Source organism: Gavia stellata, chromosome 3, assembly GCF_030936135.1.
Source record: "Gavia stellata isolate bGavSte3 chromosome 3, bGavSte3.hap2, whole genome shotgun sequence".
In the NCBI taxonomy this organism is placed as follows: domain Eukaryota; kingdom Metazoa; phylum Chordata; class Aves; order Gaviiformes; family Gaviidae; genus Gavia; species Gavia stellata.
The window spans coordinates 41,226,024-41,298,112 of record NC_082596.1 but is presented as its reverse complement, the minus strand read 5'-3'; the positions used below and the strand labels follow the sequence as shown (position 1 = coordinate 41,298,112).

General features: G+C 38.9%; 1 protein-coding gene across 1 annotated transcript; it reads left to right on the top strand.

The window, feature by feature from the left end:
* Nucleotides 1-25,878: 25,878 nt before the first annotated feature.
* On the top strand, nt 25,879-68,982 carry RAB2A (RAB2A, member RAS oncogene family). The gene is made up of 8 exons (XM_059836299.1): nt 25,879-26,022; nt 36,377-36,448; nt 41,927-41,994; nt 51,886-51,968; nt 53,357-53,449; nt 57,101-57,212; nt 66,210-66,278; nt 68,560-68,982. The coding sequence occupies exons 1-8, from the start codon at nt 25,977-25,979 to the stop codon at nt 68,653-68,655; spliced, it is 639 nt and encodes a 212-aa protein (XP_059692282.1). The 5' UTR covers nt 25,879-25,976; the 3' UTR covers nt 68,656-68,982.
* Nucleotides 68,983-72,089: the final 3,107 nt, after the last annotated feature.

Below are 72,089 nucleotides of genomic sequence, written 5' to 3'. Positions count from 1 at the left end.
AATCTAGCTTCTACAAGACAACCTAGAGCACTGACCTTTTCCAAAACCTGCCCGCTTCCAACACTTCAGTAATAAGATGCAGCAATCATCTGGGCCCTTAGGAAGGAATGTGTCAACAGGAGAGAATGCCTCTTAGCCTGAAACCTAACCTCAGTCCTAAATTTAAAGCAAGTTAGACCTGTAACCTCACACATAGCCCATCACTGGCCCTAATCTTAGTTATAACCTGGTATGCATCCAAATAACAAAATACACAGCATTTTCCTTTACCAGCACCTATTATCTTGTCTTCTGAACTCTGCAAGCCACAGAGAATAGATTATAAACTGGAGTCTTAAAAATCCAGTTCCAAACCCTGTGTCTGACCTTAATTATTTGCAGGGTTAAGAGCATAATAAGAGTACATCCAGCCTTCTACCCTGTCATCACCTGCCCTCTTCCTAACTTTGTCAGACCACCAGAATAAAGACATGAACAAATAATCTTGAAGACTTGAATTCCCAAACCCCAGCTCTAACACTTGCATTAATTAAACACATGTAAATAGTAAAGAAGGACACAGAGCATTTACCCCTTTCTTCCATCTTCCTGATTCTTCACTTCCATGAGAAAACCAAAAAACTCCAATTCTCTCTTACACTCCCAAACCCCAACTCAAAATGTACCTTGAAGCTTCATGTTAGCTAGCACATCCAAACAAGCAATGGCCTTTCCTGAAATGTCTCCTTCTGGACATGTGGGTCCTAGAAGCTTTACACTCTGACTCTTACACAAACCATATACCACTGTCTAATTATTTCCAGCTGACAAATGTGCAGACTGCAAATTCCCAAGAGATTTGTCCCAGCAGATTAAGAAAAACTGGCCCCATTAGTCTTTTTTCTCCTCCCACCTATATGGGACTTACAGAATACTGCAATGCACGTGGCTCCTGAATCTGCAGAAATGTGTCTTTTTGTGTTGGATATTTTGTCAGCATTTGCCCTCTTCCTAGTTCTGAGGAACTTGATAACTTAATATTGGCCATGTTGACAGAACCAGGGAAAATAATAAAATATGATATTTCCTTAGTTTATGATTAACTGGGATCCAATTAAATAGGATTTTTTTTAAATAAATCTCTCTTCAGCAAAGATTTTTCACTGTTTCTTTCCCTAGACAGTCTGCATTGTCAGCACCTCATTAGAATGAGCTGGATTGTAAAGAAAAATGTTTTAAATGAATACATTTCACAGAAAAGTTGATAACTACTGAAATCAACTTCTTCAGCTAATAGATCAAGAAATATATGTTAATCCTTTTATTAAATTTTAAACATAAATTAATATAGCTCTCTACAACCTCACAGAATTTCTATGCTACAAATTTAAAAGTGCTCTTCACCAGAAATGATAAAAGGAAAGTATGCTAAAAAAACTATTCAGTTATTAGGAGTTTAGTTTTTGTAGCAGCAGCTATGATTTCAATTAGTGCTAACATTTTTAGTTGCATACTTGATGCAAGTTCTCCACCTAGTGGAGTAATTTTTAATACTCCAAAGGATCACAATTCCTTGCATGTCATCATTTTTATTTCTGATTCATTTAAGGAGTAATAAAAAGTTTCCTTACATAACATTTTATAAATATTTAAGCTGTACAATAAGTTTTTCCAAAATTAAACTTCGTTTCACACAGTGACTGAAATATTTATAATAGCTTTGGAAAACCTAAAGGCCAAGAGAATGATGAAAGAAAACCCAGTCACAACAATCAAACTGTATCCACAAAACTGTTTGAACAAAACCACCTCAGATATTTTGTTCATCAAGGTTTTGGTAGTTGAGCAAAGTTCTATTTTTAGAAAACCCTATACTCTTCACAAACATTAACAACAATCATATTTAAAAGAAAATTCTACAGCAGGCAACATACCTGCTCATACACTATCGACAAAACAAACCCATCCAGGTGCCAGAGTAGAAAGTAGCAATTTGAACAGCTTATCACGGGACACAGTAAATTCCAAATCACTTGAAGTTCTTACTCTGAGGCTGGGTGGGACTGTGAAATACGTATTCTGGTCTGACCACATACATGCATATGTACGTACATCATTCAGGAATTCCAGGGGAAAGTAGGAGGAGTATTGCCATGCAGAAAGTCAAACCAGATTAACATAATCATCCACCCTGCCTAGACATATGAATCATGATAATACTCCTCACAGTGTTTATGAAGGACAGCCTCTTGGAAAAAAAATAAAAAACTAAGAAGTGCTCATACAAAATACACAGTTCACATCTCAGACCTATTAAAGCTTAAGCTGGTCCTCAGCTCCAGTACCTGTAATCACAACCGTAGCACACCGCACAGAGAAATAAATGTCCCAGGTTGCTCCTGAGCCACTTCGTGAGACAAAGGTCAAAACAGAGGATATGAATTTCACCTCCGTTCTTGCTGGCAATGAGTGCAGTCCCAAAGCAATTGGTGTAATGCACTGTGCTCCCTGCGTGACACATTACTTAATAATTGCATGGCTGCATTTGAAGTCACCTTCAGTTCACAGTAGTTTTTAGTTGTGACGTGACCGCAAGCGTGGGTTACAGTTATCCTGCACTTGAGATAATGAAGGTATATAGTAGAGAGCCCACATCAGACAAAAGAGGTCACACGTCCTGACTTGAGACAGATCAACATTATAAACTTGATCTCATATAACATGAGAATCAGAAAGGTGCCTTGACTCGTTCAGTGCACTTCCCAGAACTCAATTTGCCAGTATTGGAGATCATGTTCCCTTGAGCTGGTGAAGTTCCAGTTTAATCTTTCTTACTGTACCCACTGACTCCACCACAGCACCAAGTCTTGCAGATGCAGGTAGACTTAACTTGGGTGACCTAGGTCTCAGCCAGTGCACCATCTCATGTGCATGGTACGCTGCTTGCACAGCAGCAGCAGGCAGATGGCCCTGCTGCACAGAAGGGGAAACTGAGACAGCAGGAGGCTAAGACTTATCTGAACAGATCGCAAACAAGCTGCAGTGGAGGAAAGAGACTTAACTGAAATCCTTTCCTGTATGCTAATAATACATAGCCTTCAAAAACAGTGCCTTATCCTTCCAAGCAGGAAGATAGTACTTAATCCAGTACAAAAGATTCCTTAATGCTAGATTGGGCAACATAAACACAGTATCTTGCAGGGTATAACATGAGGCAAGAAAAGACAGGAGAGCTTCCTTGTGATCACAGAATCACTAAGGTTGGAAAAGACCTGTAAGATCATCCAGTCCAACCATCAGCTAACACCACCATGCCCATTAAACCATGTCCCACAATGCCATGTCCACACGTTCCTTGAACACCTCCAGTGAGGGTGAGGGTGACTCCACCACTTCCCTGGGCAGCCTGTTCCAGTACTTCACCACTCTCTCAGTAAAGAAGTTTTTCCTAATATCCAGCCTGAACCTCCCCTGGCACAACTTGAGGCCATTTCCTCTTGTCCTGTCACTCATCACTTGGGAGAAGAGACCAACACCCACCTCTCTGCAACCTCCTTTCAGGTAGTTGTAGAGAGCGATAAGGTCTCCCCTCAGCCTCCTCTTCTCCAGACTGAACAACCCCAGTTCCCTCGGCCGCTCCTCATAAGACTTGTGCTCCAGACCCCTCACCAGCTTTGTTGCCCTTCTCTGGACACGCTCCAGCACCTCAATGTCCTTCTTGTAGTGAGACATACACATGTAATACTGTCTTTTACAGTCTGTGAGTTTCAACTCTGGCACAAACCACCTTAGCACGTGAATTTTGTTGTATTTACTCTTTCTTAGAGAAAAACTAAAATATGGAGCTGTGCAGCTTGTGGAGTTGTGCAGCTTTTTTTTTTTTTAAGTTACTGATATCCCTGAGCTCCCACCAAAGTTTAGCCACCCAGAAGCAACTTCAGTACACTTTTTACTGTGATTCTAGTTCATGATCCATCACCAAGAGCAAATCCCTCTTTCTCATTTCTGGAGATCAGAGTGAAGGCTTTAAAAGCGCAGCAGCTCTAAAGTGGAAACAAAAGGGCTGAATTGCAGAACCCACCACCACGACCTCCCCAGCTGGAGCCTGTAAGGAATACAAGTGTATAGCAAAGGTTAGGGGTGGAGCTAACAGGCCCCAAATGACTGTGCTAAGAAAGGTCCTCACCTCCTCAGCAACCTCCCCTGTAAACATTTCACTTTGTTTTCAGTGCACATGGGGTAAATTTTGTGACCCCTCTTATTGCTGAGGGCTGGTCAGGGAGCTGGGGCTGCTGGTTTGCGTGCTGAGTCAGACAGCATGTGTGCCCTAAGCCTACCTTCTGGCCCTTGGCGTGTTCCAGTAGTCATCTGCATGGCTGAAATCAAAAAATATTGTTTAACAAGGGCTGCCAAATACTTGGTTGCAAATACCCAGGTACAATGACAAGGAAAGTTCAGACTTAGTAACTAAGTCAGACATATGAGCAATCTCATTGAAGCAGGAGGGCAAAATTCATAACCCCTCTTCACTCTTCTCCTGCCTGGGAACATGTCATCTGCTCTTCAGTTGTAGCCACGTTGGCCTTTTGCCAACATACTGCTTTTCAGTTTTTCTTCTTCAGTGTCAGTAGTCTCCTGATTTCATCTGCTACTCCTGCTTATAAGTTCCCTTTATTTCTTCCTGAGAATCAATAAATATTACTGTCCTTCAGAGGCAGGAAGCTAGACTGGGTAATGACGTTCCCTGTTTGCCAGGTTCCTTCCACTGAGATTGCTACAACAAGGTTTCTGGTAATGAGCTAGAATACCTCTGAAATACTCTTCCATCCTGCTCTCCACAAAGGAGGGAGTTCACGTGCTGTACGTATATATTCAATTAAGTCCTAAATTTTTGTAGCCTGACTGAAATTAGTTTGTTATCTGAATGAAAACTGACGTTATGTTCCTTGCTAAAACACAAATAACCAGAAGGAGAAAAAGATATGCTCAGACATTTGAAAAAATACCCTTTAATCGAGGCGTATGCCTTGATTTTTATACGAGTTCACGCATGGGTTGCGAGAAATCTCTTGATACAGAGAAGCTAGTAATTTATAAGGATGTAGCTACAAGGCACTGCTTCAAGAGTAAGAACTAATGCAAGTGCATAGCTCTGAGGTTTTTTTTAATTCCCTCATGGAATTGGATGACGTTTTCAGTATGCCAGCAATGCAAACTGAAGGAATCAAAATGAAGTTTGGGAGCACAATTCAGAGCTCCTACCCTGCCAAATTTAATCTTGCTTATCACCTACTGCTTTGGTGCTAGGAATATAACAAATTTTAAAATAATTATTATGGGAATAAATACTTTTTTACTTGTCATGATCCAAAAAAAAGGCTGAATTCTTCTGTGAAATTTGTGAAAAAAACCCCTATGAACCAGAAAACGTAACTGAGGCAAATGGAAGTTTCTAGAAGTGATGAACACATGGAAATATTGACTAACATTGTTAGTCAGACTTGCAACTAATGCACTTGAGTATGCAAGCTTGCTATGTGCTTTACTTTGGAGTAAGGTCACAACTATCTGTAATTCACACTGTTATCAATGCTGGTGCCCTTTTGGGCTTGGCTTTTTTTTTTCAGTTACATTAAATTAAGCTGGCATCTGATTTTGACTTTGGGCTACTTGGTACTTTCTTAATCGCATGGCAGATTCTCCTTTCTTAATCGCAGTTCATGAAAGGATCCCTTAAAAAAACATGTGCTATTACAAGAACACAGCTCACTGTTAGAAAACATATATTCATGTATCTACAGCTGAAGGCAATTTTCTGCAGAGTGCCACTGTGCAGCTACAGAAAGAGAGGGAGCATTTCTTCATTATATTATCATTATAATTAGGGTCATACTGGACACAGAATAAGTATCCCTTGGGATAGGACAGTGATTCCAAATTCTTTTTTTTTTCCTAAAGATGATAAATGCAAAACATTTTAAGTAGCTGTTGTTCCTTTTTTATCTAGGGTACATGGACAAAATCTGTCACATTATTCTTTTATGAATTGACCATTTACTGAGTACTTCAGAAATTCTAAAATGCCTTTCACAGACAGACGTTGTTTGTTGGCAAGGATTATATTCAGAGCTATGATTGTGGATATTGTGGAAGACATGTAGACTATTTATGTCTATATGACTTGAGTTTTTCCTCTCACCTGTACCACAATCCCTAACTGAAGATTTACAAGAGAAATTTTAGAAAATTGAAAGTTTCACCTTTTATTTGATAGTACCACAGATTCATCATTTGCTTGTTACCTGCTAAAATAAAGCCCAGAACACAAAGAGGTTGATTTCAGACTGCCCAAAGTAAAATTCGTGGCTCTGTATATAGTTCACGGAGTAAGACAGGTCAAACTGGAGCTCTCTGAATTGCTTTCTGAAGATGTCTGTCTTTCTCCATTGACTAGAGAGGGAACTTGGAAGGGTGGATGGCTAAATCTAGACAGGAAAAAAAGTTAGATGTTTTGGGGAAGATTTTGATGTAAATTAGGATAGCCTCAAGGAAGTAACTATGTTAAGCTCTGAGTTTGTTATTGGGGCAACAACAGCTAAACATTTCTATTTGCAAGGCTGAGATCATCTTCCTTACGAAAACAGCAATGGAAGACTTAGTTAGGAGTGGTTGCTATTGTCATGACATTAAGATTGTGATACGCAGATTTTTGAATGTTCTTTCCATTCACAGTTGCAGTCTTAGAGTTAAGCAAAATGGATTGCCATCCTGCCCTTTGAATTGGCCCTTCAAATCCTTGCGTTTTCCTGCCTCCCTAAGATAGGAAGAGATTAAGGGTGACTGACAGCAGTAAAAAATTATGCAGCCACATATATGTTAATCTTGCCATCTTTTCTGCAGGATTTGGAAGGAAAGGGATATTTATAACTGTTCCTTTGTCTTGCTTTTGGACTAGCCACTGATTTCCCAGCACCCTAGAAAACATTTCTAAAGGTCTGGGACAGAAAAATAATTCTTTCAAGACAACTAATCTCTCCATTCATGTCATTCATAAGAAAGTAATTCTACACCCATAATATTGGCCAGAATATTTGGTCTTGAGTCTCAGGCCAGGAAAAGACTGGGAGACTCTGATAAACATTTCCTTTATCACAGTCTTAGCGAACCCTATTTAATGTAACATTTGAAATTAAATCAGTATATTTTTGCATGTTGGCAAACGGGAGAGCAGCCTATTTCTGGTCACAGGCTGCAAAGGGGTTTTTTGACCTCAAACACAAGCAAGGTCTTAACTGAAGGCCTTCTTAATTGAGAAGGGCTCAAAATCTTGACTTGCATAATCTGGCTACATAACTGTTATTAATTCGAAGGTGTTAACCTGGTTTATAGGAGCTGAAATCCAAGCTTTTTTTAATAATAGGTTAAGAGCTATTCATTTCTCAAAAAAACATACTCCAAATCCCCTCTAACATTTGTTCTACTTCATGTATTTTCAGCATTGCTAGGTCCCACTTTTCCAGAGTTTAGCCTCAGAACATTGTTACGTCTGCATCTGAAACAAACTTGTCTTCGCCTGTTCAACCCGGCTTTAAGTACCAAACTGGAAATTACTATCTGCTACGTATCCCTAACCACCATCATTTGTTATTAGTACTTTTTTGAGATGGCCATATTGGAAACCATGACCACATATTGTGGACAAGAATGACAGGATTTACAGGGAACATAAATGAATGCACTTTGTTCACTTACAACTAAGTATGATCACTTCAATTTTTCACTTTATTAATATTTTACATACATAAAGATCCTTTTGTCCTAATGGATACCAAAGCAAACCATTAAAAAAGGAATAGGAGTGATTTAGATATTACTCCCCATAATTGGATTACATGTTCCTTGCTTCCGTGTTAAATTACTGTAGCAGTTCGGCCTACAGATGACTGAAGTCTCTGATTTCTCAGTTGAGAAACAGTCTTTTCTTTGAGCAACAGACTTGTAATTGTAGCACAGAATTTGTCAAAAGATCCATTCTATCCTCTGCTGAATTAAACTCATAAAAGATGCAAGAACACATTTGTGCTGCCGATAGTGACAGTACTAGCTCTGCAGATGTCACTGTTGCTGTCTCTTCGCCCCACATAACTCAGGCAATCTTGGGTGTCTTTCCAGAAACCAGCACAAAGCCTGATTCAGTCCTTCCCTTTTAAACGTGGCCTTTATAGTACATGGAATTATAGCAAGCAGGAAACGGAGGATGCCATTCGGAGAGCAATTTCTAATTAATTTATATTTTCAACATCCGAACTACAGTTTCAGCAAGCTATTGGTGCTTAATTTGGCCCTTTGGGGTTAAGTCCCTCTAGATCTCTGGCTTTGGAACATGTTTCTAAGCCAGTGGGCTCAGTGTGAAGTGCTGACTGGTGCAGAACAAGGTTTTTTGAAAGACCAACATTTGATTATATTTTAGAAGTTCTGCGTTGTAAGTGGTTAGTGGGACAGCCACAGGACTTCCAAGGGGAAGCCAAATCATTCTTATAAACATTCTACTTCTTTCAGGATTGGAACTCAAAGAAGGAGGTAAAAGGGAGTAATCACAGGACTGTAGCAGTCATGTTTTGTTTGTTTTTCAGAAAATCGACAGGCAAGACAGGTACCATGCAAGCTATGGTATAAGGGGTTCTACATGCCTCAAGTTAATAGATGTCTAGTTTTAAAATTGCTTCTTGTAACATTTAACTGGCCTGGCAGGAGAAGCTGAACTGTTAAGAGTCTCATTTACCTGATGCAGATTGATCTAGGAGAAGTTACTGTGGAAGATTCAGTAACTCACAAGTATAATCTAATGAATAGTTGAAAGATTTGTACATTGGGATAAGAGGACTCTTACATCAGCTAAAGAAAGACTATTTCAGAGAAGTCTTTGAGCATTATTTGGGGGGAAATGGCATAGAATTACAGCAAACATCCATTCTCACAGAATCAAATATTAAATTACTTACAGAGGGAGGGCTAGAAAAATGGAAATTAACTTCAACAAGGGAAAAAAAGTAAGAAGGGAGAACTCAGAAACATTATAATGAAAAACTAAAATTGACATACTGTTCCAAGAAAGCATAAAGGAAACTATGTGCCAGTGGAAAATCTGTTAACCATCAGTAACCAAAACCAGAACAATTAAAATAAAACACTTTAAAATCATAGCTCCCTGTAAACAGACAGTTAAGTCAGCTTTAACCAGTTTGGTTTATCATAATGGAAGTGGGATTTGACCACGGTATCCTGGATAATTGAAAAAAGGGAGTTTTAATTCTGTGGAAAATAGTATTTGGAACCAGTGGCTGAGATACAGGATTATAGAGCAGTATCATCCAAAATGCCATGCAGAAGAGTAACAAGTGAACAGAGACAAAGCAGAAAACACTGGCACCTAAAATACTGTGAATAAATTAGAATTACTAATTAATTAATTACTATTAATTTTAGTTGGAAAGAGAAGAGTAAAAGATGAGGGTTTGTAGGACATTGGAGCCCATGGGCAGATGATTTTCTATGGATATGCCCTAGAAAGTTTGGAGAGTAAGGAAACAGTGTGCCTTACTATCAGTGGACACAAATATATTAGAAAGTACAGAGGGAAATCTTCTTTTAATTGAGCACAAAGGCTACTGAGTGAGTCATTAATTGTCCCCAACTGGACTGGGCACTTGATCAATAGCTACAATATTCCTGAAATTACAAACATAGTGCAGTATAGTATAGTAAGTAATACGTCTGCAGTTCACTAGTGTGGTATCAAAATTGACCTCGCTAAAAGTGTGGAATATGTTCTTCATCAGGTTGGCACTTATGGACATCATTACATTCCTATAATTTAGGCAGACCAAAAAGGAAAGAGAATTAATTGTCTCCCCAGAGAAAGTCCCTAATGTGGCATGCTGGACTCGTGGACCTGGTTACTGAAAATTTAGCAGCAGTATTTTGGAGGAATTGTACTGCTCAGTGTCTCAAGAAGTGAAAATAAAATATATTAACCTAAGTATTTTAAAGAATTATATTGGTGTTATTTTAAAAAGACAAGACTGTTGGTAAGTTTACAGCTATGAAATTGCAGTGGACACTTAGAATGCATAGGCGGAATCTATCTGGAAAAAGAAAGAATTTGTGTCTTGGATTAGCCAACACAGAGAATAGCTGCTTTGAATCAGCAGCAAGCCACTCTTTGGAGTTGTACAGGAAAATAGCTTACAAAATACTCGAAGAAGAGTATTCAAACATCTTTGAAGGTTTAGACTGGATCCCTAGTCTGCATGTATATATTAAGAACTATGACCAGCAACCTGTAGAGAAGACATACTAATGTCTTACCTAATATACCAAATGATCAAGGAAAAAAAAAAAAAATTATAAAAGAATACCAAAGTCAGGCTGAGAAACTGGAGAAAAACATACTGGTATACAACAGATCCCTCAATTCCAGGCTTTGCAGCAGGTACATCTTGCGACTCACTCTTAGAGCAAGAAAAAGCCTACCATTACGGGTTAACAGTTGAACAAAGTATAGTCTTCTGTAGGCACAAAAATCCTATTTTGTTGAGCAAATATAGATGAAGCTTGTGACAGTGGATAAAAATATCATGTATAACTTCAAGGTGAGATATGTATTCCCAATGTGGAATAGCTTTATTGTTGTCGTATCACCACTGAAGATTATGTGGTGAGTGTAAGAAAAATGTTGCAGCTATGATAAGAACATTGAATACATCTGCAAGTTGGTGAGCCTTCAAAGAAACCTCTTTGCTTGATTAAAATGGGCTGAAATTCATCCTCCTGTAAGGGATTTAAGGTTCATTGGCATAGTGTTGATGCAAGTTGTTAAACTTCCTCATCTGCTTTCGGAAGTATATTTGAATTTTTTTCAAGTACCAGTGCATACAAAAACACTAAAGGAAGGACGTGAGGGAAAGAATATATACTATCAAGATTGCTTTTAAAATTACCCTCTGCAATTGGTAAAGGCTGGCAAAGTGCACTAAATTTCTTGGTGAAAATACTTTTAATAACTTAAAATAGTTAGTAATTACTTCTAAGTTGTTAGGAGTTCATTACTTATTACAAAAGTAATAAAACATTAGAGAGGATAAGCTTAATCACTGTTTTAAGTGAAAGGGTGAATTCAGTTCTGTTACAAAATTTCTGGTTACATTTCATACTAAATTCAGAAAAGAGTTGCTAATATAGCTGTATCCCATATATAGAGAATATTTATATAGACAATATAAACAACGTAAGCAACATAACATCCATCTATCTCTGGGATAGCATTCTACAACAGTGCAGGAAGATGACTTACTGAAGATCTAAATGATCTTGGGTAACCTAACCACGGTCAAAACATCATCGCAAATCTGGCCCAAATATAAACAGAGGCTTTGTCATTCCAGCTAGGGAATCACAGTAGATGATGGTGGCTTTATCCTTATGCACACACAATTGGTTATGGAAGTACACACTTTCTACTGTGTTACCTAATTTCAGTTGACTACGTATCTAATATGCTTGCATTGCCCCCACTACTGTGATATCTGAGCTCTTCAGTCTTTCTTGATCCTGGTAATACTTGTGTAATGCAAGAAAGTGCTAACCAGAATTTTTGCCAAGACAACAGCACATCTATGGTAGAGCAATAAATTCAAGTCACTGGCTGATGTCCCAGTTTTTAAGCCAACTTTCCATGATATGGTCTAAGTAAATTTAAACTCTACATCCTAAAAATACCCTACTTCCACTTTTAAGTGAAGTTTTGCAGTGAGAGAAGCTGGCAGTAATAAGCTTCTTTGCTGTTTCTACATTATTTAACCAGAAAGATATGACTGGGGGGATGGTAAAAGTGACCTTGAAACTTCTTTGTGTATAATAAAAGTAAATTTTGTAACGTAGGCCTCTCAATTAACATAGAATATTGCAAAAGAAACACTGACTTCAATAACCTATGCTAGCCTAAATTGTTTATTTTGACAGTCACTCAAGAAAGTGATGTTTCAGCCATGACTGCTGACCTTCCTCAAGGTTTCTTCCAAATGAGTCAAAGCAAACTCTTCAAATACCTAGAAGAAACACAATGTCAAAACAGTGTACTTCAGAATAACTGTCAACATGTATGACTAAATTAAATTAACCTGAACTGAAGATTAAACGTTGTTGTTCTGAAATGCATATCAATCTTTGTATTTATTGAGGGAACTGCACCAAGATAACCTTGATAATTTCTGTGGATTTGGGAAGGAGGACACAAACATACAGCTCCTCAAAATCAGTAGTCAGCAGTAAGTGTTGGACCATGGAAACAATGAAAAGCCAATATTGTGTTAAATGAAACATCAGTAGTTTGTTTTAAGATTTAATAATTGAGGTATTGACAATGTTATCACCATAGTTATTTAACTGTAGTAGTGTTGTGAAGGTTTTTAATGGTTATCTCAGAATTTCTTTCTGCAGTTAGTAAGAGTATCCAAGGACTGAAATGGTAGCCTGTAAGAAAAAAATGCAGTGCATTTAGATTTTAAAAGCCAGTCATGTTATTCAGATCACTTTCATTGGTAATAAAATAATTACAGTAAAGCAGGAATAAGCTCCACTGAAGACTAAAGTACAGGGGTTACTATAACTGCTATTTACAGAAGCAAAGCCTGGAAAGATTTTATGTAGCTATTATTCATACATATGATCATCTCAAACATTTAGGCTTCCTCAAGGGAGTTGGAGTTGCACTGCTTAGCCCTGAGTTAGTTATATCAATCCAAACTATTTCTCATCTCGTTGAATCAAAATTCCCGGCAGTGTAACTGTGAGAGTGTATGTGTGCTTCTATACACACAATTTTTTAAATTATTTAACTGAAAATAGAAGACATTGCAAATTGAAAAAACAATACCTAGAACAGGCTGTTAGCTGTGAGACAGACATCACTCTTTAGTATATGCAAAGCCAAGGCTGGCTTTTTTTCCCCTTGATAGGTTTCTTGCTATTTAAACTCTCAATAATTCCTCTTTTAAAGATTCAGTATCACTTAACATGCCAAGTACATGAGCCAAAATGCATCTTTGGGGAGGTGTTACACTGCTCTGAACAGTTGACTGTTCCAACATTTAGAATCTATGGTTCTGTCATTAAATTACAGACAATGCTTAAAACTTTGGGATCTGTGAGGTTTTGAGGGTAAATTCAGTCCAGTTAAAAAAGAAGCTATTAGTAAATTTTAAGTGGTTTCTTTCCTCTGTTTCTCAATGGAGGCTGCTATCATGTAAACTACTCCACAGTCTATTCTTAACCTTCCTGGAATAACTGCAGCTCTAGGAAATGTTTGCATGCCACCACAATCCATGCAGTTAAACGAGCTAAATTATTCAGTGAAGCATCTTTTCCATACTTCAAAATCTGGCAAAGCCTGCTATTTAGAGGAAGACTCTACTAGAACGGACCATCACACTCTAATTCCAGTAGCTCCTCTTGCCTGTGGTTACGAGCAACTCTCTAGAAAAAGGCTTCTTCTTAGGCTTCCAATTTTTTATGAACTTAAATGATTCTTAAGGTCTCCTTCCTTTCTTATTCTACGCTTTTCAACCATAACAAAGATACTGTATGAAACTTCCATTGCCCTTCCACAACTCTGTCTTGAGGAGAAATGACTGAGAAGCTCTCGCTGACCTTGTTCCACCATTGGAAGAGGGCTCTGGAGGGCTCATTTCCCAATCCCTCCAATGATTCCAGAAGGTAGCCTTCTCTGATGAGGGATTATGTTCGCCCTTGTACTGCCTTCCTTTCAGCAATGGTTCCCTAGTCACTGTCACATGCAAAGACCATTATTGTTTGACAAAGAATTTAAACTGTTCAACTCAAGTCTAAAATCTGGTCTTGTTTCAGTATCTGGGGAAATTTCCCAGGGGCTTACCTGATTTACTTTAATACATTCAGATTCTTAGCCAGTAGACTAAATTCAAGATATGCCAAAACCACTCTGAGCCAAGTTCATCAGATGTAAGTGAAATCTGAAGTCCTGGGGCTGATGCTCCTTGGTTACTTTTTAAGGCTTTTCATTCACAATGTGCTTCTTGTTTTCTGCAATGTATTCTCCATGGTGTTATCTTTATTGCATCACCTACATGAAGAGGCAATAGTTTGTAGGAAGTATGCTTGTTCTTAGACAGTAATGCAAAAATGCTTGTTCTTAGACAGTATTGAAAATTGGAGACAGGACACAAAGAAGTATCAGATGCAGTTAACTGGGTATTTTCAAAAGAGCAGGATAAGGAATTTATACTCTTTCTGATAGAAGAAAAGATTTCTCATAAAAAAAGAAGATAATACACATGACAAAATTATGTCAGGGATCCTTTATCGCAGACAGCTGTATTTATTTCCTTGAAAGCATGGTTGCTGTTTTAACAATAATATCTAGAGCTTCATGCATAAAATTTGAAGTAGGTTTGGGGAACTGTGAGTATATCTCTCTTTGTGTCAATTTTAAAGATACTAAACTTCTACAATAATGTTGTTATTCCCATGTGTTGCCAATACACAATGTGTACATTTCCGAAGTATTGTAGAGACATATCTTCTATGTCTTCCAGTCTGTGGCAGTACTTGAGTCAAAAGTGCTTTGAATCCTCTCTAGTACATCATTTTGTTTCACATTTACCCTAAATACAAACCAGCATACACACTGTATCACAGTGTTCTTTGGACTTATATAATTTCTGTTTATCAAATATGATACTAATCATATTAATTTGCTATAAATAAACATATAATAAGTAATGGATTTTTCCCCTCACAGAACTGTACTGATGAGAGTTAAACTTGTAATTTCATTTTTTCCCATTCAATAGACAGGATTAACAGAATTTCAATTCTGTTCAGAGTAATTACTTTAAAATAACGCTCAGCGAAGTACTATTTCTTACTGGTTGGTCTCTCAGTTCCAGTCTACTTTTCTCTAAAACTCAGCCAGATCACACGCATTACGAAGCATCATTTAGACCTCTGTAATTCTTTTTGGTGGAAAAGACAGAGCCCAACCTATATATACAAAAATGCATGGAATTTATTCACCTCAGAACATATGGTCAAACATCTGCTTACTGCAACTATGGTATTTAAACCTATTTGATCTTTATCTAAGGTGTAGGATAAAATGTTTGCATGTTTTAAGACACTCGTAAACTTAGCGCTTGTAAAGCTGAACTACCGAACTATTCCAAACAATGGAACAATTCCATGTTCCAAATTGACTTATGTAAAACAAAATAAATATGCCTGTTGTCACTACAGCAAAATTTTCATGTAAGAAAGTACAATGAACTCTTCAGTATTTTTTTCATAATTTAAGTGCAAATTACTGGCAGAAAATTCAACTTATTAAGATGAAACCTGAAAGAATGAGCCACAGGGTGGATAGAATGTTCAGCAAACCCATCCAGTTCGTGCCCCAAAAAGTCCCAATTACAATTTTTTTCCTGTAAAAGTGGAAAGAGAAGCAGGCTTAATTCAGACAAATTAGGGATGAATTTACTGGGAAATGTTAACAAGCCTATGAATCTCTGTACGGCCCCTTTGTTTTGGAAACCAGTTCACTAGGCCGCACCTCGAATACTGTCTTCAGTTTTGGGCCCCTCACTACAAGAAGGACATTGAGGTGCTGGAGCGTGTCCAGAGAAGGGCAACAAAGCTGGTGAGGGGTCTGGAGCACAAGTCTTATGAGGAGTGGCTGAGGGAACTGGGGCTGTTCAGTCTGGAGAAGAGGAGGCTGAGGGGAGACCTCATCGCTCTCTGCAATTACCTGAAAGGAGGTTGCAGAGAGGTGGGTGTTGGTCTCTTCTCCCAAGGGACTAGTGATAGGACTAGAGGAAATGGCCTCAAGTTGTGCCAGGGGAGGTTCAGGCTGGATATTAGGAAAAATTTCTTTACTGAGAGAGTGGTGAAACACTGGAATAAGCTGCCCAGGGAAGTGGTGGAGTCACCATCACTGGAGGTATTCAAGGAACGTGTGGACGAGGCATTGTGGGACATGGTTTAATGGGCATGGTGGTGTTGGTTGATGGTTGGACTTGATGATCTTACAGGTCTTTTCCAACCTTAGTGATTCTGTGATTTGTATAATTGATCTGTACTTATCTTTTCTTTCTCTTCTCTTCTTCCTTTCAATGTCTACTGTAATCAACATACTTTTTCCAAAATAGTTGTTTTTATTTAATGCATGACATTGTACTACTTAAACTGGATATTGAACTATTTCCTCCATTTTTCTTGGATATAAATATTATAATTGTCATAAGCTTTTCTCTGTGTTTTCTCTTTGCTTCAGTTGACATTATACTAGAGGAACTATACCTTTTCATTGCTTTCATTTGAGGGAACTGTTTTAATACCTTGCTTTGGGTCATCAGGATACAAATATTTTGATCTCTACTTAGTCTAACTCATGTGAATTAGCTTAGTGCTGCCATACTCTTCTGGGAAGGTTGGCTGTTTTGTTTCTTTCCGTGCCAAGACAAGTTGCATTCTCAATACATGACAGAATTTTATTGCATACCTTCAGCATAGTAAGTCTGACGCACCATGGGAGTGCCCTATTTAGTAAGTAGGTAAAGACTGATTGTGTATGTTACACAGAGTATACACAACGGAGAGGATGAGAGGAAGAGGATGGCTATGGCCTGACTGGTAATGCAAAAAGAATTTATCATCTGCTATGCTCCTGGTCACTCTTTTTGTCAGGGACAGCTCTGCTTTTCCCCATCATGCAGCTGGTTCATGTGCATGGCAAGAATAATTATGGAAAATTTCCGCCTTACTGGTTGCTCATGGAAAAATTCATTCAGACTCTTCCCTGTATGCTCCTCCATTGCCTCTGTCAACGGAAACTACTAGAAGTAATACTAGGAATAGGCTTACAGTCCCTACAGGGCTAAGTTAGCATGTTACCTCTGTTGTTATATGGCTTTGGCCAGTTGTTATATGGCTGATGATTTCCTAAAAGGGGCAAGTTTGTTTTTTATTTCTGAAACACTAAATTACTTTTCATAGTTTGTGGACCACTCTGTGCTCATACTAGGGAGTACTATATACTGTGTATTTTTTCCAACAGGACCAAGGAGTTCTGCAAAGATACTGGTCATCTTACCTTTTAAAGACATGGGAAGAAAATACCATGACTGAATTGTTACCTAGAAGGCCATTTTGTCAATTTTCATTTATTTTTTGACCACGTAAAATAAATGAAGGTCATTCTGAAGAAAATACAAATAGGATTGAGAAACATCGCAGGAAAAACAATACTGAATAGGAACAGGCCTTGGAGAAGAGGACTGCCAACATACCACAGGGCAAGTCTTATGGTGATGAGGGCTTGGCACTGCCATAAACTGCAAGCATTTTCTATGCTAAGCAATTATGATGACATAAAGGTTGTGACAACTAAACAAACTTCACTGTTAAAGAGGATGGGATTACAGTGGCTACTGATACCATCTGAATGTAAGTCTTAGCAGACAAGAGCTTCCTTAAGTCAAGATGCGATACAACCTTTCTTTCTATTTGTCGACTAGAAATAAAGAAATGAAAAATCCCTTTTTTAAGTGGTATAGAAGTAAACTATAGAACTATAAAAGAAGAGACCCTCTGCCGAAGAGTAAACTGATGAAAAATAAACTGGACCTTGAAGCGAGGAGAATTACTTTCCTCCTACAGTTATTGCCATGAAACATAAGACAGAACCCTTAACATCCAAAATTTTGTACTACTTGACATCTCATGATCAGAGCAACAAGATATTCTCAATAAACATGTAGAAATCTGAAATGAATGCAAGCTGATGGGGCAGGGGGGTATTGCCCTATTACAATTCATTCTCTTGGGTTTTTTGCCTTTCTAGGATGTACTGTTTACCTTTCTCAGCCAGCGTATGAATGGCCAACAGATAATGATATAAGAACATTAATGAAGAGAAAAAAATTAACACTTGCCCACCTTCTGATCTGTGGAATTAAAGACTGCCCAACTTATGATGTAAGGCTACGATAGCACAGCTCACGTGGGCAATGACAGCTTTGATGTGACCTTCACAGCCTGAAGACAAGTGAGGGGAAACTGTGCTGAAATAACCTTAAAAAGGCTGGAGTTCTGAAAATGACTCAATCCAATGAAGGAAAATACATGCAGAAGCATGTGCTGCCCTCTGCATCAACAATGGCTGAATATGAAAGGAGCCTACATACGTATTTGTTAAAGTAAGACATCTTCTAATTTAAAATACTTAAGATGAAGCTTATTCAGTGGAATGCACAATGAAGAAGTACCGAAAAGAGAAATAAACCTCTAGTTTCATGCTACTTTTGGTTTGTTAAATTTTAAGTAATTTCAATAGGAACTTAAAGCTTTTTAATATCATTTTAGCTATGGTTTAGCTACAAGCATTTTTTTGTTAAAATTACCAGATGTTGCTATTATACCTTTTAGACAAAAATGTAGGGTAGGTTATCTGCTAATATCTTGGTAGAAAAAGATCGTTTCTGCAATGCTGACCCTAAGATTTCCTCAACTCAAATCCTTTAGCAACTCTGCTGACTTCCAGAGTCTTAGACAGTTCCTTTCTTTCTACAGCCACAAAAAGACATCAATGGAGGTGTCTGAAAAAGAAAAAAACATTACTATTGAATAAGAAAAAAAAAATTGAAAAAGGTGGTTTGTTTTTAAAAAGGCTTCTTTATAACCCTTTCAGACCAAAATATTTTCAAATTGAAAAAAATGTGACCAAGCTTGCCTACTCCTATTGCTTTTTAAGCAAACCAGTTTCTTTAAAGTTGTCTCACTTGTTGCTATGAGTAAACAGGAAGTTTTCATGATTTTAACTTCCTGTGAGCCTGTGCAGTAACTTTATTTACCTTCCACTTTCTCTTTATCAAACCATTGCCAAAATAATTTTTAAAATAGATCTAAAGAAAATTAAGAAAAATTCTGCCTCTAAAGTAAAAAAATCTTGAAAATTTGCCTTGATGCCAGTTTACTCCATGCTTTTGTGATTCTTGTTACACAAACACACATTTTCTAATCCTCCTGAAAATAAAAAAAACCATAAACATATCTTTTCAGTTGGTTAGCCATTTCAAGATTATTTCAAGGATCCTTTTGTTTTCCCAGTTTTTATAGGAAAAGTGTATTAAAATTTATCATGTGCTGTTTTATCAATCTGTTTATTTTTATGTCAAGGCAGTGAAAAACAAGGTTATTTGCAAGGAAAAACAGGGTGCAATTATAACAGTGGCAAAAGCCATTGGTAAGTAAACAGGGATAAAGCAGAGGTCACATAAATATTTCCATGCGTGCAAAAACCTAAAATATTAATACAGCTGGGAAACTGAAGAACTATACTTTTACTTTTTGGTGCACTGGCTTGAAAATGTAATCTCAAGATTATATTTTGAAAACAAAAAATGCTATTAAAACTGAACTTTCATTCCCAAAGATTATTTATCAATGTAGTTGATCTGGAATAAAACATTCAATAACTATAGTGATTGGAGAAATATGGTGTCTTTCAGAAAGCATTACTTTTTTATTTTTAGCATTTAGCTAATAGCATTTAACTAAGGCTGTTAGTTAAATACTATACTATTCTAAATAAAGGTTTTAAAAAAGAAACTCATTTCCAAACTTTTTTCACCAGACCAAAAGCAACAATGTAACTTAGCTTGGGTCTTTTAAAAGTATACAAATTGGTGTTAGCAAAATTGCTCTATTTTTGAAAGCAAAACAGAGGCTACGGAAGGGGGTGGGGAAACAGCATCTGTGCATATGTTCCAGCTGTTAGCTGAAATCCTAGTCAAAACTGCCTGGACTAGGGCTCTCAGAGCCCAAGTCGTACATCCCTCATAGGCACATTTTTCTAGGTACTCTACTCAGAAGCCCAGTCTCCAGTTTCTCATTTCTCCACTCCAAAATTCTAATTTCTCAACTCTTTGGCCCGAAATCCCTGGTTTCCAGTCCTCTTATTCAACTTTTCACTGCAGGTATTTCTTCTCATATTGGCCCAAATCCTCTCTCATTCCAATCCCCAACTTCTCCCAGCCCAGAGACCACTATTCTTTCTATTCCCCGCACTCACCCTCCTCATACGTGGCATTTTCATTTCTTTGCTCCAGACCACCTGTCTCACAGTCCAGCAGATATCTGCTGCTCTGCCACTCCTCTTCCCGTTGTTCTCTGCGTATACAGCCTCTGCTGCTTCCCACACTCTCGGTCTAAATGGCATAAAAAATAATAGAGGTTCTAATGTGTTTGCTATGTCATGAATTACATACCTAGCGAACCAGTCAGACTGTAAAAGTTTGCATCATTCAAATGTTAAGCCACGCTCACTTTCTTGAAGGCAAAGATTAAAGAAGCAGTGGAAGACAAGCCTATATTCCAGCTCCACAAGTGAGAATACTATTATGAAGTCCAATGGATGAAGGACTGGGAATTAAAAGAATAATTTGCTTCATTCTTTCTGTGAAACAAGAAGTATGCATGAAATCACCCAGTCAAGACAGACAACAATCTGTCAGATTGACCTGAAGATGGGAACATAGATTTCTATCTGCAGGAGGTAAAGAGATCAAACGCATCTGAGCCCTTGCTGATGCTTCCAAATGTCCCTGTAAAAAAATGAAACCAAACACAAACAACAAATGAGAACATCACACTGCCAAAATCAAGCATCTCAAACCCTGCAACTAGAGGGGAAAATGGAATTTCATCACTGAACTGGGCTATAAAGTCCAGGGTGTGGTTTGGAGCACTTCATAGAAGACCCAACTCACAATGAGTGGATCAGAACCAAAAGGGAATTTCATAATTTCTTTCAGAAAGATTACACCAGAAAATTTCAATGTTAAGGAGAAAAAAAGACAACAAGCAACTTCAGCAGCTCTCTGGTTGCAAGTGAGAACTGTTCCTACATCTCAAGAACATACCTGGGTGTACAAGATGCTTACATTAACAGACTTAACAGACTTAACAAATGATGTGCAAATTTTGCAAGAGAACGCTAAAAAAAAATAAATAGTGTGCCATCTAACTCACATTGCAGACAAATTAAAAAAAATATTAAAAATTCCAGCGTGGGTGGTGGTTCTGATATTCTGCTATGAAAGTAAAATATCCATAATTTTACCACAGACAACATAAAAAGTCAGTAAATACCACTGCTTGATGCTGCACATCAAAGACATTACATGGGCTTCCACCATTACTTCAGTTTACAAGTTTGGGACAAGTAAAAGTATTATGAACCTAAAAGCAAAGTACTAGACTCTTAAAATCCTAAACTAGAAGGAGGAGGAAGAAGGAGCTCTGGATGCCTCCATGGCTCTTTCCTAAATAATACTATTAGTGATAAGGATCCTGCAAACCCTAAGGCTTTGCTATAAACCCCAAGTGAGTGTGCACAGTGCTAAATGATGGAAATTTAGTGAAAAACTGAATGACACAGGAAAAAAGAGCAAGCTCTAGTTTTCTCAAGTGTATCAAATTTGTGAGTATATAATTCTGATACTGTCATTTTAGTGAAATATTTCATCATATTTCTAAAGAGCAAAGTACATAAAATCACTAACAGATAACATATTATTCAAGATAACATTAACAAAAAGACAAAAGCAAAGCAACCCTCTGAAAGCATTATGTTTCAATATTGAGTAACTACTGCTTCCTTTGTATCTCCTGGCTAATAATTTTTTTTAATAAGTGAGACTGAGTCCATGGTAGCCTTCTATTAAAGTATTAATGCTTAACAAAAGAAGATATTCATTTGTCTGGAAAACAGAAATTTAGACAGGTGAGAGGTAAAAATTAAAAAAAATACAATACCTATTTACTTACATGCCTCTTAATAGTATTTAAACAAATGTATGTTAAACATAACTTGGAGGAAAATCAATTTTGCATTAATCTCTAGTTGGAGGCACCTGAGATTTGCAGAAGGGCTGATAGCACTCAATAACTCAGGCATACGATCTCTTATACAGTGGCAAATTAGCTTGTATTTACCATGGGACAGCATAAGCAACAAATTCTTGCACGTTATCCTTGCAAGCGCCTCTACCAAACACTGATTCTATAAATATCCCAACAGCAGCATCACTGATATACTCTACAGTCATGCACATGTAAAACTTCTCCAGCACTGCCGGCTGCCTAACTTCTGGCTAACCAGAAGAGGCCTGGCTATCTGCTCACTGTGCAGTGAACCCAACCGAGCAGCCACCGAGCCACTCGGTGGGGCATAGCCCTGCCATGTGGGTCACCTGCAAGTTGGTTACCTCTCTGACTTATCACGCTGCCAGAGCAGAAACAGGTGGGGCTGCCTTCTCTCTGAACTGTCAGTCATAGCAGCAGGCTGTTAGATGGCTAAGCAGTTGTGTTAAAGATACCTTCCATTTCGCTGGGAATTCTGCAGTGTCTGTATTTTCTCCACATCAGCAATCACTTTTACAAAATGGAAATTCCCTTTTCTGATCAGATTTAATTCAATCACGTCAGGCCAATTTTGCTTGTGTCAAACCTGCAATCTAGAAGATCAGATAATTTGGAAACTGAGAGACCAAATCCCATCAGTGAGGTAAATACACTTGACATTTTTTACCCTGAGATTGTCAAGGGTTGACCAGCCCTCAGAGTAATACCCTTTGTGGCTCAACCATGTAGGAATCCCTGATATTACGAATGGAGACATGTAGCACGTCATGAGTGACTGACTGCAGGCCAGAAAAATGAAACCAAACCAAATGAAACCAGGAGAAGGTGAAGGACACAGAAACCCACACAGTTCTCCTTGGTATTCCCCAATACAGTCAAGGGAGAGGCTCCTGCAGGAGAGGAGACAGTGTCAATACCTGTCTGCGTGACTGGCGTTAACACAATGGGCTTTAGCCTTCACAACCACGGGACCCTCTTTGAGGAGTGGAGACTGCTGGGCAGAGGTGGGATCCATCTGGAAAAACTGTCAAAAGCATACAAAAGTATGTCAAAGCACACAAAAGCATAGTTTGTGTGGCTGTGGGACAAGAATGGATTTGCCCGAAAACTAAAATGCAAAAATTAAAACTTAGCGACTCCTGTTCCCCGATTCAGCAGATGACTTGGATAGTGCCAGAACAAGGGAGGGTCCAAGAGCGGGTTAGTGGGACAGAGCTGCCCCACCTCTATTAGCAGCAACCTTCATTTACAATGGATGAAATCTTACCTGCTTACAACCTGGTTTCCTGCAGCTTTGTTTCCTGTGGTTGAGGTCACAGAAACCCATGTGAACAGCGTGAACACCAGCTGAAGTTCCTGCCGGTAGAAGGAGCACAAATGAAGACTTGTTTTAGTGTGAATTCTTGGTTGGGTTTAAGAGCTGACTCCAGCTGCAGCTTTTCCTTCACCCAAGGTACCCTACTCCATCCAGATGCCAGTTTTCATGATCACTATTACGACAAGGAACATAGAGGCAGATCCCTACACACACAGATATGTGAAAACAGAAGCCTGACTTTCGTAGGAAACAAGGCAAAAACTTGTTTTTCTGAGAAACCTCACTCTGGATAGGAATTGTTAATTAATAAAAAATTAATTAAAAAAAAAATTAACAAAACTTCACTTCTCGTATATAAAATAATGGGGAAGTGGCTTTCTCCCATGTGTAAAGGGTTTTTAAACTAGGAGAAAATTTCATGCCACTTTCCAATGCTCTGTCCTGTCCAGGCAAGACCTATTCAATATTTTCATGAACAACCTGGGTAACAAAATGGCTGAGATGGAATAAAAGGAAAAAAATCAAATACCTTTAACAAAGTGAGTGGCCCTGATCAAAATTACTGAAATTTAGCAAAAACAGTGTTTAATAAGGAGATACCAAATGTATGAATACATTTGGGCAGTAACCATCTAAAATAGGGATCTAGGATGAAAAATAAAATTCAGATGCTGTTGAGAAAAAAAAAAGAAAAAAACCCCACATTCAGAGAGGAGCAGGACTAGAGTTACTCATATGACTTTGTTTTGAGGTGATGAGGCTGGTGTTACAGGCACACGAGAACTGCTATTTTGGACTCCACACTTTACAAATAACGTTAAGAAACGGGGAGAAGTATGGAGGAGAAAAAAAAAAAAGAGGAGAAAAATGGCTGACAAGGGAACATGGAAAACATTAATTTTTCACGTGGAAAAGGTAGATATCATGTTTATAATATATAAAAGGCTCCTTTCTCTTTATAGCAGTAAGGTTTTTTGCATGTCCACAGGGAAGGGAACAATTAAGAAAAAAAGCCTAATTTTGGGTTTCAGGTCATGAAATAAGGAAACAGGATTTGGCACAATCAGCTTTATTGAAGGTTTTTATGAGTACGTTAGATGCACACCTGTTAGAAGTGGTGTATGTAAGTCAATGTTATCCAAGTTGTTGACCTGATGCACCACAAGTAAAAATCTTTATGAAGTTAAAAGCTACCAGACTGGTACAGCCAGAAAGGTAGACCTGTGAGTTCATATGAAGAAAATGCCAGTGGTTCTTCAACAGTTCCACCAACTGAGTCAACAAACAGCTGAGCTGAAGGGCACCCCAAAGCATCATCAGCCTTCGCACCTGACTGGAGAGCCCTACCACGCTGCCATTAGCAGGGATCTGACGTAGCCTCACTATGGAACCAACCTGTGAGCCAAGCTACCTTTGACTGCTCCAGGGCCAAAGGTCTGGGTACACGGGACACTTCGTAAAGCAGCTTAGGCTAAGGAAGACCTTGAAGTTTCTTCCAACACACCAGTCCCGTGTGAACTCTAAAGTCCTAAATGCCAGCTGTGAACTTAGGCTGCCCTCCTGGCTCATTGCTTCCTCTTTGATGAGGAAAGACAGAAACAGAAAGGAAAAAAAAACCCTTTCCAGGCCAGAACTCAAGTTTGATAAATGATGGAAACAAACTTGTACAGAATGGCTCCCTAATGTTTAGGCTTAAAGGCTTCTCTAGTTCAGAGCTGGCTTCGCAGCCTCAGACCAAGCTTTTTTTGCCTGGATCCTCTCAGCCAGAGCCACCACAAAAACCTCAAACAGCAGCGTTGGGTTTTTGCCGCATCCTCGTACTTCAGCACTCCCGACCCCGGTGCAAACCAGGAGCTCGGCAGCGCCTAACAAAGGCCCGGCTGCCGCCATCTCCTTTTCCCAGCCTCTCCCCCCAGGGCAACTTTCTCGCCCCCCACGCCCGCGGAGCCGCTCGGGGGTCACCGCGGGGGAGACCCACCGCGCCGGAGACCCACCGCGCCCGCCGCCACGACACCCCTCTGACGAGACCCCGGCCTCCCGGCTCGGAGCACCCTGCCACTTATTCCTCCCACCAAGGCGAAGGAAAAGAGCGGCCCCAAGCCCCAGCACGCGTTAGAACGGGACAGAGGGGTGGATCAAGCCGCGCAGCTCCCTAAGTAAACCCCCAGCGGCTCCGCGCCGCAGCCTCCCTTCGGCCCCACGGGGCGGCGGGGCGGGGCGGGGCGGGCGGCGGGGCCACGCCCCCACGCCGGCGGAAGGCGGAAGGCGGCCGCGCGCCCCCGGCCAGCGGCTACCTCAGCACTTCCGGGTCGGGGGCGGGGCGGAGCGAGGAGGTGGGTGCGTGACGTTGCCGGAGGGGTCCGGGGCCGCTCGGCGCCTGTTATTGTTCTCGCCGCCCGCTCTTCCCGCCGCCGCGTCTGCCTTCCCCGGCGCCTCGGAGAGCGGCGGGAGGGCAACAGCGACCGAGCGAGCCCGCCGGCGCAGGGGCGGAGGTAGGAGGGAGCGAGCGAGAGAGCGGTGCCCGTGGAGGCGCCCGGCGGGAGCGGGCCGCCGCCCGGTGGCCGTTAACCGTTTCCACCTCTCCGCAGCGCGAGCCCTGACAGCGGGGGCGGGGAAGAGCGCGCGCGTCACGAAGGAGTGAGCGAGAGCCGGGGACCGGGCGGCCATGGCCTACGCGTATCTCTTCAAGTATATCATCATCGGGGACACAGGTAAGCGGCGGGGGCGGGGAGGCGAGGCCGCCCCGGGAGCGGGGGGCGGGCGGAGCGGAGCGCAGGGCCCGGCTCCCCGCTCCCATTTCCGCAGTGCTGGCGTCGTCGACGTGGTGGCTCTGCGCGAAGAGGCGGCTCCCCCCGCCTCTGCGCTGGGCCCCGCCCGGGGCCTCGGACTGCCTCTCGGCAGCTCCGCGCCCGCAGGCTTTCGGCCCTGCACCAGGCCTAGAAGCCTGACAGCCGCCGCTGGGCCTGGCTGTCAGGCCGCGGGGCAGGTCGGGCTGTGTCACGCCCCTGGCTGCGGTATCTGAGCGGGGGAGGGGGGAGGAAGAAGGCGCTGTCACTGCGAAACTTGTACCTGGGTAGTGCCCCTTATTTGTAACCCCACAGCAATGAGACCTGAGAGGGGCCACATGCCATCCCGCAGTTTTGTGGTGAGGCCAAGACTGCTGCTGTGAGGTACCTTCAGCTCAGGCCACAGGGATGCCCGTTCCAGCCCTGGCTGGAGGTGCTGTAGCAAGCTGTTAAAGTGTTGAGACATGCTGTCAAAGGAAAATTAAAAGCCCTGGCTCTTTCCTTCTAATTTATAGGGACTATATTTTTTTTTTTTGACTACTGCTTTCCCAGATACTTCAGGTTGCTTCTGTGGTCTCTTCCCTTCCTCAACCATTTGCTTGCCACTTTTTAAAAACTTGCTCCATTCTATTTGTCATTGGCTCCTCTGTAACAAATAGTAATGCTTACGAATGCTGCAGGCATAACCATAAGCTGGTAACAATTGCCGTTTGAAGCCCCTTTGCCAATATATTCTATGCTTCCTCAGCATAGTGTGGATATAAGTAGCATCAAACTGTTGTCAGGACAAGGTAACTAACAAAGTTAACTATTGTGCCGGTGTATTGTGCATCTTGTTGTTTTCCTCATACCTGAACAAATGCCTTCTTTAATAAGTTTGATGACACAGCTGTCATTTTACATGCTATTCTAAGGATACCTGCGTAATTGTACTTCATACTTGTGAGCCAAATTATCAGTTGCTAGAGTATAATTATATGCTACAGTTGCATTACATGTGAAGTTGTTAAATACACTAGATGCAACTACTATGTGATTTTATCTTTTTTTAAACTTACATTTAAACTCTGGAAGCTTTTTTAGACTACTGCAGTAGCAGCTGTAATACAAACGAATCTTAAGAAATATATTACCGCTATAATGACCATGTTGGAAACGTTAGGCTGTACATGATAAGCAAAAATTCTCATTTTTCTTGAGTATTCAGGTGAGTGACATTTCATTAAACCAGAGGACAGGACATTACCTGAGCAAATTCAGGGGAAGTAAGAAGAGGTTTGTCTGCCCAGGGTGGTGCAAAATGGTAGTGCAGAATTCAGAATGATAGTGCTTCAGAACAGGTGGCCAATTCTGGTGCATCTCTAAAAACTGTAATTGTTACAGTGCTAGAGATGGCGGCAAACAATTGGTTTGGTACATTGATTGTATACTGATTACATTTTTACAATGAAATATCCTCAGTGTAATGGTCTGTGCTGCGCTTTTGCATTTCAGTTGCTTAAAATGTGAAATACAGAATGGATGTGTGTCACTTCTGAAGTTGTTTCAGCTGCTTAAGAGCCAAATACGGGAGGAGTGAGATGGAGAAGGGAAACACAGAGAGCAAAACAGCTCACAAGTTTGGGTTTGGTTTTTTTTATTTCCTGTGGCTTTTATTCAGAGTTGCTACAGGAAGCTAATTAAAACTACTGCAATGATAATTCTTTACATGAATTAAATATGCCAATAGTGGTAAGTTGGTTTTGCTTTTATTTAGATCTCCTATGAGCTTCTTAAGTATTCTAATATAGCTAGTACTGAAGAGCCAATTTATGTTATGCACAGTTGTTTGCTGCCAAAATGACTGTGATGGTTTAGGTGTTACTACTGTTCCTCAGACAAAGGCAGTTGAGCTTGCTGCTCTGCAGATGGAAATTAAGAGTGGATCAGGACTGTCCTGTTCAGTTCCAGTGGTGGTCTGTCACAGCATTCCAACCAGTGAAGATATGCCAGTGGCCTTGCAGGCCATCTCATTTTCATAGTGATCAAGAAATTTATCACTGGGACTTGATTTAGAGTCTTTGGAAATGGATCAGCTGCCTGGTGACTCAGCAATTAGTTGTAAACAAACTGTAGGAGAAAAGTAAGACAGCATCAGCTGAAGACAGATGTTAACATTTAGCTTGTCTTCCTTTACAGCACTACAAAACAGTGGGTTATGTGAGCCATAAACAAACCAACGAAAAACCCCTGCAGTTATACAAGACACCTGCATGTGTCTTCTCTGAATTGTGATTCCACATACTTTCATCTGCTTAAACACAGGAATTCAGCATGATCTCAGTCTCTTAAAATGACAGCCACAGAAACTGACTGTGCAAGACTGCTTTTTGCTCAGCAGCTGTTGTCCCTTGCATTGCTTGCTTCATTGGTCATTGGCTTACTCTTTTGCTGGTACTTCAGGCATGGTAGCTTTATGAGCATGGGATTAATTCTATTACGGTTGTTACATTTTATATATATATATATTAAAAAGATTACATTTTTCTATGTAGTCAAAACTGTTTTAAGATCTAGTTAGTTTTCTGTTGTGGGAGAGACCTGAAATGGCATAGCTGTCTTTCACATACTCAACATTGTCATAGATCTGCATGGTTTTTACATTGTATCAGTGGGACAGTAGCTGTGGAATTTCATGGAGTTGGTACCTTTAAGAGGAAAACCAGCAGTCAGTATTCCATAATACTTGTATGAGAGTTAACCAGGAAAAATCTTTTGATCTGGATATTTCAAAAACATTATAGGAGTTTGCAAACGCATTTAGAAGTGTACGCGGTGCATTCTGCTTAGGGCTCTGAAACCTTTGCCTTGGTGGTTGATGGTGTCTGTTTCATTGTGATTGCCAGTAGGGCTCAGTTTTGGGGCCGGTCTTGTTTAATATTTTTATCGATGATCTGGATGAGGGGATTGAGTGATCACCTCGGTAAGTTTGCAGATGACACCAAGTTGGGCGGGAGTGTTGATCTGCTTGAGGGTAGGAAGGCTCTGCAGAGTGATCTGGACAGGCTGGATCGATGGGCCGAGGCCAATTGTATGAGGTTTTAATAAGGCTGCCAGGTCCTTCACTTTGGTCATTACAACTCCATGCAACGCTACAGGCTTGGGGATGAGTGGCTGGAAAGCTGTCCCACAGAAAAGGACCTGAGGGTGTTGTTCGACAGATGGCTTAATACGATCCAGCAGTATGCCCAGGTGGCCAAGAAGGCCAACAGCATCCTGGCCTGTATCAGAAATAGTGTGGCCAGCAGGAATAGGGAAGTGATCGTGCCCCTGTACTTGGCACTGGTGAGGCCACACCTCGAATACTGTGTTCAGTTTTGGGCCCCTCACTACAAGGAGGACATTGAGGTGCTGGAGCGTGTCCAGAGAAGGGCGACGAAGCTGGTGAGGGGTCTGGAGCACAAGTCTTATGAGGAGCGGCTGAGGGAACTGGGGTTGTTCAGTCTGGAGAAGAGGAGGTTGAGGGGGAAGAGCTTATTGCTCTCTACAGTTACCTGAAAGGGGGTTGCAGAGAGGTAGGTGTTGGCCTCTTCTCCCAAGTGACTAGTGACAGGACAAGAGAAAATGGCTTCAAGTTGCACCAGGGGGGGTTTAGATTGGATATTAGGAAAAATTTCTTTACTGAGAGAGTGGTGAAGCATTAGAAGAGGCTGCCCCGGGGAGGTGGTGGAGTCACCCTCACTGGAGGTGTTCAAAAAACATGTAGACGTGGCATTGCGGGACATGGCTTAGTGGGCATGGTGGTGCTGGGTTGGTGGTTGGACTTGATGACCTTACAGATCTTTTCCAACCTTAATGTTTCTGTGAGTTGTTGTGTTCATCCACTCTTCCCTACACATCTGCTTTTGGCCACCAGTTGAGATGGACTTTGATCTGAGCCAGGACGAACACTCTTAGCACACAAGTATTGCCTGTTTTTTGTAGTGGGTGACTGAAAGTCTGTCATTTTTTTACTTAGAAGTTTTTCTGTATGATGATGAAATCTTCTTTTCTGCTTAAACGTTTTCATTACCAACAGCGTACGACATGGGAATAAATGGGGAATGATACATGAGATTTCTGTGAAGACTAGAGCTGGATTTTTTTCCAGAATATTTAATATGCATTAAACAGGATTTTCTTATTAGAGTATGTTTACTAGATTCCACCAGAGAATGCTACTGAACTTTAGTATGCCTGAAATACCTGTTTTGCAATGGTCAGATTTCATGCCACCAACATAACTTGTCAGTTGTATCCTGTCTAAATGTCTCTTAATGATCAGAGTTGCTGCATCTTCCATGAGCAGGTTTGTCTTCCGCTTTTCTTGAATGTCTTAGTTCAGCAACCCTCAGAGCCTCTTGCGTAATGAACTTTCACTTGCCTTTCAATTTCTGCAACAATATCTTGAAGTTATTCTTATTAGGGGAAGATGATGAAAGAAAATACAATTGCTTGGTGATCTAATTCTCCTTACTCTCTAGAGTAAAGCAAGCTGTCTAGTCAACCATTTCACTTGTCTAGGAGATTCTCAAATGTTGAAATTAAGCAACTGAATTGGCTTTATTTTTCAGGCTTCCTTGTGAAATGTTTCTAGTGTCAGTGCACCACAAAGAGGCTTTCTCCAGACTCATGTAGTTTAATTTTGTTTGGAAATAATTTTTATTTATTTATTTTTAAAACCTGCAGAGTTAGCAGTTGGGCAGTGCCATACTAAACGAGATGTGATAAAGCTGACAAGCTCCTTTCAGTCCGTAGGTCTGCACTAATTTTTTTGTAGAAAGGGAAACTTACATCATTGGCTTCAGATGTGCTGTTGTAAATTTACAGCAATATTTATTTATTCAAGTATTGAAGCTGAATCATCTTTGAAAGAGTTAAAAAGCCCATTTTTATGACATTACTTTCCCCAAACTTATGTAGCCATCGTGAAGGATTTTGGAGGTTATTTTTCTTCCCTTCTTGTCCATGCTATGATTGCTATGTGAAGTCCCTTTGCTCTATAACAGGCACTTTGGAATTTTGTAGTTTATCCTTTCTATTAATTTAAATAAAATTTTCCTATTTGATGACAGAGTTGTGACGAGCAGATAACTGGCCGAAAAGAGGTTAGGAAAAATCTTTGCTTTAGGTTAGTGTCTCATTATGCCTGTGAAAGGGTAATATTGCACTTTGCTGAGTTGCATAAAGATGCTGTAGTTGGAAAGGAAGGAGAGAGGGAATGAGCTGCGGCCTGTGATAAGAAAAGGGCTTATGAAACATCTGGAAGCTGTGCAGGCTACTAGAAAGAACTAGAAGTAGCTCATAAGCCAGGATAGAGGTATGTATCTTGTGACATTTGTACTATTTAATTACCTGTTTCAAATCTGAGTTGGGTTTAAAATCTGTGTTATTTAAGACTTGTCCATTGTTTGAGACTGTCCTTAGCCTATTTAAAGATTTATTTTTGTTTGTTTTCTAAAGGGAGATAAGCAGGAAGCTTGTTTCAGCTCAGTTGGTATTGGGGCTTCCAGGCTGACTCAGTTGGTTACATGTGGAAGGAGGAGGTGTTCCTTTCCTTACCTTGTGGTGACTTCGATAGTCTACCATGAGCTGAATCAACTTGCTAACACAGTAGAAAACTACCTACTTTTTGGGTTAACTTTTTGCTTGGCTGAATCAGCTGAGTTGGCCTGGGGAAGTGCTTACCAAGGTCTGAAGTACTTTCAAGGGAGGAAACTGGACCTAGGAAGATCGGTGAGAACAAGATATCAAAGGGGGAGTAGGTCTTCATCTCTGTGAGTGGGGAGCTTATTGATCACCCTGTCCTGTGAAGCAACAACAAGAAAAATATAGTCCTGTGAGATGGCTGAGTTAAGCCAATGTTTATCTGCTGCCAGAATGGGTGGACCTGGTTACCACTCCTTGTCTCAGCTATGAACTTCTGCTTCTTAGCTGTCAGCATTAGTGCTTGTCTGATCCTTCAGAGAGCCAGTTCAGCTCACAAAGACAATTTAAAAAAAACCAAAAGCAAACAAATAGCAGGTACAGTCAGAAAAGTGTAAGAGCCATTTTAGATAAGGAGATGGAACTGTGTGGGAAGGAGTGAGTCTACCCATCAGAGGCAGGTAGCAGATTAACTGTAGGGATTTGTCTTCAGGATTCAGTTTTGATACCCTGGTTGGGATGACTACTACTGCAGTTCTTTTCCTCTATCACCTTTCTTGGCCTATAGTGGTGCTTATCTGAACAAATAAGGAGTGATCTTAGCCTGTCCCCCTGTCTTTTCTGAGGCATTTTTAGTTTGGGGCCAGATCAGCTTTCTAAGACACTCAGACATCACCGGAAGGAATGCTGATGAGTTTTGACTAGTGGTAAGAAAAGCCTGGAAGTTTTCCTCATGTTGACAGTAGCGCACCTCTGATTTTGCAGCTGACAACTGAACTTTCCTTGCCCTATTCATAGGGAGTCACAGGAGCTGAAAGGTAAGAAGGATGCAAGCCAGCTTTCTTAGCAAAAGCCATTTAACTGGCTCAGCTGTATCATCACCTGTATTATGGTTCCAGAGCAGCTTTTTTAATTGCCATGAGTGCAGCCTGCTACTGAAAAGAACAACTCTTCCCTTTGCTATATATTTTGTAACCCTAATCTCGTGCACATACTAGTGTTTCGGGTGACTGTAGTTTTATGCTGGATCCATTTCTTGGTTTAGCTCATTGCATAACCTTATGAGTGAGAAGGGAGAGGTTAGCTTTACAACTTAGCTGTTCTGGCTTGCCAAACAGTGAAAAGAACACTAGTGTTGATATAAGGAAGGGAGGTGTTGTCCACCTTGGCCCAGCCACGCTCCAATAGCAATGCTATGCCCAGAGAAACTGACTGCAGAGCGGCACCCAGATAAAGAGGAAACTGTTAAGGGAGGCAGAGGAATTTGGAGAACCAACTCGGGCTGATAGTTCGGAATTCAGAGCCGGAGGGTAAAACTACTGCAGCATGAGTTCCACTTCCTATCACTGTTTGGGTATGAAGGGATCCTAGAACAGGCACATGCAAAGAAGCATGCTGCTCCCCTCTGAGCACATAATCTATTGTTTTAATTTGTTCCTAAGCAAGAGCTTTTGTTTACTGTGTTTGTTGGTGAAGTGTATCCGAGCTCTGCTCATTTCTTGTTTTAAGATACTAAGATTTTTTTTCCTCTGGGGGTGGTTTATCTGAAGCTATATTAAAGTAATTGTGGCAGTAAAATGGTGACTGAGTTAATAAATAACTGAATTTGTCCCCTTTGTGTTCTACAATTGACTATCATAAGACATGCTCAACTACTTTTCTCAGAGTGTCTGCCTCTTTTCAGGTATAAGATTTACACTGTTAAGTGAATGAGATACCTGGTAAACAGCCACTTTGCTCTTAGAGTTAACCAGTGTAGTTACTTTAAACCATTTGTATGCCATGGAATTAGCTGCCATGCAACTGTTAATTGATCTTTGCAGCATCTGTTTATGTCACAAGGTGGTAAACTGCTTGGGACTTCATATACAGCTCCTGTTCCTGACACAGGTTCCTGGCTGTGTCTATGATAGCACACTCCACTCAGGCTCTGGAAGTGAATGGGCCGCAAGCTATTCTCGTAAGAACTTTCCTGTTACAAACTTGCAATGTCTTAAAGCTATAAAGTTAAAACAAAATATTACTATTAAATGTAGGCAATAAAATATTTATAAGTACTATCTAAAACGGATTATAACCTAAACTTAACAGGCACTACAGCTTCATTTGCAACTTTTTGAACCTCTTTTTCAGTCAACAACAGTACAAAATTTAGGGACTTCCAGACACTTTTTGCTGGAAGGTTCTGAAGTAGCAGGAATGGCACTAAACAGAAACTGGTTATTTCTTCTGTTTCTGTGTATGAACCCTGCAGTCTGCTCCTAAAAGGCCAGCTGCATAGAAGTAACTAGAGGTGCAGTCATTTTGTGCCAGTTTGAGACAGGGCTTGCATCAAAGGGACTGTGCTTGTCTGTCATCTTCACTGTGCTGACGCAAGTGTTTGTATGTTCTCCTGAACCAACAAGCTGGTCACCCAGGCTTACAAGAAGAAATATCAGATTGCCACTTGAGAACTAGTGCTGGGACACCTAATTGAGTGTCACTTTGTTGATTAGATTTTGAAATGTTTTTCTAATGTTTGTAAGATTTGTGCAGGAATATTGGATAGTTTTGAGGTTCTGGTTTATCCAATGATACTGAAATCACTTTGTAAGGTTGATGGCAAAAGCTGTTCTACATTCTACTTCTGGTGTGATTTATAGGTTGTTTTTTATAAATGGGATGGTGATTATGTTCTGCGATGGGGCAGCTGTATTTCATTGGTGGTATAAAAGTTATCTGTATGTGTAAATAGTGTTCCGTGAGTAGAAGAATTTTTAGTATTTCTAAGGAACCTTAAGATTTGTGTTCTCTGTCCCTACAGCTCCAGTATTCTGCCTTTCCTCCTCCCTGTTTTTTTCTTACCTCCAGCGTTCTCCCTCATTCCTCATCCATTTCTTTTTATGTCTGCTAATTTTGTTGAACAAAATCTATGCCTGCTTCCAAGCTGCTTGTGTTATGACAGCTTGCTATCATAAGCCAGAGAGCTATGGAAAAGAGATCTGTTAAGGCCAATGCTGCAAACTTTGCCTTGGGCTGTAGTTCTGTGCCACTCTAAGCTGTTGATCTGCTGGCTGCTGCATTTCTCTTCCCTCATTTGAACTAACTCTCATGCTTGTCTGACCCTGCATGAAGCCATTTCTGTTTGCTTTGTCACTCTTCTTGTCAGGTTAGCATGCTAACCCAGCAGACGACTGAAATGGCTTAGATGGGTTCTGAAGCAATATGGAGAAAGGGGCATAAATGTGCTGTAGGGAAGAGAATAGGGATAGCAGCACCAACAACTGGCTTAGGCTGCTGGAATTGCTGCATTGCTTGGAATATTAATCTCAGTGTTACCAATTTTTCACAACTCATTTTGTGACAATGTTAAATGCAAGTTTCCTGTTTCTGTTAGATGTGATTGAAACTGGCCACTTAGCTTTTAAGACCAAAATGACAGGTGGGCAGTGATTACGATTGTATAGGCTTTGTTTCCTCATGAAACCATACTAAAAAACTTTTGAGAATGCCGAATTTAGTAGTAGAAAGATCAATGTCACTATATGCAAACCTCTGGTATGCATACCTTGTGTCTTGCAGTATGGTTCTTTTCCTTATCCTTTTGGTTGCTGTCTTTTATTACCTATATGTCACTCCTGATCAGCTGTTGCTGACCTCTAGTATGTGGCTAAAATAGCCTTATCTTGCTGGACAGATGAAGTGAAGTACAGCAAGAACTCAGATGCTACAGTACTGTATGTTATGTGATATGGTTTAGAGTTTAAATGTATGATTGTCAAGTTTTAAAAGGCTGAAAATAGGAAATCTGACTGAGCAGAATGGGAAGAATGACCCCCCCTAAGTAAAAGAACAAGGAAAAATTAACTGTAAAAAGTATTAAGTTTACAAACCTACGTAGTTTGAGTACTCCTGTTGATGCCATTAACTTTTGCTTTTCTGTGCTTTCACAAACAGAAGAAATTGCCCTTTTGCTGACCAGTGTCCATGTAGTATGAAGTAGTTAACCCATTTGGGTCTGAAACCAGGGTATCTGAGGGGGACAATGTTTGTGTTGTCTGTCTGGCTGTAATGTGAACTCAGCTGTTGCCAATTCTTCTTTGACTATTTTTTGGCCTATTGGGAACCAGTGGGCAGTAACACGTAGTGGTTGTAAGCAGCCATGTATGTACTTCTGTTACCTCAGCTGATAAATTAGGAGATAGGTGGAAGTGAGGTGCTATTGAGGATCTAGTTAGCTTGGAAGAAAGCTGAAAGTATTGAAGGGGAAGCAGATGTAGGGTTGTGAGGAGCAGCAAGACCTGAAGTTACTGTGGAGAGAGGATGTGAAATGATTCTTTGAAGGTCTGTTAGGAAACTTTTTTCCCCCTTAATTTTAAAGGCAGAACTACTTTTTGAAAAAGAAGAAACAATTTTTGTTCAATTTTTAAAAATAACTGCTTTGACTTTAATGTTTCTGGAACTTTAAAAATTCTATGAAATAGTTGCATACACTTCAAAGTAGGTGAAATCCAGTATCTCAAGTTCTAGTAATGAATTTTAAACAATATATACCATTCATTTAAATTAATTTCTGTTGGTTCTTAACAGATTTTTCTTAATTTGCTTAAAACATCTTTCTTTCTTCTTTTTTTAGGTGTTGGGAAGTCATGTTTATTGTTACAGTTTACAGACAAGAGGTTTCAACCAGTCCACGATCTCACTATTGGTAGGTCTCTTTTGTGCCCCACAGTGCTAATGGTTAAGCAGCTAGGGTACCTCAGTATGCATTTATGAGTTTGTTGTGCTGCAGTAACATAGGATTTATGCTGTATTAAGGTAGCAGTGAATCTTTAGCTGATGAGTATTTCTTAGCTAATAAAGCCAAGTGGAGACCTTTTTTCTTGTTGCAAAGGTACAATCTGAAACAATTTAAAAAATCCATAGCTATAGTATCTTAACTGTCTCTTCAGAAAAGCTAAAACTGGGCATAGAAGCAGAATTGGCCAAGCTTGAAATGCATTTATGGTGATTCAAATGGGAGATTTTTCACTAGGGAACAGCTTCTGTAGGTACATCAGTGATAAAAGGAAGACTAGGGAAAATGTCAGCCCTCTCCGGAAGGAAACGGGAGACCTGGTTACCCAGGATATGGAGAAGGCAGAGGTACTGAACAACTTTTTTGCCTCAGTTTTCACCGGCAAATGCTCAAGCCACACTGCCCAAGTTGCGGAACGCAAAGGCAGCGACTGGGACAATGAAGAACTGCCCACCGTAGAAGATCAGGCTCGAGACCATCTAAGGAACTTGAAGGTGCACAAGTCCATGGGACCTGATAAGATGCATCTGCGGGTCCTGAGGGAACTAGCAGATAAAGTTGCTAAGCCACTATCCGTCATATTTGAGAAGTCATGGCAGTCTGGTGAAGTTCTCACTGACTGGAAAAGGGGAAATATAACCCTCATTTTTAAGAAGGGAGAAAAGGAAGACCTGGGGAACTACAGGCCAGTCAGTCTCACCTCTGTGCCCGGCAAAATCATGGGGCAGATCCTCCTGGAAACTATGCTAGGGCACATGGAAAATAAGGAGGTGATTGGTGACAGCCGACATGGCTTCACTAAGGGCAAATCATGCCTGACAAATTTGGTGGCCTTCTATAACGAGGTTACAGTGTTGGTGGATATGGGACGAGCAACTGACATCATCTACCTGGACTTGTGCAAAGCATTTGACGCTGTCCCATGTGACATCCTTGTCTCTAAATTGGAGAGACATGGATTTGACGGCTGGACCACTTGGTAGATAAGGAATTGGCTGGAAGGTCGCACTCAAAGTGTTGTGGTCAGTGGCTCAATGTCCAAGTGGTGACCAGTGACGAGTGGTGTTCCTCAGGGATCGGTATTGGGACCGGCACTGTTTAACATCTTTGTCAGTGACATGGACAGTGGGATTGAGTGCACCCTCAGCAAGTTTACCGGCGACACCAAGCTGTGTGGTGCGATCAACACACTGGAGGGAAGGGATGCTATCCAGAGGGAACTTGACAGGCTCGAGAGGTGGGCCCATGCAAAACCTCATGAAGTTCAACAAGGCCAAATGCAAGGTCCTGCACATGGGCGGGGGCAATCCCAAGCACAAATACAGGCTGGGCCGAGAATGGATTGAGAGCAGCCCTGAGGAGAAGAACTTGGGGATGTTGGTTGATGAGAAGCTCAACATGAGCCAGCAGTGTGCACTTGCAGCCCAGAAAGCCAACTGTATCCTGGGCTGCATCAAAAGAAGCGTGACCACCAGGTCAAGGGAGGTGCTCCTCCCGCTCTTCTCTCATGAGAACCCACCTGGAGTACTGCATTCAGCTCTGGGGTCCCCAACATAAGAAGGACATGGACCTGTTGGAGTGAGTCCAGAGGAGGGCCACAAAGATGATCCGAGGGCTGGAGCACCTCCCCTATGAAGGCAGGCTGAGAGAGTTGGGCTTGTTCAGCCTGGAGAAGAGAAGGCTCCGGGGAGACCTTCTAGCAGCCTTCCAGTGCCTGAAGGGGGCCTATAAGAAAGCTGGAGAGGGACTTTTTACAAGGGCATGTAGTGATAGGACAGGGGGTAATGGCTTTAAACTGGAAGAGGGTAGATTTAGATTAGCTATAAGGAAGAAATTCTTCCCCATGAGGGTGGTGAGGCACTGGAACAGGTTGCCCAGAGAAGTTGTGGATGCCCCATCCCTGGCAGTGTTCAAGGTCAGGTTGGATGGGGCTTTGAGCGACCTGGTCTAGTGGAAGGTGTCCCTGCCCATGGCAGAGGGGTTGGAACTAGATGATCTTTAAGGTCCCTTCCAACCTAAACCGTTCTATGAATATTAGCCTAGCCACAGAACCTTGAAGACAAGTTACAGATAAACTAAAGCAAAGTTAACCTTAAAGATGAATAAACATATTTACTATTTGGGAAGACTGACTTCTGGATAGAGAAGAATTGAAGTGTGAAGGTATTCACTGTTTGGAAGAGACAAGGGGTTTTTCTTCCTGACTTCTCAATTGTATGTGGACTGTTTGTGTTAGGTATGATTTGATATTGATACTAGGGGAAATGTGTGCATGTTGACAGAATGGATTGCCTCTGATCTAACTACATTAAATGATACAAACTTTTCTTTATCTTTCCACACAAAAGATGAGAAATAGTGTGGGAATAAATTCTGCAGGCAAGCTTAGTCTTGAGATCGGTTTCAATGTTAAGCATAACAGATGCTAGCCTCTGATAAGGTTGCAGAACCTTTGAACTTCTTGATGTTATTTCAAGGAACCTATCAGCTCTAATCGTGATGAGCCTTGCACAAAATATATCCCTAGTCTCTGTTTTTAGTTTGTGCCCTGGAATAGGTAGGCTTCCTGCGTTTGGGAGTACTGAAATAGATGCTTGAAATACAAACAAATATTCTTCATGTAACAGAATGTATCAGGTGGTTTGGTTATGGCTTCCCTTTTTCTCTTGACAGTCCTCCCGCGCTTTGTGTGTGGGTGCCTAATACAATTCAAATTCTTAGCTAACATCAGTTTTCAAATATTTCTGAGGTCTCGGCAGCAGATAGGGTGGTTGAATAAAGAGCCCGAGTTCTTTAGGGAGGCATGAGTTATTGTCATCTTTTCTTCTTTAGGCCTGCCAAATACATGACACCTTATATATCACTTATGCCTTTGGCAGCCCTGTCACATCAGGAAACTCATAGGTTGTGGGAAACAGCTTCACCTCAGCAGGGTGGTGGTAGTGCCAGTTCTTTGCCTGCCATATAGCTACCTGAAATCTGGGAGCAGAAACTGAAGCTAGTGGGATGAGATAAACCTAGATACCAATGTAATGAGGGATGTAGGAATGGAGCATGGGAAGCTGCTTGGAAAGGCAAAGAAGGGGGCATAGGCTGGAAGCAGCCTCCTTTCACTTAACTGATAGAATGTGTGTGTTTTGGCCAGGACCAAGTACTCAACAGATTTAGAAAGACACAAATAAATAAGTCACAGGAATGCCCATGCAGGGCAAAATGGGATGGGTTGATGTTACTTAATGCACTTCCAGCTGATGATGTTAAAACTCCAGAGAACCTGCAGATTGAATAAAAAGGCTTGTGTTACATAGCCTAACTTCTTTAATATGATACAATGATTTTAGTCTATGGGAGTGCAGATTCTATTCCTGCTGTGAGGAACTCAGGAGAGAAGCGAAACTGAAATTGGACATGTGGAAAAAAGGCAGTTCATCTAAGTTGTGCAAACTTCAGCCCCAAATTTTAATATAGCTAGCCTAAAATTTTATCTCTAAGATTTAAGAAATTCAAAGAGAAACTTTACCTCTAGTGAAAACAAGATGGGGCAAAAAACAAAAAAAGATAGATAGAATACATGGAAGCAGGTATTTTTCTGTCTTTGACCTACATTCAGAATTGTGCATAACTGTAATAGTGTACTCTAAAGGAGCTTACAGTGCAACAACTATCTCAATTTATTTTTCATCTGGGAATTGAAGTGTCTGGTATTAAAAGAAATGAAGGTGGGAGGGAGAAGCTGCATTGATGCAGCTGCGGAGGCGGGGACCTAATCCCCAACCCCCGCCCCCCCCCCCCCCTCCAAAAAAAGAAACCCAACAAAAACCAAACAGACATAAAAACCCAACCAGAAAAAAAAAAAAAAAACCAACATTTGTAGGTAGATACGGGTGACAAAAAACACTGTAAACACTCTGTTTGGTTTGCGCATTGCCCTTAGGACATACCCTTACTGTAAACCTGTACAGCTTCTATGCCTTCTTTAAGAGAACAAACTTACCATAAACTGTGTGTGTTGTTGCAAATTCACAATTTTCTCTCAGCAGATATTTTGATGGAACAGGATAAATATTCTTTAAATTTTTCTGTGTGGTTGTGTGTAGAAACTAAACATTTAGTATGATTGCTGGATTTAAATCGGCAGCTGTGTTTCTGCATTTTGAGATCAAGTAATACCTGCAGTGTTGACACTTGTAGGAGTCCAAGGACCTTCCCCTGGATTTGCAATCAACTTCAGAGAGAGCATTGTCATTCACCTGCTTCCTCCTTTCTGTCCCTCCCCCTCCATTCCTTCAACTTGTTTGCATACAGTTACTGCAGGTTATTGGGATGCTAAAGAGAGCACAATGTTCTTTGGCCCACGGCTTTTATTTGGCTCCCATATCCGGGGGGGGGAGAGGCGGGGAGAGTGGTTCCTCCCTGTCCCCTTCCCCAAAAGTCATTCTGCAGAAAGCAACGCTGCCCCCCACCCCACCCTGCTCCAATATTCTAAATAAGCTTTGGAAGAGACGTTTGGAATACTTCAAATTGGGGTTGCTTCATTGGAAAACTTCAGTCCAAATCTAGGCAGTGACCAATTTTAAACAAAACTTATGCTACCGGATCTTTTTTCCCTGAAATAAAGGATATATGAAGCATAGATTAATGGAAACTTGATAGCCTTTAAATATGTCCGCTATCTCTAGTCATTGGTCAGATTTTAACTACTGTAGTAATAGCCTCAATTTATGCTTAATTTACTGTTAATGATCTTAAAATTGCTTTAAAAGAAGGTACAAAATGCTGAATTCTTCCACTGAAGAAATTTCTTTTGTTTATTTGAAACATTAATTTTTTCCCTCGGTTATTGAATTTTGTCTTTAACTAGCTAGAATTTTGGAAGAACTTTTTTTGTAAAGGCAGATGAGTTTAATAAATACAGTAATAAAATTTATCTTGTTGAAGGTGACATTTGTATGCTCAATAGAATATTTTATTGATAAAGAATTGTAAGTTTAATTTCTTCTAAACGGGCTTCAGCAATCTATCACTGGTAGAGTGTTAAAATAACTGTGACTTCAATTTCCTGTTTGCATTCAAATGGACATGTTTTTCTCCCTCTGATCTAGAGCTACTAAATCATTTGGAAAACTCTGTAGGAAATACCTCCTTGACACTTGCGTTCTAATTAATGCATTTGTAAAGCACTTGGAAAGTAAAACTTTTCTTCCTTTTAGAAAACTTTCCATCTCTTTCAAGCAGCTGGAAAATTAACTAAAAGCAGATTGTGAAAGAGATTATTTCCTACAAATACAACGTTGAGTTAACTTAAACTTACGTTCTTGCTTTCATTGTACTTGGCATTTTTCTTTCTGATATATGCTAATAATGTAATATTTTGTAAAATCTATTCAGGTGTAGAATTTGGGGCTCGAATGATAACTATTGACGGAAAACAGATAAAGCTTCAGATATGGGATACGGTAAGTAATAAATCATAAAAATTATTTAAACATATGGCTCCACTAGCTTTCCCTTTGTTCTGGTTAAGCTATCCATCATCAGCACCCATGTGAGACCATGTACTTTGTCTTCCAGCTGTCTTTGGTTTCTATGAAGATTAAAAATTTGCTAAAATTTCCTTTTTTGGTGTGATGTAGTCTTAAAACAGTGTGAATTTCTGCTGTTTGCCCTGTAACTTTACTTCCTCAAGTAACACTTTGTCAGATTTGTAAGACTGGAATTTGTGCTGCCTCACTTTTTTCTGTAAGTTTTCTATATTATTAAGAACTTTACTTTCTATAAATAGTCTTTCTCTGTGCATTCATGCAAGGTCTGGTTAATAATAACATCCTGTTGGGAAATTGTGATGTGTCTACTAGCTTTACTCAAGAATTCTCTAGAGGAAATATTTGCATTTCCAATGTAGGAGAAAAGATATGGCTCACTGTCTTCACAGAAGACTTAAGAACTCACGTTCACTATAATCGTGAAGACAGTACATACTTCAGACAACCAAGAAGGGACTGGTAAAAGCTTCAAGTTTCAAAAAGCCTGCCAAACCCCAGACTTCGACTTTTGAGGGGGTTCACGTTAAGAACATACGTTAGTGAAGGCAGCTGTTCCCTTCTTGTCACTTTACCATAGAGCAGTCAGCCTCAATGTCTACACTTGTTGTGATGCAACGGCTTTAAGATGCTCATACTGATAGCTGTGTCTTTCAAATGTGCTTAACTGTTCCCTAAGGCAGGGCTGTCTGTTCCTTTTCCAAAAGCATTTTAGGATACCTTTAGAAACCAACAGATACATGAGCCATAGCCTCATGTATGTGGTCAAAAGTGCTCATTGGTATAGCAAATCAATGAAGGGAGATACGTTCATATATGCATGCCTACATACATGCATGTTTATATAAAAATGTAAACAAATGCAATATTTTAGCTAACTTCGTAGGTAAGATCTAAAGTACCTTACTTATTTCACAAGTTCATCACTTGAAATGGCATCTAACGCCTGTGCCTCCTTGGAAGTTCTCCATGAAAAGTTATAAAAAAATATGGTCAGATTGTGCTTACTTTAGGCTTTTTCTGCCCTGGGCATTTTTAGTATTATAACTGTGGACTGCTGACTACCAAGGTGGCTGATCATTTTTAAGTTCAATAGACAAGCAAATCTCTGTATAAATAGTAGCTGCAGAAGCAGACTTTTAGTATGTAGTGTGACTACATGAGAATATATCTACATTGGTCTTTGTTTCCTAGAATTGGGACAGATTCTCTGTAGACAAAATTACTGATTTTACTACCAATGCAGCCACTGTCTTTCATTGGCTTTCAAAATGATTTTGTTAATGTACTGTTATCTGCTCCTTGGATACTAGTGAACTTCAACGATTTTTGAGTAGATTGTGGTTTTCTTAATGTCTCTGACTCAGTAGCTCTTTGCAATGTTTGGTTCCTTGAATGCTTGCACAGTGTGTGATAATCAAAAGCAATTCCACTGAAATTTTTGTTATAACTTACAAACTGGTTTGGGGCAGGGATTTTATCTGGCTAGCTTCTTAACTATATCGTACATAAATTAAAAATACTCATTGAAGGCTTTCATACACTGCGTAGGTTGTACGCTTGTGTTGTAGTTAATAATTTATAAGTTGTAAACAATGAATGACTTAGTATATTGACCATAGTTAAAATTTGAACTGTATACAATCTGATTTTTAAAATGGGATATTTGTATTCTAATCCAATCTTGGCTTGTAAGCATATCTAAATTCCAGTGTCTCAGTTCTGGTCTTGGGTGCAAAGGTGTTGAAGGAATAGCAAGATAAGAAATATGATGAGGTAATCATCAAGAGATGTTTTACTTAAAAGTGTTAAGGTACACAAAGATGTCCATAATGACTAAAGTTACCATGTCTGTATTGTGTGTCTGGGTTGAGCATTTCCTGAATTTCTTTTTCTGTTAGCAAAACCTGCTAGCTGTTGCTGGTGCTATCTCCATATTTATTAAGCTGTAACGATTTGTGTTTCATAAGAGAAAGTTCGTTTTACACCTGTGGTTAAAGAAACACATGGAGCATTTATGTTTTCAGTTGGTGCTTACTGAGTCACAGCACCAGCACTTCTCTGATTCAGTGCTAGCCTTACATACCTACTTTTAATCCATCACTGAACACAAAGCATCTTCATCAGAGATATAATAAGTGGAGAACTGGATAAAATTTGTTTTGACTGGTTAACAATGAATAAGGACTTGCTTTCTTAAGAGAATCAAGCACTCTAATTCAGATTTTTCTGGCCAGAGACTTCTATGCAACGGTGCTCGGTTTGTGTTGTCTTCAGCAGATCACTGCAGTTTCAAGGAAATGTGTATCTTAACAATGGAACCTGCAGCATACCTCACTGCAGGAGTATGTCATAACTTACAGGGGCAGCTGAAGATAACACTGTTGCATGTCTGTGAGATCCATTTGTGTGCTGCTCGTGTATTGTAACTCAAGAATATTTGACTTTTTCATTAGCTTCTTAGTTTGGATCAGGAGTGTGTTACAGAAGTTAGCTCTGCTTCCTACAGTCTGGTTTTCGTGTGGGAGTATGCAAACTGAATTCCTTTCATATAAGGCTGAACTGGAAGATATGCTCAAGGAATGCATGGATGCCCATTAGAAATTATAGTCCAGTATTTGGTCCTGTGAGCCAGTAGTCTAGTAAAACTAGTCTGATGCAAGAAAAACAAAACAAACAAATACCAAAAAAACCCTCCAAACCAACACACACAAAAAAAGCCCAAAACAAAAAACAACAACAACAACAAAGAAAAAAAAACACCCAAACCAAAAGAACAAAAACCCAAACCCCCACATTCCATGGAAGATACTCAGTGTGGCCCTTGCGTACTTAGTGTTAGATGTTGCAATCTTGGCTCTACTGCTGATGTCTTCTACACCAGCAAATAGTGTGTCCTGTTCTCTCACAGCTGCAGGCTGCTCCTGATCTCCCTACTGCTGGGTTCTGCAGGCTTGTTGCTATGTGTGCTGTGGCACGCCTGGGTTTTTAGGTCTGTGAGTCTTCGGGTTTCACTTTTCCTTTCTGATGCATTTAGGTCAGTCAAGGGGAGTGCAGGTGTTGGACCAAGTTGTTCATTTGTCCTGTCTATCTTTAGTCTCTAGATGATTTCCTTTCCTATGTCTCTAATCTTAGTAATGGATTTCAATAGTTGCACAGACTGAGAAATACTTTTGTCAACACTGGTTAGTTGGTAATTGCCTGCTATGCAAAATTAAGCTACTCTTTTGTGGAAGTGAGGTGTTTGAGCTAGTGTCAGTTACAAAAATAACTTCTAGGGAACTAGAAGTGGTCAACAGAAGCTGGTAAGGATCAAAATGGCTGTTCTGGGAGTTATTAAGCTTTGAGTTTAAACAAGCTGTGTAGATGAGGTTGTTTGTCTTGTGGCAGTGTAACACTGAGAAATATTAAAATTGTTTCTCCTCAGAAGCACTTCATAGTTGCGGAGAGATACTGGGCTTGTTACCAGCCTGAGTCAGTAGCCTTCATTCTGTTGTTGAGGGGGGTGTTCTGTATTGTATTGACTGTTACTAACAAGTCATTGTTGATGAGCAAAAATAAGCAGTAGTTGAAAGAGGGAATTTAAGTTCTTTCAGGTGCTGCAGGGGGAGAGATCAGTGATGATACTAAGTAATACTACTTATGTTCTCGAAATTAAATGTATATAAATGAGAATTTTTCCTGTGTATTTAATATAATAATTTTTAATATCTATTTCTGCTTCATTTCATGGAAATAAATCTGATAAATTTTATTTTTATTCATTTTTATGTGTCTATAATACCTTAGTCTTGCTCAGACTAAGAGTAAATATCTGAAATAATCTTTTCTTTTTTATAAGCTATTTTCAGGTAACTTCTTGGTTTCCATACAAGTGAGCTTTCTAGTAGTTGAGAGCTTGCACAAAAAAGCACATTTGTGCAAGACAAAAGGCATAATTGTTGACGGCATGTTTCTTTTTCCCAAAAACAATGGTGTGACTTGTCCATCCACTTTCAGATATTCTGAATATACTAATCCTTCTTGGAAATTCAGTTATTTTTCATGTATTAGCAAACGATGTGGATCTAGCAGAACCAAATAAAGTTCTCTTAATTCATTAAATGAGTATTCATTTCATCTTAGTGATACTGACAATTGCTAGAATGTAGTGCGCACCCCCAAGAGTTCTTTACTCATTGTCTACTTCATGATATTTTCTACTTGCTTTGGTAGTCGGAGCGTATTTTTATGTTCATCGGCAGTTGGTGAATTCTTTTACTGAATTTTTATTAATTTGACTCTTTAACCATTGTACCTGCAAGAATGTGGCTACATCTTACAGCTCAAGTTATGATGACTCAGTGCTCATGGCCCTCTGTTTTACTGCTGTGAAGTAACATCAAGAATTTGCAGAGGATCTATTTTGGTTCCTGAAAATAGTTTGATCATCAGTTCACAGACTGTGTTTGCTGCAAATTAACTTATTTCTGGAAGAGAATTTGTCCATTTAATAGTTATTCCTGTGGCAGTGTTTGTAATAGGACCATCATCTGAATTTCAGTGCCAGTAGCTAAGTTATTGTTCACATCCATGATGGCCCTTTAGGAAGCTAAGGCAACTTGATACACCTTCTAGCTTAGTGTTCACAAACCTTTGTCATGTGCTTAAATGTATTTAGTTACTGAAATAATATATTATTGGTATTCTGTTTTCTGACTGGCTATAGATTTTTTTTTTTTTCTGTCAGTTTATCTGTGGCTTTCTATAATAATAGAGCAAGTTCTTGCTTAGGTTAAGGCCTTCGATGGAAGGAGGGCGAATCAATTCCTTTTGTCCATGGTGGAGCTCCCATTTCAGAGAGGGTAGCTACTTAAAACCTAAATGTTTCAAATACATTTATAACCTGAAATAAATCATAAGGGTACTTCTAATAATGGAGGGCTAAAGCTTTCTGTTTCTCTGATGTGTTGGGAATTGCTTTGAATGTCTAAATGGCATGCATTCAACAACATCAGAAGAAAAGGCATATGTACAAATGATCTGTATTTAGACATATGTACAGTTTCACCCTTGGGGATCTTTAGTCCCCTTGAAATTTCAGTTCTTATTAGGATGCTGACAGGGTTATTCTGAAGCAACATGTAACTTGGCTGAATCCTCCATGTAAATCCTGACACTTATTTAAATTGTTACGGATTCCTCTTCATAAGCGTCTTTAGTTCTGTTCTTGTTTGGGAATGTATTTGCTGGAAAGCAGCAGGGTTTTTTTATACTACTTTTGTGCCTATTGTTTGTACTACATGCTAGTAAATCACCTTAAAATTCTTTTTATTCTGGAGTAGAGACATGATTGCAAGAAAGATAAATGCATTTGTATAAACAAGTTGCTATGTGACTAAAAGGCTGTTAGTTTATTTATAACTTTCAAAACTATATTCAAAGGTATGCATTGCTCCTCTCTCTTTTTCTGGAAGAACATTTTGTTCCAGGGATCAACTTTGTGGAGTAGTTCCCAACTAGCAGTTGTCATAGTGTGGTGACACTTGTGTGAGTTCGTTGTTTCTTAGATGTCTTTTTAGTTTTCTATACAGCTTACTAAAGTGTAAACAAGTTTAAATGAGTAATAATTCCCAATGTGAATGAGGCATTCTGTCATCGGGTTTGAACATACCACAAATGTATGCCCTTTTTAAAAGTGAAGGAGTCTAGAGCCATTAACTATGAGGCATTGTGGGACATGGTTTAATGGGCATGGTGGTGTTAGTTGATGGTTGGACTTGATGATCTTACAGGTCTTTTCCAACCTTAGTGATTCTGTGATTGTGGTTTCTCATTTTTCATGTAGATGTATACTATAAAGTTTCCTCCTAATAAAAACTATGGATGTTGAAGGCCTGCTGGGATGTACTCAGATAACTTTGTCCTTGAAGAAACTTTCCAAATTCTTCAGCGTTGAGAATAGAGAATTCAGTAAAATTAATGGACTGTTTTCTAGGGAGATGCACTGTTGTGGATCAAATTTCATTATCTAACTATTTTCTTGTACTGCATCGTGGCTCTTTTTTTTCCCTTAGTTTATAGATTCAAAAATACTCAGTTAAGGAACTTCCAAGGAACCCTTTTTGATAGATAAGACTTGTCTGCATATTTTGCAACTGACACCTATGTGACTACACCACACACTTGGAAATGACAGCGAGATTTCCTGTAGGAATAGTAACGCTTGGAGTTTTTTCTCAAATGTGCCACAGATATTGTGTCAGTGGTAACACAGCTAGATAGCTTAAATGTTCTGAAAACTTTAGTGCAGGCCCTAAGTCTCTGTGTGTCTTAGTGACCTAAGCTGATTGATAATGCTTGATATTCTGCTTACATCATTATTTTGAAATTGCGTTTTGCTCTCTGTACTGAGGTATATTTAGAGAAGTACATGGGATATATGTCCATACAGTTCAAGCAGGGGTGAAGATTTTTGTACTGTTCTGAAGACTTGTAACTCCTAGAACTATGATTATGTAAGTCTGTCATATCAGAAAGTTTGGGTTTGTTAACCAATATGATACGAATGGTAAAAGCTTACAGTCCAGAAAACAGCCAAAAAGAATGTTACTTAGCACTTAAAATATCACTTGTTTATCAGAGGCTTACATTTTTTCATGATTAGTGAACTACTCATGTCAGAGCTAGCACCTTTTTCTCTGAAGAGGGAGGGTGCATGTTCAGGACTGTTCAGTATGCATTTATTGGTTCCTGCAGGCAACCTTGTCTGAGCTAGAGTTTCTACATGTGAAATAGATGTCATGGTCTAGCTGTTACCAAAAAGATCTTCTACCTTTCCCACTTCCACTGCAGTGTAACTCTGAAAGTGGGTATAACCAGGGGTTGCTTTCTCAGAGTAAAGGCTTGTGTTGCCTGTACTAGATGTAATATGGCCTTGGGAAATAACCTGTTTAACATTCATTTCATGGCTACTGCCACTACTGTTCCCCATGCCTGCCCCCCATGCCCCCAGGCACTGGTTCAGGTTGCCCAGAGAGGTTTTGGGAGTCTCCATCCTTGGAGATCTTCAAAAGCCATCTGGACACAGACCTGGGCAACCTGTTCTGGGTGGCCCTGCTTGAGCCAGGGGGGTTGGAACAGGTGACCTCCAGAGGTCCCTTCCCACCTCAACCATTCTGTGATTCTATGAAAATAAAAAAAGCTTTTTAATATGGAAGAGAAGAAAGAGGAAAAAAAGAGGAAGTGCTAGGTTTTGGGGGAACATGGAAAGCATGGTAAGAGTGATGTTAATTCCACTTAAGATGAAGGGCTTTTCTATGGTATCAAAGCTGGTTTTAATTTATACTGAGCTTCCATACTGGTACTTCTATCTGTTGCTCCTTGTAGCAAGTAGCTAAACTTGAGTTGGTCCTACTTTGCAAGACTGATAAAGTAAAATTATAACACTTTTGTTTTGTTTTTTTTTTTTTTAAAGTTGGTTTTGGCTAATAGCCTACACTTTTGTTTTGTTTTGTCTTCTTTGAAATAGCTTGTCCCCTTGGGGAAAAAAAAAGTGGGGGGAAGCAGAGAGCAAATTGTCAGATGAAAAACGATTAAAGTGATAATGATACTAAAAAAACTGTGGAATATATATTGGCCTTCTAGATCTCTCATTCAGAATGATACTGTAAATATAGACAGTAAATGATACATATCTAATATAAAAATATATATTACCTAAACATAAATATGGAGTTTCTTTACAGAAACTCAATTTTCTTCTGTTTAGAATGAAAGGGAATTCAGTTTGCGTTGTCTATTAGTATATGTATGCACAAATTCATTATTGCTATATGGAGGATTGCACCTTCTTTGGTGAAGAAGGGGTAACATTTTCCACCCTTTCCGCAGTCTTTCCTTCAGGAAGCAATGATATTTAAATTTCATCATGGGCAAGTGAGACACAAGTAAAAATGTTGTAGTATTTTCACGATTTAGATACTGAACTTTTGTAATTTAGTGATTCATGTAAGAACTCACAATTCTTACATTCTTGTAAGAGCTGCTAGAACCTCTGACAATCTTGGTGACCATGATTAATTTACTCAGGGAGATGAATAATTTCATGAATTTATGGAGGTGAAACAGGCAATCTTAATGTGGTAGGCTAAGTCCACTTCATGTATGATTTTAGGCAATACATGGAATACCCTGGTAACAGTAACTTCTCTGCTGTCTAGTTAGGAGGAAAATGCTTTATGCATCTACCATGCACTTGAACTAGTCGCCACACCAAGAAAAAGTTGTAAAGTTTAGTGGAGCTTCTGGGTAGGGACTTGGTTTTTTTTACTATCCCTTGGTGCATTCTAGCAGATTGTCTGTATTCTATTGCCTTAGTTTACATAAAGATGCACTTGGACTCTCGGCATATGCTGGTGTATTCTAATCATGTTGAAACTGTTAAATATATTGTCTGGCTTTTGTAACTTTTTCCACTGGAATGGCTAAGATAAAGTGTTTTCTTAAACTGGAGTAACTGATTATTCTGGAAGATAAGGATGCTTTCTGAAGATTGAACGTGTCGAAATTGTGCTGCTGTTCTTGTTCAATGACAGAATCTAGATCAAGTTCTCCTTGGATTCAAGAAGACCTTATATTAAGACAAGTACAGTAACTGTGAGAAGAGAAAGTTCTCTGTATGCTGATTTTGTAGGTCGGGCTGAAGGGTAGCTTATATTTTATAAATAATTTCATTCTTGCTTTTCATAGTTTTAAATCAGGGTAATTTCCGATAGTTCTGCAAGTAACTATCTTACTGCATATAGGGTTTTTTCAGCATTTAAATTAGTATTTCTTCGTCGTGTTCTGTGTTATCTTTGAATGATGTTAAAGCTACTTTTATTAGTAAATACTAGAAGTAAATGTTTCTTCTAAAAACTCTAAGGTGCTAGATAGTGCTTCTGAAAAACATGAGCATGGAGAGTTCAAGGTCTGCAACTATGAATATTTTTCAGGACTGTGTTTTTAGGCATGTTCTTTTAAGTGCTGAGATTTTTACAGAATGCTTTTCTGTGAGAACTATCTAATTTATGTAGGATCTCTGAAGTTTTTCACCACTGCATATGAAGATGACTCTTGCATCCTGTAGCTGTTTGACAAGCATTATTTATCAAGTACAGAGGAAATTGATTAACTGTGGAGCAGAATTGTATAAAATTGAATTCAGAACCATTTTCTGTTTTTTCATAATAAAATGATTACTGAAAGAATTCCATCTGAAGACTGTTGAAAGCTGGCTGCAGTTTATGATATAACGGATAAAATCTGCATCCTTGGCCTTCCAACAACCTTTACACCAGCAGATGGTGGGCGTAAAGATGTCATTCATCATTTATTTACAATGGGCTTTATTTATTCTAGTGTCAACAGCTGCCCCAGGGAGCGGGTTATTGAATTCAAATGTGAAGCTCTGGGTTATTTGCTTCCTTTCAAATTTGTCTTCAGAGCTTAGTTGCTAGGAGTCCATTCTGTGCTCTAATAATGATTCATGTATTGTGAAGCCATTCAGTAAATTGGGTTGTCAGGGATTGCCAAAAAAGGTTTAGAGGTCTTGTTCCGATTTTTTTTTTTAACAGCATTGTGCTGTAGTTGGTGTCTTCTCCTTATGTGCCTTCTCTTGCTAGTGTTAGAGACTTTGTCCCCAATTGTCCCCTCTCTGATCTCCCTTCCATACTCCTCCTTGTCCCCGTCCTCTCAAAAGTAGCATTCTGTGATTCTAAGTTTGTGGTTTTCAGCACCAAAAAAACCAGTTTGAGATACGAAATAATGACACTTTGTCTCCTACAGGCAGGGCAGGAGTCCTTCCGTTCCATTACAAGGTCATACTACAGAGGGGCAGCAGGGGCTTTACTAGTGTATGACATTACAAGGTGAGAATACAGAGGAGGTATAACTGGATTAAAATTATATATGTCTTTGTTGAATTGTGTTATGGTATATAGCGGTGTTAAAATGTCTAATTTAGTTTGGCTTTTTGTATAGATATTTGTAATCTAATGTTTTGCCAACTTTCTTTAAGTGCTCAAAATCAAGATATAGCCTATGTAACCTATATACTTCCAATTTTCTCTGTATAGTGGGTGAGAAAAAGTATACATGAAGTCTCAGGAAGAATGAAACAATATTTTTATAAACTATTTGACCATGAACCTCTGGATTACCTGTACTGAGAAACACCTTAAAATATTTCATTCATTCATTTCTAGTGGTTTTATTACCATGAACTATATTTTTTCTTTAATTATAGCAGATTTTTTACTGAAGTGCCATTCTGCAAAGGATTGAAACAGTAAAACAGCAAAGTTTGGTTACATAAAAATATCAGGAGACTTCTACCGTTGCTGTGTTTATGAGGTTGGGAAAGTACAGGTCTTAGTGGGTTTTGGGGGTTTTTTGTAGCAGCTGTTCAGAAGTGACTACAGTTTTCCTGCTGTATTGAATGAAGTCCCTATACAACTTGCTATCTGCAAAACTGTGGTTACTGTGGCTGGTTTATGAAAATGTTCAGGCTCCAAAATCCTATTAGGCTGTGTGGCTCCCTTTGTGGATCTTGGGTGTCGTTGCTGAATTAAGCAGCAACTTTTACTAGAGATTTCCTAGACGTTTTTCCTTTTGTTCCCATTTATTTTTAAATATCAGGAAGCAACGTATTCTTTCCATTGGATTTCCAGCAAATGAATCTTTGATTCGTAAATAGACGGTTTTACTTTTGTGAAATCTTAAACACACTTTACAAGCATGTGATTTAATATTTAGTATACACATTCTGTAAAATCTGTAACTTGCCATATTCATGTACCTTACTTTTAAAGACTTTCCTTCTAAATTCATTATTCAGTTTATAAACTCACAGAAAATTGTCAATCGTTTTCTGCCTTCAGTAGAACAAATATTACTATATGCGTGTGATTAGTCATACTGTTGTTTGAATTGGTTGAGGCTGTTAGGGACTTCTAAAATTCCGTTCAGCAGATTTTATACATATATAAAATTACAGTTTCTTACAGCTATAAGAATCCACTTTACTCTTTGTAGAAAACATGCTTTCAATTACTTTTTAGGCAGACTTCATTAATGCTCCTTGTTTACTAAATTTTTGTTTGTCTATTCTCCCTCTTACAAAGGGATTACTAGCTTTTATCCCTGGAGCATGTGTACTAATAAATGAGTTGGTTACTTAAGTAGAGAAGCTGACTAGCAGAAAGGAAAGAGATTTCTTGAAATACTGCTTTTAATTTTCATTCTCTTCCATACTTAGGAGGGACACTTTCAACCACTTGACAACTTGGTTAGAAGATGCTCGTCAGCATTCCAATTCCAATATGGTTATAATGCTTATTGGAAATAAAAGGTAAAATTTAACCAGTTATGATTTTGTAAGTGGTAAAGATTTATGACTTCTCTGGATTTCAGCTTTTGTGTGTTCTTATTTGTAGGCAGTATGTTAACTTTAAATTACTTTCAGTCACTGGACTGGATTCTATGGTGAATCTAAAACCTTTCCTTTTCTAATTAGACTAATACAACGTACAGCACATGTGGATCAACTACCTTATGTTCTGAGTACCTTTTTTAGAAGTAATTTTATTTTAAAAGGATTGACTGTGAATACATGAAGTTATGGATTGTATGAATTATATTTCTCATTACATTTTTTTACATCTGGAATCACCATTTAGACGCACCTAGATCTCTCCCTTATAAAGAGAGTATGACTCCCAATTTTAGGTGTTCTGAAGTGCTTTAGTTTTTGGTTAAGAATCACATCAGAGAAAATGCCATTAAAAAAAAGCCCATACTACAGGATTCACTTCAAAAACTTTTCTCAAATATAAAAAGTGCATACCTCAATGATTATAAGAGATGTCTCTGAATTCTAAGCCTGTTTCATATTCTGTATGTTTTAGCTGGGGTTGGGGGCAGAGAATACTTTTTGACCATTTCCTGATGAACTCGGGCTGCTTTTAGGCACTGGGTGATGAAAAGACAACTAAAAATTTTGGAAGGGTATTACCCAATTTGTAAATGATTACTTACGTGGTCTTATGATCAGCTAGACTGTCCAAAGTTCTAAAATGGTTCCCTATTGATGCTGAAACTTTGATCTATATTGAAGGTCTTTATAAAAAACATAAGTGAACACATTAAGTTTAGCTGTAATTTTTCTAGTTCTTGATCCAGTGAACTGCAGCATCAAGTCTAGATTTTTTTGCTGTAGAGTTTTTCTAAGTATCAAAAGCATCATCTCAGAATTTAATAACCTATTAGTTATGGGCCTTTACCTAATTGATCTTAACTTGTGTCAATGCCTCAAATTTTTGAAGGTAAAGATGGCAGTTGAAATAATGGTGTGTATGCTTGTCCCTTTAAAATTTAATGAACAGACAGATAGTTTCGTAGATACTACTGAGAAACAGCCATGTGGTCAAAAGAGTCTGGTTTTGCTACTCTGGCCTGCTCACCTCTTTATTTTCATCTTGTTCCCCATTGTTCTCCCTTCTATTTTCCTCCCTCTGCCCCCCACCTTCTACCTCCCCCCGAAAAACATGTTAAACATTAAGTAATTGTGAATCCTGTCTGCATTTTTATACATAATCCGGAAAATTACTAACAGCGTTCTTTTTAATTGAGGAATATGATAAGCATAGTCTTCACAAATTAATACAAAAATGGAATCTCTCTTGTTAAATGAAGCTTTGGTAAGCCCATGATGTCCCTGACCAACTGTTCTTATGCTTATGTGAGTAAAAATACGGCACTGAGAGAAACAGTAAAGTGTAGTGTTTACTTGAGATAAGTACTGCATAAGTTTGCATACTTAGTTGACATCTGTAACTATTCCTGATTCTTCTTAGCATTTAAACTAAATTTTTAAGCTGATGCAGACTGTACCACATGATTGTGTGTTGTGATAAGCTACTTGCAGCTAGCTCAGTAATTCCCAGTTACAACTAGGTTTTATTCAACCAATAAATATACTTAAATTATGTATTTTAAGTTACAGATTAAGGTGCTACATGAAGTACAAGTTCTTTAAGAAGCTTTTTAAAGGCAATCATTTTTGAGCCTCAAAGAGGACGATGGGAAAGAAACTCCTTCCATTATATTGCGTTATGCTGAAAGTGTATTACAGGAGTTCTTACAGTAGGGCATGGATGGAAGGAAGAACGTGTATACTAGCATAATATCTTTGAAGGAATAAATTTTGTTCTTGTGAGTCCCAAAAATGCACTTGGTATATGTTTGTAGTATTGACTTATTGCTGGATTTGAGGAGTATTGAGAATTTATCTGAAATATAATAGCTGGTTTTTGAAAACATTACAAATACTAGTGTTAAAACATGACAAATACTGTACTTAATCTTCTTTCCAGAACAAAACATAGCTATATTGATCTAGTAAGACCAAATGCCTCGAATTATTGGAATGGAGAGAGGAAGACAACTGTGGTTAGTAGAAGCAGTTAAAGCTCTTTAAGAATATGTTTAGATATCAGTAGTGAGTTTTGACTGGGTTGTTACTGCAGTTTTTGATGCAACTGCACTATTTCGAGTCAAGACTTGTTTATTTTTGTTCTATCATGGAGATAACACTGTAGTGAATCAAGGTTTTAAATAAGATATTTTTGAGGGTAGCATAGTAGTAGCAAAAAAAGACATTGCTCAAGTTCAAAAATACAATGTCAGATAGCTACTTCAGGGATATGAGAATGAACACCTTGTTAAGGTATCTTAAGCCTGAGGCTGGGATACTGGGAATGCTTACATATCATAAACATCAACTTTAACAATGTTTTGAGAAAGTTTCTTGTATCCTTATCTTCAAATGCTTCATGTTTAAATGATGTGAATTGTCTTGACTCTAAAACTCATGTGAGCTAGCATATAGTTGTAAAAATAACAAAAACCTGCTTTGCTGCAAAATAGATGCCACAGTGAGTATCATTTATTTTTAACATATGTGTAATTACAAGGATGGCAGCACTGAAGGCCAGTATGATACTTTTTACTGGTATTCTGGCTGCAAGTTAAACCTCTGTATTTGCATGCTGTTTAGTTTAAAAATGTGTAGCTGAGAAGATATTTTTACATGCACAACTTAAATAATAAATATAATATATATTTAAATAAAAAGTTTCATTTATGTATAAAGGTAGTATTGTCATTGCTCAAGATGTAATATACTTACAAAGAAGGTCAGAAACTGTGTACTGCTTCTTCCTAAAGTGTTAAAAAGTAGGAGTGAAATATTTGTACGTCTATACGACTTACAGAAGCGGATTTGTCTTTAGTTGTCCAGTCAAAGAAGGGGTTTTTTTGTTCTTTTGTGTAATATTTAATTTTCATCTAAACTGCTTGGAAAGCAGGAAACAAGAGATTGTGTAACAGTCAGTCCAAGTTCTTCTGATGTTAGAGGGCCAGGCCTGGAGTTTCAAAACCTAAATGCTAACTTGTTGAGAGAGCATAGCTAATGTAGTTCAAAATAACTTAATTTTGCTTTTAAGTCATTTTATCAAAACAGAAATTGACTGTATGAAGTTTTGTTACTGAATTGAAAAAATGAACTCTTTTTAGAATTATTTCTGATATCATTAAGAAATCTTCTATACAACTCCCTTATCAGTTCAGCTTTACAGTGTGGATTGGTAGGTAACATTATACTAGAAAAGAGTGGTTTTTACCTAAAACGACAATGTCTAAAGTTAGCATTCACAGAACAGCCAGATAAGTATACACGCATCCTGTTGAAAGCCATTTCATTAAGTCTTTGATAAGATCTATGTCAGCTAGGATTGATAGCTCAAGCAAGTGTGATGTCTGTGGCTACTCCATATACTCTAAGTGCAAGACTTACAGTAATTCTGCTTTATGTAAGGGCTTGAGTAGATATTCATATGTACGTAAGTTCAAATGAGTGCTCTTGGCTTATAAGCATGTCTGAAGAATAATATTTACATGGACAGGTTAGACCATGGAACTAACTTATTTTTTTCCATCTTAGTGATTTAGAATCTAGACGAGAAGTCAAGAAAGAGGAAGGTGAAGCATTTGCACGAGAGCATGGACTTATCTTTATGGAGACATCTGCCAAAACTGCTTCCAATGTAGAGGAGGTAACTTTGCTTAACACTGGTATTTCAGTAAAACAGTTATTTTGAAGTGCACTTTGTTATTTGTACAGATACTATTCCTCTAGGTTTTGGATTTCTTAACTTGAATTAACTACTCTTTAATTTATATTACGAGAAAGATGATGTCTACGTTGTATCTGACTGCATGTCACTAATTATATTTTTGAGACTCTAGTAATTAATATACTTGTTCTTTTTTAAAATATTTGATCAGAAAAATGGGTACTTCTGTCTGTCCTGAAGTCTAAAAAGTAAGACTAGAATAGATTTGCTAGTCCAAAGCAAGCAAGCTATTGGTATCCTTGGCAGATGTCAATCTAACCTGTTCTAAAGATCTCTAATATTTCACAAGCTCTTCAGAGCAATCTATTGCAGTGCTTTGGTATTTGTATTGTTGTCATCTTTCCCCTACGCTACCTAGCAGGAATCTTCTTTGCTGCAATTCACGCACACAATTTCTTTTCCTGTCCTCTACAGAGCTGCTGAAGAGGTCATTATCTTGGTTGCTGTAGTCTGCTATGTATTTGAACAAGTTTTTCAGTCTTTGCTACTTTAGAGTGAAGAACTTAAGTCTTTTTAAGTTTTGCTTATAGTTCATATTTCTGGACATATGTGAGTTATTACATATCTCACCTTGATTTACTGCACACTGTTCTTGAAGGGTGGTTGTGGTGGGTTTACCTCAGCCAGCAACTAAGTGCCCATCCAGTTGTTTGCTCACTCTCTGTCCAGCAGGATGGGGAAAAGAACCAGAAGAGCCAAAGCGAGGAAAAACTCAGGGGCTGAGATAAAGAGTTTAATAAATGAAGGAAAGAGGTGGTGGAAGAGTGATGGAGAGGCAGTCACTCACAACTTCCCACAAACGGATTGATTCCCAGCCAGTCTCTGAGCAACAGCTACTTTGGAAAGACTACCCTTTGGTTTTTATTGTTGAGCATGATGTCATATAGTATGAAATATCTCTTATGCCAATTCTGGTCAGCTATCCTGGCTGTGTCCGTGTTATCCCCATCTGTTCCCCCATCCCATGCCCCACACCCCCCCGATTTTGCCTACCCCAAGCCTAATCACTGCAGGGGGCAGGGTAAGAAGCAGGAAACCTTGACACTGTGTAAGCACTGCTCACCAGTAACTAAAACATTAGTGTGTTATCAACACTGTTTTAGTCACAAATCCAAAACACAGCACCATACAGGCTGCTGTAAAGAAAACTAACTCTATCCTAGCCAGACACAGTACAGTGATGGACAAAGAGCTCCAGCTGAGATGTTAGTGCTATATAAAGCACAAAGATTGCTTCACATGTCTTTCAGGCCCATACTCAGTTCATACGATGCCACCTACTAACCTTTTTTTACAATAGGGTGACATAGTTCAGCTTCCCATGCTACATAATCTGCCCTTACTCTTTTCCAAAATTGTCCTAAATACAAAATGATGGACAACAGATGAGGTATTCTTTTAGTGGTAATGCCTTCTATTTTTTAAATATTTAGTATTTTTTGAAAAGTTACAGGAATAGTAACAAACAGCTTTCACCGATTTCATTCTGGTTTGTTACTACCTGATTCTAACATTAGCACCTCTCTCTAGGTCAAAAAATACATGCTAGTGAATGAGTTGTCCAGTACCTAATGCATCTCTGATTATCAGGAGGAAAATTAGCATAAAGTTATTTGTCAAAAAAATTTAAATAGAATCCTCTCCTTCTGATGATATGAGTGATTGCTTGCATGTACTAACTTTCTAATTCTGATGGAAATGCTTTAGGAGATAATCCTTTTTAGTGACAATCAGATGCATTCCTTAAATGGTATTCTCAGTCAACACTAAAAGAGGTGGCATGATCTAGAATAGTTTATAGCTGAAGGAGCAAAATCCTAGTTTTTGAGCCAGTAAAAATAAGTGAAGAGAAATAGTAGGCACGGTAGGTGAAAAAATATTGCTTTGTGGACAAACGAAGAGACCATTTTCATTTTAATGATGATTCTGGACTGTTCAGTATGAAAACACAGGTTTATAATTTGACTGCTGTACAAGGTCAGGTATACCAGTCTCTTCAGCAGTATCGTATTTATTAAAACAGTTTTTTGTTGTTGTTGAGTTCCTTTTAGCCTCTGTCTAAAGCTATCAAGATAGCTAGCTATCAAAACATAACGGAATTTTTGTGCTTTTTTCTTCAGTGATTTATAAGCTGTATCACTAGTGCATTTCTTTCTTTACAATTCCGTTTAAAAAAAGAAAAAAAGCTTGACTATGTTTTGGAGATGTTCAGTAATGTACATGGCTGTTGGATTTTTCCCAGTAGAATGCATAGTTAAATTTGACCTGAAACATTGAATTTGTTTTTAATTCATGCTGAAAAGAATCTAGTGTTAACTTTTAGAATCTTGGTTATCATATCTGTTCTAATTTTTTGAATTGTGGATGGAAGGGTGTGTGCTCTGAGGTACTGTTCACAGAATTCGATGTCACTAGTAATTTTTTTCTAAGAAAACACTGTAATGCCTATCAGTAGGCTTTCCACTTGTTTGTGCTTAAGTCTGAGGTCCAAACTTCAGGTGTGTTTGCACTTGTTTTAATCATAACATCAGTTACTTTCCTATCTTACGTTAAAACTACACATCATATGTAAGAATTTTTTTCTCTCATTTGCAAGAGACATTAACAAGTTTATCATACTTGTTTTTTCATTGGTAGTTCAGCAACAGTGTATGACTGTTAATTGTCTTATCTGAAACGTGCAGTTTAGAGCTTGCTGAGTGGTTTGTTCTTGGGCAGTGTCTAACACTTGTAGAGGCAGAACAGAATCATCTGCATGAACTCAGGGTGACCATGCAGTCTCCTACAGCACACAATACTTATCTTTGTGTCCCTGGAATATCATTTGTTCGAATCCATTTACATGCACTGATTCTCAAGAAGTGAAGATACTTAACTGTATTTGGGAAGCTGAGTAACTTTGTGCATTCTTCTTGAACTCCAGACTGCTACTTTTAATAATGATTAATGTGATCAACCTTAAGCAAAAGAGTTTTATGGATATGGGTCAAACCAGTACTAGACACCATCACTGTTCAGAAGCTGATCTCTCTGGAGTTGTACCTAGTGTATCACTGACTCCTGGTGTGAAAGTTGGTTTTAGCAAGTTGTTTCCCGTGTGGAGGCGATTATATAGCCCTATGCCAAGCTTTCATATTAAGAGTATTGTCTTTGTTATTCCAAGTTGTCTGAACATAAATAGAATGCAATAATGGATTAATTATTTGGGATTAAATCTGAATAGACTAACAGTTTTGACTGAGCAATGGAGCAGTTCTGCTACATGTAGCTAGATGGTCATTCAATGGTTTTGTTTCAGTTGTAACTTAATTTTCTTTTCAGGCAGCTTCTTTCATACTTTTGCTTAAATGGATAATGAATATTCAAAACCCCTGTAGCTTCAATGGCGGTACTACTCGCTCACAGATGAGGGGGGGAAGTTGGCCTTTGTAATAGTCTGAAGGGTAAAAATGAGAATCTAATGGAAAGATGAGATTCTTAGCAGCTTCCAAATTTGAACCGATTTTTAGAAATGTATTTTATTTCCCCTCTGCACCCTTCCTAAGCACAACTAATTGCTAGTAAACGAACAGTTGTTTGACCTGGTAATACGGTTAGCAGGGATTTAGTTAATAAAACTTGAAAATCCTAGGATGTTAATAGCCTTTATAGTAAGGTAAAGTGGCACACAAGACGTAACCTGACTAGAACTTTCAAAAGAGCAGGATTTGTAGTTCATGAAAGTCTTTAAAAAAAAACCCCAACAGTTAAGTTTATCTTAACTTGTATAAAAAACAGTATTCCTTCAAGTTCCTTGAAATCAAAGTTCTGTGACCTTTCAGCTATGTAAAGTTGGCACTTTAGCCAGTTTTTCCCATGAGAAAATAGAGAGGTGAAGCTCATGTTGGTTCAGCTGTGGGAGAGAGAAGGGGCAGGACGGTCTTTTCCAACCTTAATGATTCTGTGATTCTGTGACACCTGGCTCCAGCGAAGATTCACAGCTTTTACCTCTGTGGCAAACCCTTGGACTGTGCCCCAGCTGTGCAGTAAGGAATGCTGGCTCTGCCATGGTTGGTGAGGCTTCCGGACATCCCAAGGTATCATCAGAATAAAAAGTGTCAGTTAATCGAGGGTTACAAGCTTTATAGAAGAGCATGGAAAGTATGATATGGCTGCCTACCTGAGCTGTGGATTCTGCTGGAGGGATAGATCCTTGGTTCTGGGTGGTTTTTATCATCTTTTTTCCTCAGGTGTTCTGTCCTTTGTAACTGTTCAACAGCAGCTGCAGGACTTCTTGAGACACTTGAAGCTCTAGTAATGTGTGTCTTCCCAATAAGTTTGTCAGAAAGATTGCACTTCAGCAGGCACATGTCAACAAATTGCTGTCAAGTTCATTTGTGTTCCTGTGCACCTTTACTTCAAAAATAAGGCTACAAATGTGTTGGGGTGCTTTTTGGGGTGTAGGTTCATTATATAGCATCTTCCTACTGCTTGATAATTAACCCCTCTGTAGCCCCTTTAGTGTCCTAGGCTTCTTTCTGAAGGATCATTTATTTGTCAAAACTATCATTTTACTGTGCATAAAACAGCTGCTCAGAGCTTTGGGATCTCACTCTATTAAGTGGCCATCCAGTACCACTTACACACTGGGATGGTGAATGCTGTAGAGGTAAATCCATTTGTGGTCCATGTTACTGTTTCCAAATGCATTCTTTAATACTAGAATAATCTAACTATATTGTATCTTACTGCTTAAAGATAAGACAGGAAATTGGGAAGGAGGAGGAGATCCTAGGTGTTGGCTGACCACAGAAGTGAGGGTCACACTTTAGAATTTGTGAGATATTTAACCTTCAAGCATTCCTCATTTAATTGTAAGAAAGCATTCAGAAATAACGACCACCCAATTTGTATTTCAAAGCACTAAACTTAACTTTAATAGTGCCACCAGAGGGCAGCATGTTACATGAGCTGGCAGTGCAGAATCTGCTACGTTTTAACTTCAAGCAAAGATGAACTGTAAAAGCTGAGTTTCGAAAATTATCAGTGATTCATTTATGAGTTTTTCCTGTTATGTTCAGCTTGTAGCTAAGTCCTCAAATACTCGGCATGGCATTAGCTTTCTGAGAAAGAGAAGTGACGTTATTGACATCTGCTAACTGAAAACTAAATGTAGCTGTTCTGTAACTTGCATGCTGGTGCTTATTATTACTCCTGCATACAGCTTCCGTAAGACAGAAGTATCAGGAACTTATTCCCCTATTTCCTGCTTTGTTTTTACCAGTTACGGAATTCATTCTTACTGGTTTTGTCTCAAGGAGGGTAAAGGTACATTACTTGTTTATTTTGTGTGATAAAATGGATATCAAAGTTGATTTGAATTAATCCTAAAAACACTGAGCACAGAATTATCTTAAATGCAGCATCTGTACTGTTTGGTAGTTGGGGTTTTGTGTTTTGGGGTTTTGATGGTTTTGGGGTTTTTTCTGAGGTGAGCATTGTGAGACTTGACTTCTTGATTCACATGTAGCAATATGATCTAGCAAACTCCTTATACAAATAATCTAAAGTGATATTACACTGGTATATTGCGCCTCAAAAACCTCCTTCATTAGCTTTGCAGTAGGTGCAGGTGTGACACAACAGGCAGATCACATCTTACATGACTCACTTTCCCACTTGTACAGTAACGTAATTTCCCTTGGCAGGGTATTACTATTATTTGAGAACCTAGTTATAATGTGAACAAAATTGAAAAACATGTTATATTAGAACAAATGACTGAATAACTTGCATACAACCTTTTTCTTAATGCTGTGTTACAGATACATTCAGTAGTCTCACGCATAAAAGCATCAGTAATTTGTGATCTAGAAAAATTGAAACCAAGAGTTAAACATTCAATGTAGACATTTTCATGAAGTTACATTGTTTTCTTCAATCTCCCTGAAATGTAGTCTAGAATTTTTATATTTGGAAGTTTAACATACTCTTTTTGCAAAGTCTGTCTCTTCCTTTTATGAGTACTGGAGGTATCTTTCAGGTGACTGAGTATAAATCCAGATTGAATCTGGTACAGCCTCTCCTGGGGTGGCGAAAATAAACCTGGACCGGAGCTGATCTGGGGTGGAAAGTATCTTTGTTTAGTGTTCTAGTAACAGCAGGATTACAGGAATGTACAGTGCAATCGCAGTAGGCTTCGTAGGCAGCCAGCCGAGTCCATGTGGGCTTACTGGTCGAGGATGGAAGTGGCTAAACTGCACCTGGATCCAAGCTGGCCTGTGAAGTGCTACAGCTGTGTTCTTGCAGTCCCCTGCACATGGTCTAATAAATCCAAACTGGATTTGAGGGGAAACCGCTCTTTCTGCATCCATGGCTCAGTTAATCTGCAAATAGGATAAACTGCCCATAAATAATTGAGAGTGTATAGCATACTGCATGTTCCAGATAAGAGTTAGAACATGCAGTATTAAAAGTGATTTTTAGCAGTCGTCAATTATACTGAGTTCACCCTCTTGTCCTTGCTAATTGGGGCACTAGCGTGCAGTGCCAAAATCTGATACGATATTCTCAAAGTGAGTAGGCTGCTGTTTTCAGTAAAGTTCTCAGGTGGTTATTTTGAGTCCGCTTAACTTTGAAGCATAAGCTAACTTAAAATACACGGATGCAAGAAACAAACAGAAGTCTCAAGGGATGCAAGTCTCTTTTCATGGCTGGTTAGTAGTAATTTTTCAGAATCCATACCAACTGAAGAAAACATGAGGTAGATTTATTATGTGCTATATTCTTGTCAAACCATTGTTTTCAAATAGGAATTATTTATATGTGACCCAGTGCAGCCTAGCATTTTGCCATGCACAATAACAGTACGTACTGTTTTAACACTAATATGTGGTGCACCAGAATCACTGATGGGAATGTGGTAGTCAGATTATGTCTTTTCAAGACAACTGAAACGATAGAACTGAGATGAATGGAGTATTTTAATTTTTCAGATCAACAGTTTCTTAGGCAATATGTTTAATACTAAAATAGACCATACTGAACTCAGTATGCTTTTTTGCTTTGTACAGTACATGTGTAATAACTATGTTGAAGGCGGGGGGAACTGAGTGTTGTTAAATCACACTGTTTTCCAGTGCATTTTATTATTTTTGTGAGGATAGATGCATTCCTGCGATGATCTGTTCTTGAGTGTAGCATCCAGAAGATGTTTTATGCTCATTTGGGTTAGTTTAGAGATTGCAGTCTGTTAAAATTCTAGTTTTGTTGGTCTAAAGTAATTTTCATAGATCTAATGTAATTCTTATGAAATTAATTCTAAGGGCCTAGGCATACTTAGCCAATATCTGCTAGAATTGTTAAAGTGCCAGTTGTTAAGTGCTTGTTTACATCAAGTTATCATAACACATATTTTTAAGACTTCAAGTTCTGTTTAATGTCCCACTGAAATAGAAGCAAGCAAGTATCCTCACAGATTCCAGCTGCGTGAATTTCCAACGTTTTCGACTTATACCTTTCAGTAGGCCCATGTATGAGGCCATTACAATAATTAGTGTGTTATCAGAAACCAAGAAAAGTTTGATTTTTTTTTTCTTACATTGAAAACTTCAGTTTCTGAGGAATTTGAATCAATTCGTAGTTGGCCGAAAGCCAGTTTTTCTCCTCAACTCTTAACGCGTGTTTGAAAAACGAACTCGCTTCCTAAGTGCCTTGTGAATCTGCAATGATTAATTCTTCTCATTATTTTGCTGCAAATTCTCATGACCCTCTGTGATGATTCGATCACCCACTTAGAGTTTATGCATATTCATATCTTTCCGCTCCTGCTGCAGTCGTTCAAGTCTCCTTCACTGGCTGTGGTGTGTGCTTGGTGCAGTAATTGAGCTGCAGTAGATTGATTACTCTGGGGAGCTGTAAGGCCTTTAAAGGTGAAAACATATCAGTCCTGTTAATTAGGAAACAAAGCTCTGGTGGCAAGTTCAGCAGTCAAATGCTTCCAGTGTAGAAATGAGGAAAGGTATGATTTGTTCCTCTCCATGAACCCTGTTTACTTTTTGATATTTGAATTAGATCTGTATTTGCTGTAATAGGCTTGTGCAGAAGATAGCATATCTTGTATGATTGCATGGTGTTGGTATTTTAAAACAAAAAGAACTGTATGTTTGATACTGACTGTAATTATTAGCTGCTGTTAATCACCTCTTAAATTATACATTATTTTAGGCATTACTTGACCTATAAAGTTAAATGAGAGATGAAGAATGGAATCATTGATTGTAAACTTCAACCAAAAGCATTTATATCATTCACTTTTTCAGACCTGAATGTCAAAAGTCTTTTCTCTGAATTAAAACAATAGAGTTTCAGAAATCATCATAAAACCTGGGGCCTCTCCTTTCTACTATTAAGATGTCTATTGCCTATTATGTGCAAGATTAATTAAAGGGAATACGTTCTTAAAATTAGGTGAATATTAAATGATAGCATAAGGTTTCATACAGCAGACAGCATCCTTACATCATCATTGTAAGTACCCTGTGGTTTTATGTTGCTAAGCACTCTAATCTAGAGTGGCCTATTACAAAGATATTAAGGGTAGGGGAAACCATCTGCCACACAATCTATCCATAAGGGTCAGAAATAAATAATTTAAAAGTAATTTATATATCTTAAAAACCACTTTTTCCCTGTAATTACTGGACAACAGATTGTAGAATACAGATGTTATGAAAATGCCACTGTTTTTGTAAACAGCGTGTGATCCATTGCTACTTCAGGGTAGGTTATAGGATGCTGTTATCATACCTGCTTCTGCTGAGGTCAGGAAGAAAAGACTCGCTGAAACAACTGCATATGAGATTGGATTCCAATTAGTGCATTTTACACCAAAGGCCATTACGTTCATTGTGTTGTGGTTTTTTTCCTCTATTTTAGGCATTTATTAACACTGCAAAGGAGATCTACGAGAAAATCCAAGAAGGAGTTTTTGACATTAATAATGAGGTAACTTTTAGTGCTCTGAACACTTTGTTTGTTTTTTAGATGTGCAAAATTAACCTTCCCTAGAAGGCTGGACAGTAAAATATTTGTCTGTTCCATTTGGATATAGAATTGTCTGCCATTGTGATAAAAATGGATTAAAATAAGTGACCCTATCCATCCATGAGGCATCACAAAATAATATAAATCCCCCAAAGAGAAGAAAATCCACTTTCATCCACTTCTCCATATGGTGTCATCTGTTTTCAAAGATAATTTTCCACTATGTAAATGGGGGACCATGTTGATATGCCAGATGCACTCCATGAGCTGTCCAGTGTAGGGGAGGGATTGCTTTGAGAGTTACATAAAAGACTTTTGAAATGTTCCTGGTTTAGGTGGCTGGATTCTGTAGGGAATAAAAGATTAGCCATTTTGCCTATGCACATTACTGAAATTGCAGATTATCAGGGCCTGCCTCTTTGCTTGTTTGGGGTGGGGGTGGGGAAGTGGAGCAGGGAGCACTTTTGTAATGCAAGAGCCTAGAGAGACCTATAATGTCCCTCTTGAATTTTGAAATGATTGTGCTGTTGAAAATCTTGAGCAGTTAGGAGGGAGGTTCCTGGCCTTAGAAAAAGCAGATTCAAATTCAGTGGTAGTAAATAGAAATACTAGGTTCATATAAAAATGTTAGGATCGTATAAGCTCTTTGTTAACATTCACATAAAAAGTAACACCACATAAAGTTTAAATTTGACAACGTGGTCAGTCCTTTCTGATGCCTAAGTTTTTTCTACCCCACGTGTCCCTAAATACTGTTGCTGAGGTGCTTAGTGAAACCACATGTGAAAATCTGCACCACCACTCTGTTCTGTATCAGTTCTGTGATTAGGTGCATTCTCTGTCTGGGACTGTCAGTCTGACACTTCTCTTAAGCATGATAGTCCTCGCAGAATTGTTCAAAGAGTAGTGAGGGAATTGGTAGGACTCATTTAAATAGCTTCACCTCTTTCTGCTTAATATATTTCAACATGAGAAAAGTTAGACTATTAAAAATATTGCTTCTATGACTTTAGAGAGGAAATAATGAGAAACTTAAGCAGTATGCAAAGTATTTGCATAGGAAACTTGTAGCTAAATAAGACTTTAATAGTAATCCTTCAAAGTCACTAATTCTGACTGGAAAATGTGTGTGTATATGGTGTTTTGGTGAAACACTTCTTAAATTAGTTTAGTGATGAAAAACTTAACATTTTCTTTAACATTTTTCCTAAAGAAAATGCACTCAGTAGTGCAATATAAATTGGACAGTAATCAGAGTGTCTGAAAAAGCATGCTCATTGTATCTGTCGAGTTTCATATAGTAGCTGACTGCTTTACTGTGCCTTATGGAGCTTTGATTGCAATATGCTGTCAAGAGCCAACAGTCCGTGCTATTTATTTGGCTTTATGCCAAGTCTGGCTCCTTGATTCCTCAAGAAGTTGCTATCAGCCCAGAGGGGGCAAAACCAATGAGCCATAGGGCATGCTTTTTATTAAAGAGGAGTCAAAGAGCGAGAAGAAACCACATCAGCTGCTGTCAATACTGAGCTAGTGCCAGAAACCCCAAGGCTACTACTGTTGCAGAACAACTGCCAAGCACTATAAATCTGAGATTTACTGTGACGCAAAGTTTCCTTAAGAGCTTAATTTCTGAAGCTACTGTATTACTTTTCTCAAAGTGCTGTATTTTTAGGTAAAATCCACTTGAGGGAGTGAGGGTTAAGATATAAGTGTGATTTTGATGAATGAAAGAGCTACGCTGTGTGTGGGTTCTTGGCAAGTAGCCATGTCTTTCAGGATCATAGAAATTATTGATGACACAGAACACTCGTATGCCCTTAGCCTCTACAGCTGATTCAACACAGAAAGAAATGCTGTCTAGAGAGGAGAAGTTTTATATTAAACTGTTAAAACTAATGGGGATTTTGGTGAGAAGGGAGAGGTTATACGTTCCTGGCAAATGCTATGTATTTTTAAAGCCTTATGCCAAGTACCGTTCAAATACAATTCTTGCTCTGTGTTTGTGTTAGGAGTTTAAGATACAGAGTTTAACATAGAAGTAAAATTTAAATGAGAAGGAAAACGTCTTCCTTTAAATTATATTTAATCGCCAAGGACACACTGCTAAAAAAAAATATAAACTTTGCTATATTTATTGCATACATCAGGAGAACTTGCTATATGATCTTCTAAAAAAAAAAAAAGCTTTTCAAGTATATTAGTGTTCTAAAATAATTACACTGTGTATTAAACTTCATTTCAGGCAAACGGCATAAAAATTGGCCCTCAACATGCTGCTACTAATGCAACACTTGCAGGCAATCAGGGAGGACAACAAGCTGGAGGAGGCTGCTGTTGAGCCTGTTTTTACTTTCTAGCTGCCTGGATGGGGCCTACTAACTTGTTTGTTCACCCTTCCCTCCCCCTCCGCCCCGCTCGCCTCCACTTCAGCTCAACTGAGACATGAAACTTGTAAGTTGGTTTCCTGTTGCAGGAGAAGACTTTATCCTTCAAATTCTTGTATAACTTTGAATAAATGGTTAATGTTCACTTAAAGACAGATTTTGGAGATTGTATTCATATCTATTTACATTTGATTTCTAGGTCAATTGATGTGATTATTTTTGTTAAATGTTGTCTTGTGCCCTTGACTACAAACTGAATTGTATTAAACACTACAAAGTCATCTGAGTATTTTAATCAGTTTGTGTAGTTAGGTTTCCCAGCTCCTGCGGTTACCTAATGTTTAATATTGTAGAGCTGTCCTCAAGTTTTTTGTCAATTTTCAAGGCTATAAAGAGAAGCGGAAGGACTCTTTTAATTCTGTATTTATCACTTTCTGTATATATAGTTAAATAACCTGCTTGGGTGTACTTGCCAAGCTAGAATTCTTTAATGCATTTGCATAAATTCTATACTACTTAGAGCTTGAAAACTACAGAAGCATTAATAGAAATTGCTTGGATGCGAAATTTTAAGCCTTTTTGACATTGTTAGCATGTTCATCCTCCCCTGTCACTACCCTGAAGTCCAAGAGAAATGCTTAATGTATATTACTAGAGGCTACATACATGCTATCTATTTTAATGCCAAATGTTTGCTGTTTGTCCACAATTTCCACAGCACCTCTTCAGAAATGGATTAGCTGTTTGCCTTAATGAATACTATAGGTAAAAACAGAGTATGAGTGAAAAGTAGAGGAGGAGTTGATAAATTTAAAATGGCACATTATAAAAACGTTAATCTTTTCTTAATGTTTTTTTCTTGTTTACCACTTGATTTCTAGGTATATTTTTCATGCAAGGACAGTTTTTCAACCTAAATGTACAGTGGTTGTGTAAAGTTTTCTTTTAGTGACAACTTGTAATCCTAAATATATGGTAAGCATCTTGTCTATTGTGAAGAGGGTGTGAAAATAAAATCTGCCAGTTTGGAAATCTTGATGAAAATCAAAACTAGAAATGCTTTGGTACTTATTATGGTGGTGGTCGGGGCGGGGGGAGGATGTTTTGCCTCAAATGAAAGGGTTGCAACAGTACAAAACAAAATCCTGTGTTTAAGTGTTTATTTGTTGAAGTACATAATATTCATGTCACTTTCCTACAGATGAGGAAACAACTGAGCTTCCACCTCATCCTATTTATATAAACTGCAGATAAAAGGGTGACACTAATACTAGGCCACGCTTCATGTATCTAAAAAAAAAAAAGTGGGGGGGAATGACTGCAAAACTCCTGTCTTACTGGAGCAATACTGACTGCAACACAACACTGGGGGACATGGGTCCTCATGTCATTCGTTTGTATTGTCAGAACTTTAACATGGGAAGTGAATAAACTTCAGCCTGACAGGTGTAACATAGCAGTGGTTCTGAGATTAAATAAAGTTTAAAAAACGTATGGAACCTTTTGTTTGTATCTAGGGGAAGGGACAACCGATAGGGGTTTGCATTAGTTGCCAACTTCAAATCTTTCTTACACATTCAGGAGCATTGTAAGCAATGCAATATAACTTTCAACTATCTAAATTCTTAAGAGGGTACTCCATTTACATACTTTCAGCTACTAACTGTTTATTAGATAATGTTTGCATTTATAAAACACAACTGCTTATTGTTTCAGTTGAAGTTTGAAAATTGTGTTGCATGGCAATAAAACCATAGGACTGAATTGCATTGACACTGAAGGGAAACTGGCTTGTGGTAACTAGATGCTCGCAAGAAGGAATGAACGAACAAAGAGTGCTTACTTGAATTAACTGCTTGAAGATTTTTTGGAACTGGCAACATTGCAGAACTGAGTTGCTTGAGATGAGATGGGAGAAAGGCATGCTCTTCTGTAGCAGTCTCAGCTAGCTACATTACAAATGGGAGTATATTTCTCTTAGCCATAAAAATTGCCCCTGTTAAGGCAGCAGAGGAGGGGAATTTGTACTCTATCCTGGGAAGAACAAAAAATGCATGCTGTTTTAAGTGGTGATGATTTACAAAGCTAAAGCTTCTGACAGCCACTCATTTTCTGAAAGCATGGACAATGTACAGAATTGACCAGGAATCTAGGGCTGTGATAGCAAACAGCCATCAGCACTTTCTGGGTGGTGTGAAGGGCAAGAGGAATGTGCTGTGACTTACTATAGTCATGTGTGCATATTGATTTTTTTTTTTTTTTTTTTTTTTGATCCTGCTCATTGGTCCTGGCTTACATGCCAGTCTTATAGTGTGCATTATGTAAAAATCTGGTACTTTCAAAGTGGAGCTAGAGCAAAACTGAAGTTTCCTTGCATTCTGCCTGGCTTTTTGTCACAAGCTTGTGCATGCATAATCCTTTTGTTGCCAGTTAGAAATCTGTGTATTTTAGTGGGTTTTTGAGAAGCCACTGATCCTATTTTATCGTTTAGGATTTGAAAATTTTATAGCCCAGAACCTAGCAGCAGGGCTTACTTCTAGAGCATGTGCTTTACAAGGTTATTCTTTCACAGGTTTCAGTTTTACTTGTACATGTGAGTGACTGTAACTTGCCTGGCTTTCATGTTGAATTCCAGTTGCTTTTATTGGTTGCATTTTCATAACCAAAGAATTAAAACATCTCATTATTCCCCAGAAACTGGTACAGCTGTTATATGTAGTATAAGACTACTATCAATACTGAAAAATCATACCACGGTGCAGTTTCCCTGTATTCCCAGTTTAGCATACGGTAAAACTAGTAGTTAACTTACAAAAGAGTAAATTTGGAGTGACAAATCCTCAAAGCATGATTTTAAGACTTGTCTCTCTTATTTCTACTTAAAATGAAAAGCTCCAGGAATTTCGGCAGTCATTTACAAAAGAGTAACACTCCCCCTCAATCTTACACCTGTGTGTTTCGGTTGACTTCGCTCATTCTGATTTATTCTTGTGGAAGATCAGACTCAGCAGTGACTTAAGGTAAATGACTGCCAAAACACTTACTGATAAGCTGAAATAACGAGAGGCTGTCTGAAGCCCTTAGTGGGCGGTGGGCACTCTGTTCCCTGCTCCAGAGATGTCCCCGTTCTGCTGTTACACTTTTTGTGACGCTTAGTTCACTGTGTTGCTGACTAGTTGAAGAGCCTCCAGCTGCAATATTTATATATTGGTGGGGTTAGACGGGCATAGATTAGTTTTAGGCTAAATGGCGTGCATTTAAGTTGGGGAAGTTACTTCCGCCTTAAGAGTTTACCTGTGACTGTTAGAGCACTAAATCTGTTCTTGGGAAGAAAGGAAAACCTCTTATCAGGTTCTCAGTTACAGTTAAACTGAATCTGAGTGAAAAA

Bases quoted from the DNA above. Each gene is read 5' to 3' on its own strand.
- RAB2A (XM_059836299.1), top strand. From the start codon at position 25,977: ATGGCCTACGCGTATCTCTTCAAGTATATCATCATCGGGGACACAG. The intron at 51,969-53,356 runs GTGAGAATACAG...TTCCATACTTAG, and splicing joins CTAGTGTATGACATTACAAG to GAGGGACACTTTCAACCACT. The intron at 53,450-57,100 runs GTAAAATTTAAC...TTTCCATCTTAG, and splicing joins ATGCTTATTGGAAATAAAAG to TGATTTAGAATCTAGACGAG.